This window comes from Mus musculus, chromosome X, assembly GCF_000001635.26.
Source record: "Mus musculus strain C57BL/6J chromosome X, GRCm38.p6 C57BL/6J".
Lineage (NCBI taxonomy): Eukaryota > Metazoa > Chordata > Mammalia > Rodentia > Muridae > Mus > Mus musculus.
Genome location: NC_000086.7, coordinates 11,475,805 through 11,547,450, shown reverse-complemented (window position 1 = coordinate 11,547,450; position 71,646 = coordinate 11,475,805). Strand labels below are relative to the sequence as shown.

General features: G+C 46.1%; 2 long non-coding RNA genes across 4 annotated transcripts; both read left to right on the top strand.

Annotated features, from left to right (window-relative positions):
* Positions 1–14,009: 14,009 nt before the first annotated feature.
* Positions 14,010–19,058, top strand: Gm34187. The gene is made up of 3 exons (XR_386895.2): positions 14,010–14,326; positions 15,932–15,991; positions 18,125–19,058. It is a non-coding gene; the product is annotated as a predicted gene, 34187 (long non-coding RNA).
* A 2,659-nt stretch (positions 19,059–21,717) lies between these two features.
* Positions 21,718–59,578, top strand: Gm39496. Of its 3 annotated transcripts, XR_878060.1 has the most exons (7): positions 21,718–22,304; positions 24,139–24,717; positions 43,405–43,455; positions 47,269–47,404; positions 48,977–49,080; positions 58,872–58,939; positions 59,263–59,578. It is a non-coding gene; the product is annotated as a predicted gene, 39496 (long non-coding RNA). The 3 variants fall into 3 exon arrangements; XR_878059.1 differs by lacking the exons at positions 43,405–43,455; positions 47,269–47,404; positions 48,977–49,080; positions 58,872–58,939; positions 59,263–59,578 and adding exons at positions 32,514–32,572; positions 33,720–33,838; positions 34,238–34,457 and having other exon boundaries at positions 24,139–24,265; positions 24,601–24,717; XR_878057.1 differs by lacking the exons at positions 43,405–43,455; positions 47,269–47,404; positions 48,977–49,080; positions 58,872–58,939; positions 59,263–59,578 and adding exons at positions 32,514–32,572; positions 33,720–33,838; positions 34,238–34,457.
* The last annotated feature ends 12,068 nt before the right edge of the window (positions 59,579–71,646 follow it).

Here is a 71,646-nt window from a genome sequence, read left to right as displayed (position 1 = left end):
GGACAAGCAGTATTCCAAGGAAAAGTTCTAATGTCTGCAGGGCTTCTGTGGGAGCTTCAGACTGGTAATTGTCCAATCTAATGCCAACATGTCAGTCTCAGACTATCCCTCTCTGCCCCATCCCTTCTGAGATTCTTCTAACTGGACCCTGACGTATTCTCCACCCCAGTGCCTATGAAAATGCAGCTTCTTGATGCAAACCTTCCTTTGCCAGTTAGCATAAGGCACCTACACAGTTTTGAAGATAAATAACTCTCTGAAGATGGGGGCAGTCTGCACTGAAGGAACTCTGAAGCATGGTCCATCCAGATGTGACACATCAATTTGAGGTCAGTTTCTTTGCCAGGTTCCATCCTGCTACTCTTCCAACCAATTCTAAAGAGTTTATCCTGAGTCTTCCAGAGTCCAATTGATGAACTCTAGAGATGCAAGTGAGGAGGACTCCTAGGTGTGGGAAGAAGTGATGTGTTCAAGACTGGCTGCTCTTGAAGAGGGTATGTGATAGAATTGGTGGGTAAGTTTGCTATTAGAGAGGAGACTCCTGCAGCATAGTGGCAAATTAGAGAATGGAGAGAGGGGCGAGGAAGGAGTCAGTACAAGGACTTCTAGGGAGCAGCTGGGGGTTAGGTGAGGCCAGCTGGGGAATGCTGAGAAACACCCTCAGAGTTTGCACACTCCAGAGAGAGAGAGCCAGCGTGTTCATCCACTGCCTCCATACACCCAGGTGAAGAGTGGCTGCTGGGAATGCTAGTTCCCCCGCCTTCTCTACCCATTCTACATGAGAGCAGAGCTGACAAGAGGTGTGAGTATTGCAGAAACAAGGAGAACAAGGGCTGGGGAGGGGGGTGTTGTGAGTAGAGTGCTTGTAGCACAAGCATGTGGACTGAGTTCAGATTCCCGGCACCAATGGGACAAGCCAGGCGTGGCAGCCCATGCAATAACCTTAGTGGTGCACACCTTTTACCCTAGCACTGAGGTTGGGGAACACAGGAGGATCTCTGGGGCTGTATGGCCAGCCAGTCTAGCCAATTGGTGGGCTCCAGGTTCAATGTGAGAGACAGAGCCTGTGTCAATAAATAAGATGGAGAGCAGTAGAGTAGGATACATACTGTTGAACAACACACACACACACACACACACACACACACACACACACACACACGCAGAGGGGGTAGGGGTAAAGAATCAGGAACAGAAGAACTGTTTCTTAGCTTTGTGCTATATGGAACATGCCAGATGTCTACCAAGTAAGCAGAATAGCATAACGAGTCCCCACAGGTCCATCCTTGTGATCCACATCAAACATCAGGCAGCAATGATCCACACTCTTCCCTTTGGTTCCATTCATACCTCTAAAGAGATTATATGCTACAGGAAGCAAGGCAAAGAAGAGGAGGGTGGGGCTATAGGTCAAAGAGACACTAAAGCCACATTTACGGGAAGCCAGGAAGAATGTCAGCAGAGCTCCTCAACTTCTGTCACATGTGTCATGTAGAAATGGCAGTGTGGGATGGACGCAGCTTGGAGAGCCTTGGCTCTTAGGCTGAGTGTGTGGGGAGGCATTCTCTGACCAATTGCTGTGGAGATGAGTAACCAGTAGCCTGAGGTCTCCCGAAGCAAACCCAAGAGATGACGTCAGGCGTCAGAGTTTTCTTGGACAATTGCAATGGGACCTGGCAGGGGGAATGGGAAGCAAGACAGAGAAGAGAAGGCAAATGGAAAGGGCATTACAAAACCAGCTGCTACAGTGGGTCACAGGAACTCAATCCTATGGAAAGTTCTGGGAGATGATGTCCAGTGTGTAGTTCAGTCGTCATAAGTAAGCAACAAGGAGCTGAGGGGCATTGCTACTCTCATTATTGTTGGGGACTGTTTTCTGAGGGCATCATTTCCTTGACACTTCCAAATTCAGGTTCAAAAAAAAAAAAAAAAAGCAGCACTTCAGGAGTAGAGATGTGAATACTGGCAGTTGGAACTCTGCCAGTATTTCAGTTGCCAGGATTGAAACTGGAAAGGTGCGGAGGAATATGGATGGGGATCTAAACAACCTATCCCATCCTGCTCTCAGCTGGAGTTCATTAGGAAGCAGGATGCCCGATGCATGGATCGACTCTCAGGACATAGAGGCACCACAAACTGGGAGTTCTAAGAGTTAGGAGAAAAGGGAAAAGAGGCGACAGATGGGGGAGTGAGAGATTGGGGAGGAATGATCAACAGGATTTGGCAACAGATCTCCCATGTACACACGTAGGAGGCAAATTACCAGAGATAGATGATAAACAATGCTCAGCCATAGTAGCTACATTTTGAAACTTCTGGGAAAGCAATCGAATTCATCAACAGTCCTGCTGGGCCCTTCTCCCGTTCCAGCAGCTCAGCCAGGCACTCCAAGGCGCAGACGTAGACGATTATATGACCGAGAGACTGGCATCTTCTCAGGTGTGGCCACAGGCCTGGCTCATTCCAGACTGTTCCAAGCTGTGCCGTAGCTGGGGGTGGTGGTGGTGGTGGTGGAGGGTAGGGTGGGGGATGGCAGGCCTGGGGAACGCATCAGTGAGGAGATTCAAGAGCTAGTCTTCACTCCTCCACTGTGTGGCCCAGGACAGCTTGCTACCCTCATTTTTCTCGGCTATACTGTGAAAAGAACTGTACCCCCATCATGCACTAGTATCCCCTCAAGAATGCAGCCTGCTCAGGAGCTGATTGTTCTAACAAATGGGTTCCTCTTCCACACTCTTACTCTGAGAGTTCTGAGGCCTCTGTGGCCCATATGCTCGCTCTCTGCCAGGTCACATGTCCTGCGTGCTTTCACTTTTCTGTCCTGTCACCAATGGCTCTGATTCTTAGCCTCAGTCTCCTGCTCAGACCCTGCCACTTTTCCTGTGGATTGGAGTCCAGATCTGAGTGTTTTTCCCAGCCTGGAAGGCATGCTTCTTTTGTGAAACAGGCCTGAAAGATCTGGTGTGGTAAACCAAATAGTTCCCAAGAACTTGAGACCTGTAGTTTTGGTGCTTGATAGCAGAAAGGACTTGCAGATGTGACCAAATAAGGCTCTCGAGATGAGGGGCTCATGTCAGACTATCGAGGTGGGGCTTTATTTAAAAGACACTTTCAAGACAGGATCTTATGTAGCTCAGGCTGGTCTTGAACTCACTAGTAACCAAGGATGCCTTTGAATTTCTGATCCCTACCTGCTCCTTCTGGATGCTCTGATTACAAGTACATACCAGCACGTCTGATTTTGTGAAGTGCTGGGGATCAAACCCAGGGCTTCATGCATGCCACACAGGCACTCTACTCACAGCTACTTCCTCAGCCAAGGGTGGGCCTTTATAAAAGAGGGAGGCAGGAGGGCCAGAATGAAGCATGACAATGGGAGCAGAAAAGAACCTGTGACAATACTACCATAGATCAGAGTACTCCATGAGCACCATTGTGGGTTGGATGTGTCATCTGCCCAAAGGCCCCCTTGGTAAAAGTTTGGTCCCCAGTTCGTCACTATTGGAATGCAAAGCAAAAGTTTTAAGAAGTGAGAACAAGTAGGAAATCCTTAGGGATTACACATCTCTGTTTTGCCTCCCCGCCCCTTTCCTCCTCCTTTCCTCCTCTGCTTCCTGGTCACGAGGTAGACAATTTATTCTGCTACATAGTCCTCACCATTACCACCTGGGACACCCACTGGAGGCTCAAAGCAATTGGTCATCTGATCTTGGATAGGAGCATCCTCAATTGCAAGCCAAGATAAATCTCTTCTCTTTATAACTGAATCATCTTGGATATTTTGTCATAGTGATCGAAAACTGACTAACACATGGGCCAAAAGCCAATGTATATGCCTGACCTCTGGAAGCTGCAAACGGCAAAGAAACAGATTCTCTTTTGGAGTCTCCAGAAGGAACACAGCCCTGGTGATCCATTTTGCTCCGTTGACATCTAGGAGCTAATGTGTTTGTATCACTTTAAGGCTCAAAGTCCAGGAGAACATATTATAGCAGCAAGAAGGATTCAACACTGCTTCAAGAGCAGCTTTCTACTGATGCCTGCTGGGTACTGGTGGAGTAATTATCCCAGCTTCTGCAGCCCACAGGCAGGGTACCTCAGGTGCGAGTCGGTACCCTTTCTCAGCTTCTTTATAGGATTGCATTCTTGTCATTGTTGCTATAAGGGGCTTAATAATGGACCCCTTTAGCCCTTTCTTCCCTTGTGCCACTTTTATTTTTATTTATTTGTGGTATATGTGTGCATGCATGGATGCTTGCACACGCATGTGTACACGTGATGTGTATGTAGACGCACATGTATGAGTATGAATGACACAGGTTGATGTCAGGTGTCTTTCTTTTTTTAGAAGTCAAAATATCTTTATTTGTAGGTAACACCATAGTATATATAAGTGACCTTAAATCACCAAGAAACTCCTATAGATGATAAACACTTTTAAAAAATAGCTGGGTACAAAATTAACTCTCTCTGCCTCTCTCTGTCTCTTTCTCTCTTTTTTTTCTCTTATTTTTTTTATTACGTATTTTCCTCAATTGCATTTCCAATGCTATCCCAAAAGCCTCCCACACCCTCCCCCCCACTCCCCTACCCACCCACTCCCACTTTTTGGCCCTGGCGTTCCCCTGTACTGGGGCATATAAAGTTTGCAAGTCCAATGGGCCTCTCTTTGCAGTGATGGCCGACTAGGCCATCTTCTGATACATATGCAGCTAGGGTCAAGAGCTCCGGGGTACTTACTTTCTTTCTTTCTTTCTTTTTCTTTCTTTCTTTCTTTCTTTCTTTCTTTCTTTCTTTCTTTCTTTCTTTCTTTCTTTCTTTCTTCCTTCCTTCCTTCCTTCCTTTCTTTCTTTCTTTCTTTCTTTCTTTCTTTGTTTTTTGTTTTGAGAAGTGGCCTCTCACTAAATCTGGAGATAATTGATTTCTCTCGACTGGCTGATGAGCTCTGACAGTCCTACTGTTTCTGCTTCCCCAGCACTGGGGTTAGTAAGTCTTCATGTGGGTGCTGAAGGTATGAACTCAGGTCTTCATGCTCTCATGCCAAGCGCTTTACTGACGGAGCCATCCCCATCGCTTGAGTCACTTAAATACTGTTGACCACTCAAGAGTCCTTTGCCAAGGAAATCACCTCCACTCTGATCTTTATTCGGGATCTGATTCTGAGGGAATCCATCCCAAAGTAGTCCACAGAGGGCATCTGCTGTGGCCTAGGCCTGGGTCAGCTGATTTTTATCTTGTCAAGTTTGGGAAGCGTGTTGTATTTCTGTGTTTTTCATGGGAGGAAGCTAAGAATCTGGGCTGAATTCTACAGCTGCCTAGTTGAACAGCCCAGATGTGAAACCAGGTATGCCAGAATCTCAAGCTGTTCCCTGTCTGCCGAGGGAATTTGCAGAACACCTGATGCTCAGGAGAGCTCATTTCAGGGACCCCTGGTTTCTGTCTCAATTTCTTTGCTTTTCGATGATTACCAAGGACCGGAGGCCCACTTCGTCTCGTTTTCACAACCAACAATCACAGTGTATTTGTCTGCTAGAGCTGCTGTAACAAAAAGTACCACAGCTTGAGTGTAAACATATTTTACAGTTCTGGAGGTCAGAAGTACAAAATCAGGAGTTTGGTAGGGTTGGTTTCTTTTTGACTATGAGAATCTGTTCTGGGATTTTGTCATTGGCTTGTAGATGGAGATCATTGTATTTTCTTATTATCTCCCCTCTGGGTATGCATATGAGTACCAATTTTCCCATTTCATTTTTTTAAGATTTATTTATTTATTATATGTAAGTACACTGTAGCTGTCTTCAGACACTTCAGAAGAAGGCACCAGATCTCATTACAGATGGTTGTGAGCCACCATGTGGTTGCTGGGATTTGAACTCAGGACCTTCAGAAGAGCAGTCAGTGCTCTTAACCTCTGAGCCATCTCTCCAGCCCCAATTTTCCCATTTTAAAAGAGCAATAGTTACACCAGATAAGGATCTACTTTTTCTTCACTTGGTCATTGTCCTAGTGTTCTTTTGCTATGCTGAAGTGCTATGACCAAAAACAACTTGGGGAGGGGAGGGTTTATTTCCCTCACAGTTCTATATAACAGTCCATCATAAAAATCAGTGATGGCAGGAACTCACACAGAGCAGGATCCTGGAGACAAGAGATGATGCAGAGGCCATGGAGGGTTGATGCTTTGTGGCTTTCTCCCCGTGGCTTGCTCAGTCTGCTTTCTTATCAACTACAAGATCACCAGATCAGGGACGGCTCCACCTACAGTGAGTCATGTCCTTCCCCATGGCTCAGTTAATTAATAAAATCCCTATAGCTCAATCTTGTGGAGGCATTCTTCTCAGTTGAGACTCCATGCTTTCAGATGATTCTAGCATTTGTCAAGTTGATATAAAACTAGCCAGCAGACTCATCAACAATACTGTTTCCACAGGTTGTCACATCCTGAGGTTCTGGAAGTCAGTACTAATGGAGGATTGGAGAAGGGCACAATGAACCCAAACAGCCTTTTAGAATATCCTTTTGGAATCCCATGCACTTTATAGACCCCTGGTTTTATTTTCGTAGGGGTCTAGAATTCTTCATTATTTAAAAAAATGTTTCTTTAGTTTATGTGTATGAGTGTCTTCTCTACATGCACTACACATGTGCCAGCTGTCCCCAGAGACCAGAAAAGTGTGCTAGATCCCCTACTACTGGAGTTCCAGACCATTGTGAGCTGCCATGTGGATGCTGGGAACTGAATCTGGATCCTCTGAAAGAGCAGTAAGTGCTTTCAACCACTGATCTAGCTCCAACTATACTTTTTTTTTTAAAAAACAAAGGAAAGAGTCAGATTGTATAGCCTAGGTTGGCCTTTAACTCCCTATATAGCTCAGAACAGCCCCAAATTTCTACCAACCCCATCTCTACCCCTGCATGCTATGATTAAAGGCATGAGTGGCCAACTACACCCAGGTTCACATTTAGTTTTTGTGGCATTAAAATGCTAAGTCTTTTCTCCCGATGGCTGATATGGAAGATGGTATTTTCACGAACTGATGGCTTCCTGTGCAGGAGGAAAGAGGTCAAATTGTCAGCCTCAGGCTGTGTCCCTCCTAGGGCCTGAAGTAAAAGACCAGTTCATTGAGATCTGCCTAAGGGCAGACAACTGTCTTTCTTGTTTATCATTAATGTCCCAAAGCAGGTATGGTGCCTAGCACCTAACAGGGCTCCAATGAGCTGGTTGCTTTAAAGGACACTAGACCTCTGGCCACTTGGTAGAGTCGCATGAACCCTGGGGATGTGAGCTTGAGATGAGGTTGGAGTCAGGGGAGACCACACATGAGAAGAAAACTTGGATTGGGAGTGGGGCGGGCCTGGGGAAGCGGAGGAGAAGAATTCATGTGTAATCATAGTCACGGAACACACGTGTCAAAGGCTGGAACATAGCCATGAAGTTGGTAGGGCAGCTAAGGTTTAGGTCTTCCTGGCAATGTGAAAAACAGAGGCAACAACACAGAAAGGAACACTCTCTCACAGGAGGGAGAGGGGAAAGCCCGGCCAAAGGGGGAACTCCAGTGGCCGGCTCTCTTTGATTAGTTTCCTGGGCTGCTATATCAAATTACCACCAACTGAGTGGCTGAAAACAACGGAAATTGATCATCTCCCAGGTCTGGAGGCCAGAAATCTGAGACCAAGATGAAGGTAGGGTTGCTCCCTCCTGGAGGCCTTGAGAGAGATTCTTTTCTAAGCGTCTTTCCAGGCTTCTGGGGGCTGTTGGCAAACTGTCACCTTCTTTTTGGGCTTGTTGCAGTCTTTTCTTTTTCTAAGGACAAATGCTTGGACTTGGAATTTGCCTTAATCCTGGATGTTCTCACCTTGAGATCCTTGCATTTATAAAGAACCCCTTTCCAAGTAAGTCCACATTCATAGCCTCTGGGTGGACATATCTTTTGAGTCCGGGGGGGTGTTTATTATTCCACCCTGTGTAGTTTTTAGGCTGTCCCCAGGCCAAGATTCTTTCGACTTGGACTGAGTTCTCTGGAAAGATCCAGAGAGAGAGTTCATTGTACCACAGAGAGCTCCAGTGGATGTCTCTGGTGCCCTGTCAAAAATGGGTCTTAGGAGAAGACATGTTGCAGAGTCCAAGTGGGGCAGAAGTAGGAGACCAGTGGTGCCCCTAGAACTGAGCCTCCAAGCTTAGGCCCAAAACTGTGTGCTTTACTTGGGGATACCAAAGACAATAGCTAATAAAGTCCAACAGATGTGCAAACTACAGGGTTTTCTTTTTCCCCCAAAGCTAATATCAAAAAGTAATCAAAGGGGGCTGAATCCAGAGAAGCATGTGAAGGATTGAGGAGAGGAGACACTGGAGGTTTCTGTACGCAGGATTCTTTGGTGAGAACCAATTTTTTGCTGATGTCTGAGGGCCCACCTAGAAAAGTGCGTTAAAGTGGATGTGTGGTAGGGGACATGATGTCTCCTGGGGGCCTATGACATATAATGTCAGCACTCTGGAAGGCTTAGTGGTATTTGGTCCAGGAAGATATCTGGGCATTATGGCCTCAGTGTCCACACAGAGAGACAGGCAGACATATGGACACACACACGCACAAATACACACAGATAGAAAGAAAGAGAGAGACAGAGAGAGAGAAGAAGAGAGATATCTATGAAGTAAATGTCTGCCCTTCTATATATTAACAGGACAATGGTGGATATTTGGATCTACTCCCAGACAGGTGACTCACACTGAATCCTTGTCCCAGGGCCTGTAGGACCAGTAAAGGCACTTCATTGATATGCCCCTGCAAGCTGCTTTGGCTTTGTAGCATGATGGAAGTGTGTCTGATTCCAAATGTCTATGCAAGTGGGACACACTAAAAGCAGTGGGGGTGCTCACTCTAAGAAGGGACAGGCTGGACTGTCATGGGAAGATAAGGATGGAGATCCTGAAGAGCCCACCAAAGCTCCTCTGAAAGAGCCAAGGTCCTCAAGTCCTGGGAAGGCCCAAGATGCCATCTAATAGGAGACTGGCTATGTCCACTTGCTGTAACCTTCTCCCTCTTCTTTATCCCACCTGTGGACACCAGGAAAGTAGAAGCTGCCATCAGACAGAAAGAAAAAAGTGACAGATCCTACCCTGATCCCGACCTTCTCAAAGCTGATATTCAACCACAGCCATGCTGATGGTGCCAGTGGATTACAGATGTAATTCCAAATATTGTGGTTATTTGCCTGAATTGGGTAAACTAGTTACAAATGCTCTCTCTCTCTCTCTCTCTCTCTCTCTCTCTCCCTCTCTCTCTCTCTCTCTCTCTCTCTCTGTGTGTGTGTGTGTGTGTGTGTGTGTGTGTGTGTGTGTGTGTGTGTGAGTGAGTGTGTGTAGCAGTGTCCTTGTAGAATTACAGTCAGAGAAGTTATGGGGCCTAGGAACAAAGGAGCTCTTCCTGTTCTGAAATCATTGACAGGCATACAGAGTGTATGAGTCTCCTAGAACTACTGTAACAAATGATACCAAACTGGTTTCTCTTCCAGTTCTGGAAAGCAGAAGTTGGGAATGAAGATATTGGGGATATGGTGTTTCCTTCTGTAGATGCTACAGAAAACCTGTTCTGGGCCTTTGTTCTAGGTTCTCATTGTCAGCAGTCTTGGTGCCTGGTGTCCACCTGTGTTCATACAACCTTCCTCTGGATGACTCTCTGTCTACATTTCTGTCTTCACCTAAAGACTCTAGTCACAAACTGGATTTGAGCTCACTCTTAAGTCCTGCTGAACTCATCTTACTTTGATTACATCTACAAAGAGCCAATCAATGTAACTTTTGATGAGGTCATACTTCACCTCAGAGAGTCAAGTTAAAGTTTCTTTTGATGTTAGCTCATAAGAACTTTTGTAGACTGTGTGATAAGCCAGATCCCCATGACCTTCCACACCACAGAAAGCACAAAGATGACCATTTCAGGTTCTTCCTCCTGATGATGCTCAGTAGTTGCAGTGGTTGTCTACTATCACCATCTGCCCTGTACCAGTGTTACATCTGCAGAACTCTCCTGCACCAGCCTCTGCAGTTTGTCATGTGATCAGGGCCTAGACAATTCTGGGATACTTTTCTGTAGTTACTAGACTCCAACAAGATTGATTTAAGGGAACCATGTGATTCACCAGACTCTTAGGATCCACTAAGACTTTAGGAAAAGTGGAAGACCCAGAGGGAAATTCCAAGTGGATCCAGTGATGTCTTCCTCCACGGTCCACCTGACACTGTGCTATATGAGGATTGTGTCCAGCAAAGGTTATATAAAAGTCTTAGTAGGAAAATTTGGGGGCAGTTTTAGTTTGCTGGAGGATTTTCCTCCTGTTTCAAGTGGACTTAGCTCAGGAGCTAGGGTCCCATAAAACTTGGTGGCTAATGAAGACACTCTAAAACACTGGTTTTGGGGATCTTGTTTCAAGAATTTAAAGAATAAAGTTCACAGAGCACAAAGGATAACTTTTAGAGAGAAATTTAATGAGAGAAAGAGAGAGAGACAGAAAGAGAGAGAGACAGAAAAAGAGAGAGAGAAAGAGAGAGAGAGAAAGAGAGAGACAGAGAGAGAGAGAGAGAGAGAGAGAGAGAGAGAGAGAGAGAGAGAGAGAGAGAGAGAGAGATGTTCCTGTATAGTAGGTCCTTGGGAATGAGACACCATCAAGATGCTAACTGTTCTGGAGGCTATATAAAGGACTTAAAGCAGAAACTGGGCTGAAGCATTAGGGGTGGCGAGGTGGTCAGTCTAGTTGGCATAATCACAAGGGATGGTGGTGCCTTATTTTACATCCTGTCAAGCCTTCACATGTAGCTCCCAGAGGTAACAAGGTAAGAACAACAAGGAAGCAGGAAGCACACTTTGTTCTGGCATTCCTCACTTCCCTAAGGACATTCTTAGAGCTGCTGCTTTGGGGTCCTGCCCAACCTCACTACTTCCATGCTTTGCTCCCATCATTGCTCTGGCACATGGGGCTGTAGTCTTCTCATTTATAAATAGGTATCTGCAGATTATATTATGATTTGGCTGGCCTGCCATCCTGTGATCATGTCCTCATGAGGAGAGAAACTTGGAAACTTACAGAGGGAAGAAAGTCATGTGAAGATGGCAGTAGAGACCAGAATGTTGTGTCTAAAAGTCAAAGACTGGAGGGATTGCTGGACGAGGTGAGCTAGGTGTCTTTTCCAGAGCCTTCTAAGGAAGCATGGGCATACTCACAGACACTTACCTTATACTTCTAGCCTCTTGCATTGGAGAGAATCAATTCACATTGCTGGAAGCCACTCAGGCTGTGCTCGCTGGTTATGGTGACCACAGGAAGGCAATGGAATGTTGTACCCGGCTTATGTCCGTGTCTAAGACTTTACCACATTCCACTTATTTGACCTTTTAACTTTCCCTTCAGTGGAGAAGTTCCCCACACTGACCAGACCCCTTGGAAGAGGCCCCTTCATCATCTATTCAAGATCTATTTAAAGAGCGCGTGCCTACACACTCACTTCCATTCTTCTCTTATGCTGGGGTGGGGGTGGGGAGGGAAAGAAGTCTTGGACTTCTTTCTTTCCAGAGGCTCAAAACTAACCTCAGAAATTCAAAGGGAGTGAGCTTTAGGCACCTGGGTTCTACATAATTTAGCCCTGCTTCTCTTCCTTAGCCCTGCCATAACATAGAACCTTCTTTTACCAGGTCTAGGTGCACCACCCACTTTTAAGGGCTGGAATGTGTGCCCAATCCCACCCATAGGTCTTTGTATACCTGCAAGCTTTGCCCATATGCCTTGGGAAAAACTTATTATGGAAGTTTCAAACATGTATTATTGCATTCTCTGCTACTATGAAAATACCAAAAGTTGTATAATAAATATATGATTTATTTGTTTGTTTTAGCAGAGGCTGTGGCAAGTGCTCATTATGGTGGGTGCTCATGTGGGAGACAGAAGACAACCCATGAGAGTCTGTTTTCTCTTTCTACCATGTGGGTCTGGGGATAAACTCAGAACATTATATTTGGCAATAGTCACTTTTGTCTGCTGAACCATCTCGCTGTCTGAAAGAGAAGATTTTTTAATTTCCTTTTTTCTTTTTTTCTGAAGGTTCGAGGGTGATGTGATAACTTTGGCTTGTCTTGGACTTTGGTCTGGTGGTAGAGCATCACCAGGTAGGCAGTGGGTACAAGAGGGGAAAGAGTCATAAGGAAAGATAGGAAGCCTGAGTGTGAGCCCAACTTGTCCTTGCATGACAACTCAGTGTTGAGGAACCTTCCTGGGTTAGCAGGATAACTTTATTAACCCCTTCGCAAGTATTTCCCCAGGAGGTTCCTCCTGTCAAAGGCTCTACCACCATTCCCAGAACCACAATGGAGACTAAACTTCCAACACATAAACCCTTGAGGGGTATATTCAAACTTTCCCTAAACCACAGCAAAGCTGTGTTTTTTATCCAACATTGAGCTATAACAATGACCATCTCATGGGCAGTTGGTTTCCTCTATATCCTTATCAGCTCTTCTTCACATAGGAAGCAGAGCAAATTGCAGCATTACATCATCAGCCCTACCAAATATTGTTGAATTTATCTCTAAAAGAAGAGTGACTTTCAAAAAGATGACAAATGTCATTATTATGTCAACAAGTAATTAACAGTCCCTAAGTAGTGACAAATATCCAGTGGATGCTTCATTGATTGTTTCATTGATAAGATCATTATTTTAATAGTTTTTTTAAAAAGATTTATTATTTATTTGATACTTAATATTTAAGTATATTTAAGTGATATTTTATTAAATATATATTATAGTTGATACAGTGTTTCCTTGTTTTAAAAGTATGTGCATACATGTGTATTTGTATGTGCGTGTGAGTGCAGGTGCTCTTAGGGGTGGGAATAGGGGCCCAGATCTCCTGGAGCCAGAACTACAGGAGATCATGAACCACTTGATGTGGGTGCTGGGAACTGAACTCAGGTCCTCTGCCAGAGCAGAACATGCTCTTAAGCACTGAGCCAGCTCTCCAGACCCCAGTGTGATTATTTTTAAATGGATAGTCTGTGCTGGCATCCAAAGAAGGCTGCCCATATGAAACTGTTTTTCCTACACTGTTCCTCTTTCCTCACCACTAGTCTGAGGGAGGAAACTAGGCTGTTTGTCCTGTGGAGTTTTCCAGTGGGGCTTACCCCCCCCCACCCGATTGCATCTTGTAAAGTCCTAACATGCATGGGGGATGAGGGTGGAGGTGGTACCTCATTGATGTCAATCACTGTGAACTTGGTCTGCAGGGATAGGCTCTGCTGGCGGTTCTCCTTTTCCATTGAGGATCACTGTCTACATCCATCAAGCTCCCTTCACTCCGAGGACTAGCTCACACCCCATGGCTGAAACGCACCCAGCATCTTCCTTCAGAATAGACCGCCGCTTTATTTAGGATTCTTTGCTCCACACACTGCACACATTCTGGCAGGGGCGGGCTGCATCTGTGCTCTGCCTCATTGTGTTTCCACCGCCTGGTGCAGAATAGTGCTTCACTGAATATTTGCTGAATGAATGAATTCTTTTGCTTTAGGAATCTTGCCTGGAAAAGCCTGGAGAGGGGCCTGGAGAGAAGTGAGCCTCAGAAAGAGGGCTGGGGTCTTTCAGGACCTTGTTTTCCTATGGAATGCTTTTGTGTGCCTCGAACATGCTCACTTCATGGTGTCGACCTCTGAGGCTGCTGAATTGCAAAATACAACTTGCCCCCTTTAGCACTGGGTGGCACTGAGGGGCAAAAAGCCTCCCCAAACCCGAACTCTTCTTTCACCCTAGACCTCAGAGACTTAGAATATCTCATCTTTAATCACTGTCTAAAATGCAGGATTTTTACTTCCTGGATTAGAAAATGTTTCATTCCCAGAGAGGCCTGATGTGCCTTCAGGGGAGCCCTTTCCCTCTCTCTTTGATCTTAGTACACCATTCCACCAGCCCCGGGCTCCCAGTGAATTAAACAAAAATGGAGAAAGTCAGCTCCGGAAGAAAGTTCAGCCTCCCAATTGTGCTGGAAGGGCACCTGGCTGGCTGCTAAGCATAGGCCAGGAGGAGATTTGCGACCTCTTCCTGAGGATCAACACAGGCTACTGGTCATGTGAAGGTCACGTTATCCTATAGTCTCTGGAGACTCTTTGGACGATGCAGCTGCAAAACAAGAACTCCTTTCCTTCTCTAGGGGGAGGAGAAACGGACAACACGGCCTTCCCAGGTGGTCTCTGCATGTATCATGGGGTAGAATAGATGGAAAAGCCTGAAGCAGCAGCAACGGACTCTCCCTGGCACCAATCTCCAAGCTGGCACTAAAGGTACTTTGGCAAAACCTGGAGGGGTCCGAGAGTTTCCCACTTCCAGTGCCTGCAATTCCAGGGCTCAGGGTTGCTAGGCAGAGGAGGTCTGCAGAGGCCACAGACTGAGCCAAGAATGCTAAGAAGGGCTGGACTCCCTCCGACTGATGGACCAGTCACTGGCTTTGGCCACATGGCATTGGTTTTTCTGAGCAGTTCTCTTGAGGGCAGTACAATGCCAGTCGGCTGAGTAGAAGGAGTCTATCATAGTTTGCTTTGGGACCATGTTGGGGGATGTAGTGACTTCTCTATCTTTTATCTGTCTGTTTGGGTTAACATTAGTAACTTAAGAAAGAAAGAAAGAAAGAAAGAAAGAAAGAAAGAAAGAAAGAAAGGAAGGAAGGAAGGAAGGAAGGAAGGAAGAAAGAAAGAAAGAAAGAAAGAAAGAAAGAAAGAAAGAAAGAAAGAAAGAAAGGTATGATTTTAAGATAATGAAACCTTGAATTAAAAACCGTTACTCCACAGCTGCTTCTGGTTCCTGAGTGTGGTCCTCTGAGTGAGACACCTCAGGGAGGTATTTACCGGTGGACTGGTAGCTTCTATCACTCAAAAATACTTTGGGGGAGTGGGAAGGCTGGAGAGATGGCTCAGTAGTCAAGAGCACCCTCTGACCTTACAGAGGACGAGAGATGGGTTCCCAGCATTTTCATCAAGTGGCTCACAACAGTCTGTAACTCCAGCTCCATGGGATAGGACACCTTCTACGAACACTCCTACAAACACTGCAATCACAGGCAAAAACACACGTACACACAATTTACAAAGCCTTTAAAAAACCTTTAAAAATGATTTGGGGACACACTTCATGAGTGTACCCTTTGGATCCTGTGTCTTTTAGGTGGCTTCAGAGACAACAGATTTGAGCCACATTTTGGTAATCAGGTCAGAGGCTCCATGTGAAATCCTGGTTTGTGTGACTAGCGCTATTGTACCTCACACCCTGATGAGCAGTTAGAGATTCAAGGGATTAAAAGAAATGACTGAACCTCTTTTAGACTCAGAATGATTTCTGTAGAATAACTGTGCTGAGCAATAGGAACTTGACTTCCTTGCTTGGTGTGTCAGACCTGGAAGGTGTTTTCAGAATTGAAGTAGTGGTACGCCATCCTCCTGGCACATCCCTGGTGTGCACACATCAGCACTGCAAGAGGGAACAGCATTATAGAGGAAGCTGCCTTTCCCGATCCTTCTGTGGTTGGGACTTTGGGATCCTCAGCACAGTTTGCTTGGCTGTGAGTCTCCAACTGCTAGCTCAGTACTCATGGCCAATGCCCTAGTTTGTCTTCATTCAAAGATTTCGTGTGCAAGGTGTTTATTTGCAAAGAGGTCCCAGCAGCCCAGTAAGTGGGTGCAGAAGTGAGTCAGGAAAGGAAGGGACGCCTATAACCACTGTGAGCAATGGGTAAGTGAGGTGCAGACCTGCTGGGAACCTTCTGGAAAGCAGTGAGGAATGTAAGCCTGAGTTGCCCTTAGCTAGTAGTATTGCGAAGCCAGAGTAAGTATGTAGTGATTCCTGCCCTCTTGCCCTTTGGCTGAAAGCTGTTCCTGTTGTGTCATTGCTTCCAGGTTGCCTGCAGTGTGGGATAAATATACTTCTGTACCCAGAAGAATGCTATTTTTTAAGAGGTAAGATGTTGTGAGTGAGCCCAGAACTTTCCCCCAAGGGGCAGGTTCTCCTCCTGCCACCAATAGGCCAGACAATAAGAAAAGAGCAGTAGGCCCTACAAGCGATCAAATAAATGCTTATTGACTATATTTGTGGGTGGCTGTGTCTACAGTACTGGAAATAGTGACTTAGGGACATATCAGTTAACAGGGAAATGCGTTCTTACTTAAAAAAAAAGATTTGTTTTATTAATATGAGTGTTTCCCCTGCTTGTATGTAAGTGTGTCTGATGAAGATGTAGGTCAGATGAAGCCATTATAGCTTCTGGAACTGGACTATCAGTCATGAGTGACCATTATGAGTGCTGGGAGTTGGACCAGGTCTTCTAGAAGAGCATCCAGTGCTCTTAACTGCTGAGCCATCTCTCCAGTGCCTTCCTAATTATAATTCCACAAACATAGGGGGTAGACAGATACCAACCTTCGGATCTTGGGCACACAACCCATATTAGGTTGTTTGTAACTAGTTCTTCATGGCACCTGACACATGGCACATGGCACTGGCTCCCATGCCCTCACCAACCTCCAGATGACCCTTCCTCCTGTGGGTGTGTATTGGAGAAGAGGTGGAGCTTGCAGTCATGGTTCTGAGTTTGAATTTCATTTATACCTCTGTGTGATCTCAGATAAGCTATTTCCACTTTTTAGTGCTCCTCCCTCCCTGTCTTCTATGAGAAATTAACCAATAATGTCATCTCCCTGGGCTATTCCAGGGACCAAAAGAAGTATAGTTGGTGTATGCAGGCAGCCACGTCTGTACCCAGGACTGTAGAATGTAGTCTGTGTTCAGACCATCATCCACTGATCATCTGAGCAGGTAGCCTACCATGAGTTGGCCTCCATTCTGTGTGTTGAGAAATAATGATGTACAAAATAGTGAATAAAATATCATTGGAGCTTATTTTCATGGAGCTTAATTTTCAGTAGAGACTATAAACAACTGAGCACAAGAATAGGGTGGGGGTATGGGGTGGGGGAAGTCAGTTGGCAAAGTGCTGGCCTCAAAACAGGAGGACTTAATTTTGATCTTCAGACTCAAAAAAAAAAAAAAAAGCACCATTGTGTGGAATTAAAATTAAGATGGTACTGGAAAGATGGCTCAGAAGTTAAGAATACTGGATGCTTTTCCAAAATGTTGCTACTGTGCATTTTAAACCCCAAGGCTGGAGAGGAGGTAGGTAGATTCCCTGGGCTCACATGCCATCTACCCTCCACTACTTGGTGAATTCTAGGCCAATGAGAGACCCTATCTTAGAACAGGAAGGTGAGGAATTCCACTTGAGGTTGTCCTCTAGTCTATACATACACACAAGCACATATGTGTATCTACACACACCTCTGCACCTGTATACACACAAACATGCATGTATGCACACATGCAGACACATGTACAGGCACAAACTTCAGCCCATTTTATAAGCATGTTAGAAGGTGACCAATACCTTGGGAAAACCAAGTCTGGGGAGGGAAAGGTGACATTAAACTGACATGATGGGGAAGAGGGAGAGAGGGAGAGAGAGGGAGAGAGGGAGAGAGAGGGAGAGAGGGAGAGAGAAGGAGAGAGAGAGAGACCACATGGCATCGGATTTACTTGAACAATGCAGAATGGCCTTGTCTGTCTGGAGATCTGTAACTCAAGCATACCTGTAAAAACCTTTCATTCATATATATACACATATACATATATATATGTATATATATGTTTGTATATATATACACACACATATACATATATATATGTATGTGTGTACGTGTATATAAATGCACATATGTATGTATATAATCTCTCTCTCTTTCTCTCTCTCTCTCTCTCTCTCTCTCTCTCTGTGTGTGTGTGTGTGTGTGTGTGTGTGTGTGTGTGTGTGTGTTACCATTTAGCCCATGGCCCCAGGGCAACTGGAGAGGAGTGAGCCAGGCAGAGTCCAGCTCTGCAAGCAGCTTGGTTGGAGTCTCTTGCAAAAGCTGGCCTCAGCCTCTGACCTGAGGGCAGAAAGACTTGTGGCAGCAGCTCACCCTGCATTTACCACTCTGGCTGCCTGCCTCTATGTCCATGGTAGCTTTCTGGCACTCTGCTCTTCCCTTCTGTCTCCATAGATGGATCAGAATTGACTGACAGAAGGCAAGGGCTTCCTGACTGTAGTCAGAACCCTTGTCTCTGAAGGCACAGCAACGGACAGAACCTTTGGAGCATTCACGTCGAGAGTCTAAAGTGCTTGTGCACTTCTGTGGGACCTGTTCCTGAGTTGTGAGATGGGAATTGCTGCCATGTGCAGAATGGATGTGTTAAACTCTGCCTCACACCCAGTTCAGCACTGGGTAAAGTTCTCTGCTCACAATTGTCCTGGTTTTATTCAGGAGGTTAACTGTCCGGCATTTTCCGTTTGCAAAGCTAAGGAAGAAAAGAGAAGAAAAGTCATCTTCTTGGCCACAAGGTTCTTAGACAGTCCGCTGTGATGATTAATCTTGCTTGTCAGTTTGGTTTGATTGAAAGATACCTAGGAGATTAGTCGAGCACACCTCTGGGTGTGTCTATGAGAGCCTTTCCTGAGACAGTTAAATCACAGGGCTCTGACTAATCCACTATTGAATTCCAAACCTAAATGGAGAATGGGGAGGCTATGGAGAAGGGGGAGGTGGGGCTGAGCTGGAGAAAGTGGCAGGCAGGGCAAACCTTCAAAGGCTGCGTCTTGGCTCTGGGCCCTTCCTGTTATTCATCTTTGCTTGCTGGCTCCCATGAGGTGATTCACCATGCCCTTCTTCCAATGAGGTATTGCTTCACTGAGGCCAGCCAGCATGGGCCAAACCCTCTGAAACCATGCGGCGAAGGAAAGCCTTCATCTAGCTCCTTCTTCTTGGCCTTTGTCCCAATGATGGAAATCTAACACAACGAAGAAGTAAAGCCTGCATCTAAGTCATGACAGTTATCTCTTCCTCCATGGGAAATACTTTGCAAGACTCCTGGCGGACGCTTGAAGTGACACCTAACTGCAGCTTCTGTAGAAACTATGATCAAATTTAACACATAACTTGGGCACATTGAAGTTACTAGCTATGACACTAAAATTGGAATTCTAGCAATACAATAAAATAATAGTCATGAGTGCAGTGTCTCTCACTCACACACAATTATCTTCTTCACCCTTCTCTCAGGTTAATGTGAGGTGATACAGTGGCTCTGGGATGAGACAAGTGAGGCAAACAACATAGCAACATTGGCTCAGCACGAGGCCGCTGTTGAGCATCTTCAATGAACTCCTGGGAGCATTTGTGGCCAGTCTGATGAGTCTCATGCCATCCTGCTCCATTCAGCCGAAGACAGAAACTGTCCCTCTTCATCTGCTGGATCCATACTGTATGCACTACCTACTCATCACTCACTTAGTTGGCTCTCCATATAGGTGCTTGTATTCCAGGAAGCCAAGGAATGACACCTGATCCCAAACTTAGGAATTGCTTATTTCTGAAATTTCCCCTTTCAGATTTCGTATTTTCAGGCATAGTTGACCCTGACAAATGGCAAATGGCAAAAAAAATTGTGGGCAAGTTGGGGGACCTCTGGGTATCACAAATGCACACAGCAGGTGCGACTTCTTTTCTGTTGGCTTCTTGGCCTAGGGAGCTGTGGTAGGTGATTCCAGCACTCTATCAGCCTACCATTTCAAGCTCTGTGGCTCTCAGCCTCACTGGCTGAAGGCTTTGTAGACATCAGGGGAGATCATCTGGACCAATACTGGAACAAGTAGAAATTATAGGCAGCCAGAGCTCCAGGATTGTGGTCCAGGAACGGTAGGTGATCCAGCTGCTTTGCCCCGAGCCAACCCGGAGCTTAGGGCCACAGCTCTCAAGGATTCTCCCAAAAGCTGAGCTCTAGCACACCCCCACACCCCTGTGTGTGTGTGTGTGTGTGTGTGTGTGTGAGCGCGCTCTTATCTGCTTTCCTTCCAGTTAAGTCTCACTCTCCCCAATTCCTCACTGGGATTCCTGAATTCACCTTACAGGTAAGCAAACAGTTCTCAGACCCTTGTCTTATACCATTCTTTGGGAAGGAGTAGCCTATGACGCCAGGAAAACGGTAACAGACCTTCCAACCCCTTAATAAGACATGGTGAGAGAGGAGGCAGGAAGTCTGTGGGAGGATCTTGGGAAAAGATGGAAGTGGATTTGCTACCGGTGTAGAAAGAAGTGTAGGAGTTGAAGTGGGGAGGATAATCCCAGAGACTCTGGTATCATGAGCCAAGAGAATGGATCACCTTTGGGGCTGGCATGGAGTTCAGCAGAGCAGGAATGAAGCACAAGGATAGTGCCCAGCAAGGGTAGCTGCAAGCAAGTTGGAATGGGCTTCCCAAGTCTAGGGAGAAGCTCAAGCATTGCTCTGTAAACCTCCTAGTTTTGTTCTAGAGCATCCAGAACACTGTGTGGAGGCCAGGATGGAGGGTAGGATGAGTGCGCTGTCCCGAGCCTGGCTGCTGCTTCCTGAGGGAAAGGGTAGACGATTTCTCCATCAGTCGTGCCGCCCCACAGCAGCCTGGGTCCTGGCAGCAGAGTGAGACCAAACAAGGCTGTTTGTTTTTGGACAACTTTCCCTCTCTAAAGTCCTTTCGTGAAGCAGTCAAGAAAGGACTTAAACCATTTCGCCCTTCCGAAGCCAAGTCAGTCTTCGCCCTGTACTGTGTAGTTTTAAATGCATTTATTTTTACTAAAGAGCAATCAATAGCTCGAAACAACGTGTAAATGTACGTCAAGAAAGGCATCCTTGAGGTTGCAGAGATGGCTCAGCAGTTAGAAACACAGACAGGGGGCCTGGATTTGGTTCCCAGTAGCCACAGGATGGTTCACGACTGTTTATAATTTCAGTTCCAGGGATCCAACGTCCTCTTCTGATCTCTGTGTGCAAAACACGCGCACGCGCGCGCACACACACACACAAACACACACACGCAGACAAAGCATTCATGAACATAAAATTAAAGATCCAAACAAAATTAGGTTTCTTTTTCAAAGAAAGACATTGAAGTTTGTGATTCATTTAAGCTGTAAGACAATGTACTTACGTGTTTATTCATTCACTCATTCATTTCATAGGAGACAGAGTCTTTCTATGTAGCCCAAGCTGGCTGCCCTGGCAAGTCCTGGGATCGAAGGTACACTCCACCTCCTGGATAAGGGTCCGATTTAAATGTGACATAAACTAGGAAGGCTTTCTTACTCCCTGGAAGCTACACGTAGGTTTTTCCCCTTCCTACCTTCTGTCTGGAGGTGTGGGATGAGTATCTGTGCCAGGCTGATAGGGTTTTAATGGCAGCTCTGGGTCCTGGCAGAAAACCGGAGATGTTTCTTCACTACTGCCTGCTTGAATTCTCCCTGGAAAGGGAAAAGTAGTCTCCCATCCTGATGTCCATTTATCCAGCTCCTTCCCCAGCTCTATGCCTGCTTCCCTCATTCTTTCTATGAGCTGGGGACTAGAATTCCCTCTTCTTGTGCCTGAGGCCAAGCCTGGATGTTTCAAGGCAGATGGAGCCCTAAAGATGCCCTTCAGGCTTTCCAGGGACCCAATACAGCTGCTCCTTGCCTGGGACTGATAGACCGTAGTGGCTGCCTTGTGCTGTTGCTGGGACTCCTCCTCTTTCTCTCCTCCTCCTCCTCCTCCTCTTCCTCTTCCTCTTCCTCTTCTTCCTCTTCCTTCTACTTCTGCTCCTCTTCCTTTTTGCTTCTCTTATGAAAAATGGGAAAAGTTTAAAAGAAGAGGGAGGGGGTTGGTGGCCACTGTGCCTTGCTTCTGAATTTCCCAGCAAAGTCACCTTTCCAGCACTCACAGGCTCTCTGCCTCCGCTCTCAGCAAACCATATGCTGTTGCTGCTGCTGGCCGCGTCCTGGGGATGGCTTTTTTCCCCTTCAGCAAGCCTCCAGAAATGTCACCGAAATTTATATGCTTATTCACAGAGCCGCTAAAGCAGAAAACCGGCTTTTCAGCTATTTTTGTTTTGCTTTGCAGATGGGGAGTAAGAAGCATAAATCTCTCCCTCGTTGGACTCGGGAGGCCCCCCCACTCTGTGTTTGGTATCAGATGCTGTTCAGCCCATGGTGATGATCTCCAGCCCCCATGTTGTCATCTGCACAGAGAGCAGGAGAGCGACCCCAACTCAGCTGCAGCCGCTGCTACTCATAGCCCAGGACATCAAGGGCCCCAACTTCAGGTGGTTCATGGAGGTGTTCTGGAGGAGACAAGATCTTAAGGATGGCCCCAGTCTCTTCTGTGACAGTTGCCTCTCTCTGTGTAAGTTGGGGTCAGGGGACCACCAGTCTAGTCTACCAATGGATCTTCTGCAACAATCAGTACTGTTTCTCCTCTCTCCCCTCCCATCCCTTCCCCTATTCTCCCTTCCTCTCCCCTCCCTTCTTCTCCTCTCCCTTTCTCTCTTCTCTCCCTCCTTACTATCGTCCCCTCTTCTCTCTTTCCTCTTCCTCATCTCCCTTCCTTACTCCCTTCCACCTCACCCTCACCTTCCCTATGGCCTCTCCCCTCCTTTACCCTCTTCCCTCTACCATCTCCCCTACCTTCCCCTCTACTCATCTCTTCCTTCCTTCCTTCCTTCCTTCCTTCCTTCCTTCCTTCCTTCCTCCCTCCCTCCCTCCCTCCCTCCCTCCCTCCCTCCCTCTTTCTTTCTTTCTTTCTTTCTTTCTTTCTTTCTTTCTTTCTTTCTTTCTTTCTTTCTTTCTTTCTTCCTTCCTTCCTTCCTTCCTTCCTTCCTTCCTTCCTTCCTCCCTTCCTTTCTTTCTGAAACTGAGTTTTGCTGGTGTTAGACGCTCTTTGTACCCTAGACTGTCTTTGAACTCTAAATCCTCTTGCTTCCGATTCCCGAGTACTGAGAATACAGGCACCTATAAGCATTTCCCACTGTTCACTGCCTTTTCATTATTATTGCTGGCTGCATAACCACCAGTGGTTAAACTTCAAGGCTTTATTTCGCTCATGGTCTCATGGGCCAGGAACTGGAGAAGGGCTCCAGAAGCAGGTCTTAGTGGGCCTCAGGTCAGATCCTGCATGGGGCTGGAGTCATCTGAAGGAGCTAATGGTGGAGGCATCCTCACGCTGCTGTTGTGGCATAGTGTTCTCAGAGCGTAGGCTGCCTGTAAGGTCGATACTAGAGTCTTTCATGACAATGTTCTGATAGTTAAATGAAAGCTATCTGATCTACCCTTAGATGCCCCACAGTTTCACTTTTACTAAATTCCATGGGTTCCCCAATCCCTCAGGTCAGCCCAGGCACAACACAAGTAGCTCTAGATGCTCTCTAATTCAAGGCATCTGGGAGGGCTCTAGGCAGAGGAAGGACCCGGGTGGTTTGGGTTTAAGGAGCATTCTGTCTGCTTATTTGCCTTCAAAGGGACTCTGGACCACCCTGGAGCTTTGGTCAGAGTGCATTCTAGGGTGACTGTTGCCTTGGTGTCCAGCTGCTGACCCCATTCCAGGGAGAAGATCTTTTCCTCCTCACTGCTGCTCACACCAATCATTTCTGACAGTAACAGCTCCCGGTAAATCCCTTCTATTCCGGGCATCCAGAAGGCAAGGTTAGGACAAGCTACTCCGATTGGGGAAGGGCAGGGGTGGGGCCAGACAGACTCACTTCTACTCTACTCCCTGTTTCTAAAGCAAGCACCTGGCTGTCCGCTCTGACTTGGGGAATAACATCCACTATTCAACTGCTCCCAGCTCCTCCACTTCCCTGCTCTGAGCAACCCTCACCCTTCATCTGGCTCCCTGCTGCCTGCCCAACCTCCACAGTCTTTTTCCTCCTGAAGCCTAAGCAGACACTGAATACTGAATGTTTTTTCCTCTGCACACAGCTCTCCTGTGATAATGAAGTGCTCTTGGAGTCAAGGCCAGAATCCTTTAAAAATATTTATTTTTAATTTTCGTTGGTATATATTCATCACACACAGTACCGGGTTACATAAAGCCATTTTCATACATGTATATACTGTATATTGCACGTATTCTCCAATGCCCCTGATTTTCTCTGCTTCCATTAATCCTCATTGTACCCCCAAGTTTCATTTTTATTTTCATATCATACATATATTTATGATTTTATCTATATAAATTCTAGGACCTACAAAAAAGAGAAAAGTGTAACACCCAGGTTGCTTCTATAACATACCTATTGTGAATAATTATACTGCATTTGACACTGACGTGGAACGGTCTCTGTGATGCATTGACTTGGAGTCCTTCAGGTAAGTACCCAGGGGTGGGGCATAGCTGGATCCCATGGTGGGTATATTTCCAGGCTTTTTCTTTCCCCTATTGGTCAAGGCTAGGATCTTTATAGTGCCCTGAGCTCTAGCCCCTGTGACTATGCTGGCTTCACCTTCTACCTCCACATTCCATTGTAGGCATGCTGGCTTTCTTAAGTGCTGGCAACAGAGCTGCTTTCTTCCTTCATCAGCATCTTTGCTTTTGCTCTCCCTCTGCCTCTAGTGTCTTTCCTTCAGACCCCCTTGAATTAAAATCTCAGCTGCACTTCACCTCCCTCTCTTTGTCTCACAGTCCACTTGAATTTTCTCTGCAGCATTAACCTCCCCATAGGTATTTATGAATTTCCCCCGTCTTCTTCATCGTGGAAAGAGGCTGAGTCTGTGTGGTTTACTCCAGAGACTCCACCTTGTCTGAGGAACCTTTGCATCTAGTAAGTATTAGTAAATGGTGAATGAATGAACAGACTCTGGTGCTAAGCTTTGTGTTTGCTTCCCATTTAGTTTCTATTTATTATTGTTGTTCACGGTGGATGCACTCAAGAGTAGGCACAAAGAAGTCAGTTTGTTCTCTCCTCCCATCATGGGACCTGAGCATGGAACTCAACATCCTCGGGATTTTAAAACAAGTGCCTTTATCCATTGAGCCACGTTGCTGACCCAACCATTGGTTACTAGGCCAGTAGTAAGTTGTCCCTCTGTACCTGTAAGAGGTGGTGTGTGTGTGTGTGTACATGTCACTACCCAGGCCCATGTAGAGGTCAGAAGACAGCTTTTGGGAGCCAGTTGTTCTCTTCAACTGAGGGTCTCATGGACTAAATTCAGGTTTTCAGGCTTGTAGAGTGGATGTTTTTATTTGCGGAGACATCTGGATGCACCTTCCCCCCACCGAGCCAGAGCTGGCCTTGAACTTGCTATGTAGCTCAGGCTGGCCTTGTGCTTACTATATAGCCCACTCTGTATAGAAACATGAGATTCTCCTGCCTCAGCCTGTTGGAGGTTGGGATTCTAAGCATGTGCCATCAAACCAGGTATGGTCCTATGTTTTTTACAAAAAAAGTTATCATAGTCCCTTGGCTTGTTTGATCAAGGCTCAGCCAACTTTTTCTGCAGAAGGCCCGAGAGCAAATAGGGTAGGCTTCATAGGCCATCAGTCTCCAGCACAGCTCCTTGACATAATAGCCTGGCAGCAGCGAGAATCAAACCCACATGTGTTGCTCCACTCCTGAAAATCTCGTTGGTAAAAATGGACAATGAGCTATGCTTAACCCATGAATCCATTACCAAGCCCCGCTTTAGCTGTAAACAGGACCTCGGAACCAGAGAGTGAGTTCTGCTTTCTCCTTTGAAGCACAGAGAAGTTGAATAGTTAGTTAGTTAGTTAGTTGACTTGAGGCTGTACACCAGGCACAGACAAATGTGGTCAAGGAACCCAGGTTTCCTGGTTTCCCACTCCGGGCTCAGTTTATCTGAGTTCCTTCCCATGGGCCATTCAGAAGTTCCACCCCCACTCCACCCCTGGGCGTCACTAAGAGGACTCCATTAACATCGCAGAAAGCTCGCATTAAGTGCTAATTGCGTCAGGTGCCAATTGCACACAGTGGTAGTGTGAAACGATGGAAAGGAAAGGGAGAGGGTGAACAACTGGGACAGAGGCCAGGAGAGAAGCAGGCTTATGGCAGACTAGGCCTGCTCTGTATGACAGGCTGATTCTGAGAGAGCCCAGGGACTGAGCAAGGCCCGAGAGAAGGAAGCTGGCACAGGCAGAAGTTGAAGTGGATAGCAGTGGCCTAATAAAGGGAGCCCTGACCCAGGGGTGAGTCCCTCAATGGCAACCAGGTCCTGCAGAGAGGTGTGGAAGGTCACCTTCATCATCCCCCTCCCTCAGTTCAGCACTTGTGTTGGCTATCTATGCTGTACACTGGGAGGAAACATGAGCCTGCCATGCTGAAATGGTCGTGAACCCCAAAAGACCACCAAGGAGCCAAATCGGATGCAATCGTATTAGGGTCTCTCTAGTCAAGCTTGACCTTGGGCTTATCTCACTGCTGACCCACAGGACAGTTTTGGTGGAGTAAAAGCTCCGAACAGTCATCAGGACAAGGCTTTTTATAGAAAATGGCAAGTGAGGGGTGAGTGTTTCTAGACTGGCAAGCATCTAATTGGGACGCTACTGTGGCCTTTAGCATAATTGGCTGATGCTGGGAGACAAACTGTAAACTCTTGCTTTCCTCCTGATTGGTGGTTGTTAGGCAGGGTCCAGCTTGTAACCTGGGGGTCCAGATTTGCTGGGAGAATACCCTAGAGACTGTTGCTAGGTGCTGGATTTGTTGGGGAGGGTAACCTGGAGACTCAGGTCTTGTTGGGGGGTAGCCTGGAAATTGGAACTAGGTATCAATTTCTTAGTTTACTTGAGTTCAAACTTCTGAGATTGAGTCTGGACCCAAGAATTTGGTCTCTCAAGCTTAAGGATAAGATCCTCAAGAAGGTGAAAGCCAAGATGGCTGTTTATGGTACTAGTCACAGCTGGGACAGCCAGTCTTCTATTCTTTAGGGCTCTATACTCTAGAACACAAAAGAGCTGGTTAGAAATTGGAGACCCACAAATTCAAAATGGAATTGCTCCACAGTCTTTTTGCCTGTGAGGTTAGGTTTGGCTATGACTGGTGGAAAATCCAAACGAATAGTGGTTTCCATTGGACTGCGTATCTCACTAAGGAGTCCCTGTGTTGTGAAAAGAAAAATGACAGTTGATTGGTGGTTAATGGACAGGCTAATGGACAGTGTTTGCTCATTTTTATCAAGGTTCTGTTGAATGTGGAATGTGGCTGGAGCATATAAATATGAGTTACTGTGCCACATGTTGTTGATGACTGATAGAACTCTGAATGTAACCCTGAGCCTTTCTCTTGCTTGTATCAAAGAGGCACCAGCAAAGCCTTGATCTAATGCCATTAACATTTACAGGGCTGAAGGAATTAATCTGTTCATCCATCCCATCCCCATCCCATCTCTTGGCCCCATGGCTGGCGCATCCTGTGGGTTTCCCCTCTGAACTTGCAGCCTGAAGACTCCTCTTGCTTGCCCAGTGGCATAATACCAGCCCTTACTCCCTAAAAGGCACAGGTTTGCCTGGAGATGTCTGCTGGGGGCTGTTTGCAACCGTGCTAGCTGATTATCTGCTACCCCTCAGGTACTGGTAGCTTTTAATGGTCTAAGCAGTACCTTGTTCAGAGCCCCTTGATCTAGCTGGTACATCCATCTGTCTGGTGTGGGCATAGGGGTTTGTGTGTACCAATTCACGGTTGCCTTTGCCCCAGGGGATTGCCTTTATTGGATGGTTTCCATGTTACAGACAGAGAGCTGAGAGATTACACCTGGGGGTGGGGGTGGGCCTGGGCTGGAGGCATGACCAACGACCCCTGCCTGGACTACTGAAAGCTGGGCCCTTCGCTTCTAAGGGAAGACACCTCAGCAGTGACTTTGGTGCATCAGAGATAAGCTGTGGTGTTGGGTTAAGGCGTGGTAAGCAACTTTTCCAGAACTGTCCATTTTAGGGAATCCCTTTAGAACATCTAGCTACTTCATGTCCGTCAGCTTTAGCAGAGTCTGTTGTCTCCATTTAGGTGTTTGCTTAGTTTTCTCCAGATGCCACCACACCTCCCCAGGTCCTCCCTGAGATTCCTCCCTCCGTAAACCCTTTGCAAGTGTGTCAGCTTTCTGTCACCCAGACACACTCTTTCAAAGATGTCAGCCAAAAGGAAGAGGCGCTGGTTCCAACTGAGGGCCTCATGGCTCCTGGCTTTGGAGATCTGTATGAAGCTGAGCTTGTGATGGGGAAATCTGCCTACTTCATGACTGTTAGGAAACAAGGAGAGATGGAGCTGATTTGGGATCCCCAAGTCTATTCAAGAGCATATTCCCTAGTGAACCCAGTTCCTCCCACTAGGCTCCACCTCTCAAGGCTTCCATCGTCTCCCAGGATGCCACAGGCTGGAGACCAAGCCTTTAATACATGGGACAGCTATTCACTTCATGATGACCAAGAAGCACACTCGGAGGGAAAAAAAAAAAGCATCATAACTCCCTTGTGGCGCATGAAACCAGTGACCCCTGGAGACCTTTCACTACGATCCACCCCTTAAAGGTTCCACTCCCTTCTAAGCCTCAACACAGGACTATTGTGACACAAGTACTTGTGCCAGCCCTGCTTCAGGGAAACCCAAGTGAGGCATCCACTGAGACCTCCTCCCTTGCCTCTGGGGTGTAGTTCACAGTAGGGGGCTTAATCATGGGCAAAGGGTCTTAGCTTTTAAACTCAGTTAAAGCCAGCTTTTTATTGTTTGAGTGCTATGCCATGTGGTTGTGCTTTGTAAGGACTCTCAGCAGTTGCCCTCACTCCCTAATGAACAGGCCCAGTGTAAGATCTCTACCCTTAACTGCTGTAGGGTAGGAGTTGGAAGAGGGTAACCTCTTCCATTTGTGCCCTCTGGTCTGGAGCCAAGCCATGTCTCAGGTGGCTGTTGCCAGTTTCTTGAAGACTTTTTTTTTCCTCTCTGGAGAGACGACATAAGGAGAGAAGAGCCCTGATGGAATCTTGGGGTGAGCTTCAGGCCTTGAACTTGTGTAGACTAAGTTTCAGCAGGGAAATAGCTCACTGGGTTGTTTGGAAGACCAATGGTGGGGTTGGGGATTTGTCCAGACCTGGCAACCAGGAAAGTAACTTCTTTATCCATGGTTTCAGGTTTTTTCCCTACAAGAAGAGGTGTCTGGGCCAACATCCCCAAAGGCTCTGTCCTTTTCCACTTTGTGTGGGTTTCACAAGGACATGGTTTCCTAAGCTTTGTTAACTGTTCAACCTCATTCCTCGCTTCTTAGAAAATTCTGGATGTTTTCTGTGCTTCTGGTTTTCCTCTCTTTCTGTCCTTAACATGGTAGAGCCCCTAACCGAGCCAGTGACAGCAGTTTTTCTCTGGTGTGCCCTCCCCCAAATGCTCTGTTTGTCTTCTCTCCCTTCAAGAGCTTTTGCTGGCTCCCAATTAGGTTCAAAAGCAAGGCTAAAATGATGTGCCCTCCATTTTGGAGCCAGCTCCATCTCTGGCCCTTTTGTACAGATCATGGTGTGGTGGAACTTAGAACCTTGTATGATTTAGGGCCTTTGAAAGTCAGGTTCAAATGCACCATGAAGGAGGAGTTTTGATTCTGAGAAGTACAACCTTGCCCCAAGGCAGAAAATGCCTAGTTATCAGCTGTTAGGGAGCAAGGTCCTTATGTCTATTTTCACTTTAGTCATATATGCTCACTTTGGGAACACTCAGGAGATATATAGAGTCATACAGACAGACAGGGAAGGGGAGGAGGACAAGGAGGAGAGAAGAGATGAGCAGAGTAGAGGAGAAGAGATGAGAAGGGAGCAGAGGGGAAAGGAATGGGAGGAAAGAGGGGAGAGTAGCAGAGGGGAGGGGAGGGGGAAGGGAGGGGAAGAGAGGAGAGTTAGTTACCAGCTTGAAATTCATATAACCTCAGTCCAAATGCCTGAAGGAGTTAGGTCAGAAATTGCAGAATGAAATAGAATGAAAACTTGTGAAGTTCTTAGAGGCTTTTGTCAAGTCCTGTTCTGAGCAGTGACAGGGCGGGGTGAGGGAAGGAAGGATTTCCCGGAGGATCCCGGAGAGGAGTGGAGGTGGGTGAGCTAGCCTATACAGCAGTCATCTCAGGTATCCTTAGATGGAGAGAGGTTCTACACATCAGGAATGCAGTTGGTGGGGTTAAATGTGGGTTAGCAGCAATGTAGTAACCATTGTTGCATCCTCTCTGAAAAGAGTACTCTATATGCTGCCTCAGCTGTCGGGGTGAGGGGTGGCATTTGGATACTTGGATCTGAGCCATTGGGTGTACAGTGTGAGTCCTCCCTGGGCAGAGATGTTTTCAGTGTTGCCTGACTGCAGGCTCCTCAGTCCCCTCCTTGATTTGCCCTCAGGTAGCTTCAGAAATCCCTGGAATTGGATGAGGGATTGGGAATGTGCATAGGCTAGGCAGGGGGCAAGACTTCTTGAAGCGACACATGATGTCTTTCTGCCCAGGCAACACTCTCAAAGGGCACAGCTTCCCAATGGACATGGTCATCATGTTACTTACGGGAAGTTTCCCCCATTACACAACTGGTGCTTAGCTTTCTCTGCAGTGTGTGATATGGCAGCCTTGTCTACACATGAACATGGATGTGGCTGCTTGAAACTCACTCCTGAGAAGAAGTAGGTCTGTTTGGTCTTTGCATATCAGTTCAGAAAGCATACACTTGCTGAGCTGCAGATCCCTTGCATCTAGGGTTCTTGAGTGGCCAGAGAAGAAGTTTTTGGTGGGTCATCTTCTAAGCTTCCCAGAGAGGTATAAAGGACCACGAGGCTCCCTTAGGTCCTCTGGGTCTGAAGGGCCTTGATAGACTAGGTCCTTTGTGTCTGTCAGGGAAATGGTAGGAAGATGGAAGCTCTGAGCTGTGGGGGTGCCCACTGGGGGCTGAACTGTCTTGTTTTATGTACTTGAGTAGGACTCTACTCAAAGGCTCTGCTAGACCAGGCTCCCATGGGATGTATAGAAGGAAGTCTGTCCCTTTGAAGACTCACTCTTGTTTCCTGAGTGTGGTAGGTCCAACTGCTCAGGAACAGGCAGGGGGAGTGTAATTTTCTTAGGAGTGAGATAAATCCTTTCCCCATGGGGTTTGGACATTGTATTGGAGGGAGGAAGAGATGCAAGGCAACTTTGTATGAAATACCATTATCAGAGCCCCACAGGCCACCCTGACTGTGGCCACTTAGAGGCTATTCCAGCCCATCAGCTCATGTTCTCTATAGAGCATGTTACAACACAAGGGATCAATAGATGGATTCAAGCTGAGAAATTAAAGGCTGAAAATGGCTTCCATGTAACAGCCTAGGCAGAGAGAATTCTGACTAATGTGCCTTCACATTTACTTTTGGGGGGGAAACACACTGGTATGAGACAGATCTTCCGCAGATATAACAACCCAATGAACAGTGCACATGTCCCAAGTGCTCACTTGGTGACTTGCCAGAAACTGAATACACCCTTGGACCCACAACTGGAGCAAGAAAACTCCCATGGGCCAGTGAAATGGCTCAGCAGGTTAAGGGACTTGCTTACAAGCCTGAGGACTTGAAATCAATCCCTGTGACCCACATGGTAGAAGGAGTGAATTGTCTGCCTAGAGCTTTCCTCTGACCATCACATTCATGCTGTGGGGTCCCATGACACATCTCAGCATCAGGACCCCAGAGGCCCCTGGTATCTTCTTCTACTCTCTACTACCTCAGAGATAAGCACCTTCCCTGACTTTGAATACCAAGACATTCTAAGTTACTTTGTTCTGGAATTTTCTATCAAAATAGCCTTGGAGTTGGAGTAGGTATGTCTCTCTCCCTCCACATAGAGTGTGTGTGTGTATGAGAGAGAGAGAGAGAGAGAGAGAGAGAGAGAGAGAGAGAGAGAGAGAGAGAGAGAGAGAGAGAGAACTGTATCCAGTCTAGTTCTTGGCTTCAGCACGATGTGTGTGAGCTCTATCCTGTTGATGGATGCCTCACTGAGAAGTGGGGTTCCTTTACCCCCACACACACCTCCGTTCATTCATTCTCCCTGCTCACTGGCGTGGGGCTCAATTATTAGTCATAACTGGTTGAACATTCTTGGTGTAGCTTTTGGGCTACGCACCCTCAAATAGTCCATGGAGTACATCCTTCAGAAGAGAGTGGCTGGATCCCAGAGTCTGCTGACATGCAGCATCAGCTCAACCTTTTGGAATAAGAAAACATCATTAAGATGTGATTTAGGACCAAGAAACATTCCCAACACAGAACATTACAGGAAGTCAGATGAGATACCCACGAACTCGCCACAGAGGTTAGACAAACAACATTTTGTCATATTTTCTTCATTTCTTCCATATAGTTAAAGAGTCCAGATTTCTAAATAAAACTAAGCTCCTCCAAACCCCTAGGGTCAGCATTGGCTCAGGACTTGTATATCATTGGATTCTACTTGCTAGGTGTGTGTTTGTAGACACTCATATGGCCCCATCTTGAATGCTTTTAGTTTTTAAAAGGCTGGAGCATCCTGGCAGTATGGTTGCAGTTGGCTTCTTTCTCTTCAACACGGTATGTTTTCAGCAGCACAGCATGGTAATCCTGCCATAAAAGGTCTATTTCTTTAACTGCAGTGATGGACATCTATTGGTACAAATGGAGAAGACAGAGCATACTGGGATACCTTTGACAGGTAGGCGAGAAAGGGGTGTACATGTATGTGCATGTCAGGCTGCTCTGATAAACCTGAAATGCCATGGATTTCTTCGAGATTGCTAGACAGCCCAGACACATGTGGACTCAGTGAAGTTCACAGTAAAAGGAAGGTTTGTCCAAAGGCTTCAGGATGCACTCACATCAGATGCTGGGTCCCAGGAAGGGGCCTGAGGCCCAGCAACAAAGGTTTGTGGGATCAATTCTAGTCTAATCCTGGCACTGCCTCCACTGTCCTGTGTCAGTAATACCCCACATCTATGCCTTTTTCTTGGACATACAGGCACCTGTGAGCCAGGCTCTTGGCTGTGTGCAGTAGTTGAGGTCCTGGGGAGAACACGGTCAAAGCAGGCTCAGGCTTGTTGTCTTCCACAATTTCACTAGCACAGCGACCAAACATGGTATGTCCTCTGGGGACAGAGGCAAAATGAGAATGTATACACCACCACACCCCCCCCCCATTGGTTTCTCTTTACTTCCTGGCCTCTGGTCATGCCAACTCACACACAGTCTTTTGCTAAGCAGTATGCAGGATCCTAGAGAATCTGGAAGGACCTATGCTTCTGTTGTGCAGTCTTTGCTGAGAGTGCTTCCATAGCTGATCTCCTCTGTATGAGTGGGTCGATTTGGCCAGACTTTCAGGCCCCATCACTTCTGCCGTGGCTAACTTGTCTGGCGGAGGGAAGCAGGCTGTTACCAATTTTGAACGAGCATAGCTGCACAGTCCTAGGGAATTTCAGCCAGCCATAGCTATGGGGCAAGAATAAGGTGCCAGTTTCAGGGGATTTGTAACCCCCAAAGTGCTTCCCCAGACATTGACACATCCCTAACAGGATAGTGAAGTGGAAGTGTTTACGAGCTTTTTGTTGCCCTTCCCACCATTGCCTCCAACCCTGGGCACCCGAGCGTGTGCCAAGTATACAGTAAACAAAGCAAACATAAAGGCCCCAGCTTAGGGCTGGGGAGATTGCCTAGATAAATTGGTGGGCTCCAAGGTTAGTGAGAGAGCCAGACTCAAAAATGAGCTTGAGAGTGAATGATGAAGACACCCGCCATTTGTCTTCCACAGACACACACACACACACACACACCAAATAAAAATGTTGAAAAAAATCCTACATCTACAGGTGAGAAGCAGGACAAACTCTGGGGTGTGCTTTACTTTCTCAAATCATTCCTGTGGCATGAGACTATGGTGTGACTTTGAATTTGTACCCCACCCTGGCTTTCTCCACTTTTCACTTTGGTGAGTGCAACCCTTATTGGCTTCCCCCAGGAACACTTCCTTAATTCCTGAACTCTTGCCTCAGCACTTTTTAGGGGAATGGGGTCCCAGCCTTTATCATTTGCTTATATCCCTCCTTTCCCTTCCTTCATTGGGGTAAGGGGGGCATGCTGGTGGCCAGGAGTCAACTAAGAGACCTGTGAGATCCCTGCCCCTGCCACCCTGTTGGCCCATCTCTTGAGCTCTCTAAGCTCTATAGTCCTCATGTGCCTAAAATTGCTCACTGATGTGGATTTGGAGACAAGGAGACAAGGTCATGAGGGGCTGTGTAGAAAATGTCCCTAGAAGGGCAGCTGGGGGTGTGAGAAAAATGGCCCTCAGGAGCAGCTCATACATTTCTGACCTGTCTCTACCTTCCAGGGAGAGCAATTCCAGAAGTCATGGGCAGTTTTAACGTGATGATCAGCCAGCATAGCAAGATTGCTCATGCTGTAACCATCTAAATGACAAAACAGAGTGGGACAAATGCCAAGAAAACGAAATCTAGTGACCCTTGCCATAACTTACTTCTGGGAATGATTTTTTTATTTGTATTTTTCCTCAATAAAAGTTTTAATTAAAAACTATCTGAACCCCAGGGACTTACGATAAATTTGAATGCAAAGCTCCTTGGAGAACATGTCTTGGCAAAATACGTGAAACAGATTATTATTATTTATTATTATTTCCATTCCAAGAAATGGCGAACATTCTTCTGCACTTTTCCTAGTGATTTGTGGCTTCTGCAACTCTGGTCTCTGCTATAGGGAGTAGGGAGCGATGCCTTTTAGCTTTTAGAGATGCTCTGGGTTTGTGCTAATGCAGGGGAAGCAGGCATGCTCTGTGCAGCTGTCTCAGTTCCTCATTTATTACTGTGGTTCTCTGCCTTGCTGGGGCCTCTTCTGTTTGCAACCCAGATCATTCAGACTCCATTGTTTACCTCTGTAGAGGGATTGAGGTTACACCCACAGTAACGCAGAGAAAGGCGACACTGGAGCTTGGCCTGGAGTCCAGCTCTGACTTTGGGGCTGCCTGCCAAATTATTCTCAGCCCTGGGAATTACCTTCCAGCCCTGGGAACATGGGGCCTCTGTGCTGCCTGCAGAATGATTAATGTGCCTGAGACATCCCGTGTCTTCCCGGGCTCTGAGTTCAGAGTCCTGATCTACATGGTCAGACTGAGTCTCTGAGCTCTGGGGACACTGAGGCAAAGCACGGGGTGATGAAGAAAGATCAGAGGGGGGCAAGGAGGGAAGAGAGGATGGAAATATATCAAAGAAAGAGGAAGAAGAAGGGAAAGAGGAGGATGAGGAAGAGGAAGACAATAAAAATAGAAGAGGGGGGGCACACACCTTTAATTCCAGCGCTGGGGAGGCAGGCTCTGTGAGTCGCAGGCCATCCTGGTTCCAGGACAGTCAGGGACACTGAAGAGTTCTCAAAGACCAGACTCTCTGCTTTTCCTGCTGCATGTGTGCCTCCTCCTCCTCTTCATTCAAGCCTGCCACGTCAGAAGAACTTCCAGACCATATGAATGTTTTCGGTCTCTTGGGAAATTGGAAGATGGATAGGGTTTGGGACGCACTGTATTTGCTGAGAGACTGTGGACAGACTCCTGTAGGTGTGATGGCTGCTGAAGACCACCCAGCTCACTGTGTTCTTGCTTCCATACTCAGAATTGAACTCAGTTTAGCTTTATTTACTTCTTTCCATGTTCTAAAGTTATATATGTGTGTGCTGTGCTGTATGTATGCCTGTCTTCATGTAGGCATCCATATGTGTGCATGTGTGGAGGCCAGATGGAGATGCTACAACATCTTCTTCAACAGTTTTCTACATTATGTATAGAGGCAGAGCTTCACTTGACCCCAGAGTGGTAGCTTTGGGTAGGTAGGGATGGGATGGGATAACTTATATCTCCATCTCCCATTAGCTGGGATTGCAGGTGAGTATCTATTACCCATCCAGCATTTTGTGGGTGTTGGGACCTGAACCCCAGTCTTCATGCTTGCAAGTGCTTTACTAACTGAACAATTTCCCAGCCTTCCTTCCTTTCTTTCTTTTTCTCTTTCTTTCTTTCTTTCTTTCTCTCTTTCGCTCTCTCTCTCTCTCTCACTTTCTCTCTTTCTCTCTTTCTCTTTCTCTCTCTCTTTCTTTCTTTCTTTCTTTCTTTCTTTCTTTCTTTCTTTCTTTCTTTCTTTCTCTCTCTCCCCTTCCTTCCTTTCTTCCTTCTTTCATTATCTTTTCCTTCCTTTCTTTTTATTCATTTGTTCATTCATTCATTCATCCATTCATTCAATAATTCATTCATTTTTAGTGCTGCTTTCCCTGAAATGTTCTCTAAGGAATGCCTGTGTTAGGAAATGTTCCTTGGGCAGGACTGAGTCTCTTGATTAAGAGACCCTGGGAATGTCTAGTGCTCTCTCAACTTTTGCATATGCATGGCATGGTACATGCCATCTTCTTTAAGGCTTCTTGATGTCTGTCAGTGATCCAAACTTTGACTTTTGCCTTCCTGAACTTTCTCAAATGCAGTGACCATCACATCCTCCCATGGAGCCCACATAAGGTCTTATCTGAGGAGCTGCTGGTGGAACACAAACGTCTTACTCAAGGAATAGGAGGCTCACAGAAGATGGACAGCTGCATAGAAATGTTCCAAGAATACAGATATCACAGAAAGCCGAGTTTTAGTGCCAAGTAACATAGAAATAATTGTCTCACAGAAAGAACTAAGAAAGAACGACTCACCTACATGGTTAGACAGGCTCTGAACCACTGTCATTAGGCTGGGCATGTCTCAGCTCAGGCTGGTTCTATATAATAGGGCAGGCCAACTTCTTTTCCTGGGCAAAAGTTGGCCCTGGAGCTTCCAGACCTATACTGTCTCTAATTGATCGTGCTAGTCCTAAAGACATTGAGCCTCAGGTAGACTGAGAGGTGCTTGAGACATGGGTTATAATCTACATTTCCTGATAGTTCTGCTCTATCAGAACTGCTGCTAGGCACTAGGCAGGTCACTAACAAAAATTATTAGATGACTGTTTGCATGGATGCATGAATACAGTGCCTTATGGGGCTTGCCGACAATGCTGTACCTTGGCAGGGCTGAGGTGGAAGGCTTCCTGTGCTTGTATAGTTAAACATTGGGCCTGAGCATCGCATGCTCAAGATAGCCACAGGACTGAGTTCCCATCGTCTGAGGACTGCGTGCCATTAGGACCATTTTCTTCAAGAGAAGATCAAAGCCTTGAGATCTCTAGGCTTGTCAGTGATGAGGCTGGGGGTGGGTTCAGGAAAGCCTGTTTGCAAAGGGATCCAGATTATTTGGCCAGAAACACTCCATTCCATGTATCCTTTGGGCCTGCCTATAACTCCCTTCGGGGGATGGTCTAAGGAGAGAGAAGAAAGAGGAAAATATCTTTGTCTATGTAGATGGGAGGCAGTGAAAAGAAGGACAACACATCTTGAGGGTACAAGAGATCCTAGCCCCTGATTTCATTTTACACACCTGCATAGATAAAACTGGGTCCCTGCTAGCTGCAGAGGGGAAAGGGGCAAAGAGGAACCAAAGAAGCTTCCTGTCTCTTTGTCTCTCTCTCTCTCTGTCTGTCTCTGTCTTTATTTCTGTCTGTGTCTGTCTGCCCCCACCCTCTCTCTCTCTGTGTGTGTGTATGTATGTATGTGTGCACGCCTGCACATGCACGTTCCTGTGCTTGTGCCTGTATATTTGTGTATACTATTAAAGTGGCATGGCCATCTGGCCTTCCTACATGAAGGCATCTGGACTGTCTCTAAATGCCCTCTATTTTCTGTGGATGCCCCTGCCACCATGAACTGGTTTGGGCCATTGCTCTCTCAGGCTGCAAGCTGTATATGTCTCAGATTTCATGGCCGTGATGGCAGTTTACAGAAGACTGCTCACTTCCGTGCCTCCTGGATAGCCTAGAAGTTTTCCTGCATTCCTCAGTCATCCCTGAGAATTGCGAGCCTACCTTCAAAACAATGATCTGGAAAATCCTGTGGATTTGAAATAAAGAAAGTACCACTTCTCCTCCTCCCAAATAATGGGTTGGTCCTAGCTCACTAATTGGTTTTATTTTTGTTTTCATCAGTGTTTCATACATTCCAGGCTAGCCTTGAACTCTGCAAATGAGAGTGACCCGGAGCTTTTGATCCTTCTGTCTCTACCTCATCAGCTCTGAGGTTACAGGTCTGCACTACTGCACTTGGTTTGTGAATGGCTGGTGATTAACTCCCAGATTTGCTATGTGTTAGGCAAGTGCTCTACCAACTGACCTCCAACTCCAGCTCCTCTTGTTATGTTTTGAATAATCCCTGTGGCAGGTTGTACAACTGTTTCCGGTTAGTCTCCCCTTCCCTCTATCTATAGCCATTTCCAATTCTCTACTGAGATGGGTCTATTTCCCGTATCACCACTGCAGGGTTTGACTGTGCAACTTGATGTGGCCTGGAAAGTAGACAGACATGACAACCTACCAATTAGTTCTCAGCCTACACTGCAAACATTTCCATTGGTAGCCTATCCTAGAGTGCCAGTTGGTGTTGGAAAAGTTAGATGTGTGAGAAGGTCTGGGTCCAGTTCATATTAGACCAGCTGAGTTCCAGAAATGCAGCTGACTCTCAGACCTGGAGCATGGGGACAACACTAATGGCCATATACTGCTGAATAGTGAGATGGATTTCGTTACTGGGAAGTAGCTGACTTAGACAATTAGTATTTACTATAATCAACTTCTCTGACATTTTGTCTATAGCACATGCATTTTGTCTGCAGAGCAATAGTCACTGGAAAGGAGAACAGGGAAAAGAAAAGGAAATAGCACATGGAAATGCTAAGCCTACACTTTTCCTTATGAACTTGTTTCTACTAAATGTTCCAGTCAGCCCAGCAATGTTGACTTCATTTCAGAGGCCATGTGAATAACTGGCTCAGGAGCAGGGCACGTATGCCTGTTATACTTATAGCTAAGATCCTATCCCCCTAGGTTCAGCATCTCATCTTACCACTGAACTGTCTAGATATGCTTGGGAAATTTACTTTTCTTGGTTAAGCTTTTCAGTTTTCTTACCTGAAAAATGGGTTGTTCCCCCCCCCCCCCCATGGCATCATCGGAGGGTTTAAGTGAAAAAAGTATGTCAAGTGTTTGATGCAGTGCCCAGCCATTGGCAAGGATTCCTGGAACCAGTTAGCTGCTGTTATTTTTCCATATTTGTAAGAGCAGAAGCCCTGAGTGATGCTTTACAGAGATGATTCATCCTCTCGCAAATTTCCATCCATTTTTCACTATTATACCTTTGCTAAAGAAGTCTCTCCAAATCATACTTTTGTGCAGAAAAAAAATAATCTAGTGAGTCATGACCCTCGGATTGCGGTTCTGGTTCTTCCATTAGCTTGCCGAGTGACCTTGAGCAAGTCTTCCTCCATTGTCTGGGTCTCAGGTCCCCTCCACAGTGAGAGATCAGGACTGAATTCATTTCCAAGGACCCTTGACGTTCATCATTTTCTGAAGTTCCTTTGGAAAAGAGCTGGGAGAGTTGAAAGAGCTTTCACAAAGAAACCGATTATGGTTCTGGTATAATAAGGGAAGAAGCTTTTTTTTTTTTTTAAACATGGAATTGAATCACAGAACGTTTGACCTGGAAGAACCTTAGAAAACTTCCGGTCCAATGATCTCACCTTACAGAAGAGAAAGTAATATTCTAGCACCACTAAATGGCTCAGCCCAAGGGCATTAGTATATTAAAAAAAAAAAAACTTGTTGAATACCTTGGACTTGGGGTTCTGATTAGGTAGAGTCTTTCTACAGCCACCAGCCCTGGTTGTGTGTGGGGAAATGGTGAATATATATACTTTAGCCATACCTGTGCATACAGATGGCTGTGTTCGATGCTAAGGAAGAGCTGAGAGAGCTGCCTCACATAATCTTATGTATGGGAAGAATATAACAACAAGAGTTAAGTCATCTTCCTTGTATGCCAGACAACTCTTAGAACTCACCCAGTCCTCAAAATGACTATAAGTTAGGTGCTCTTAACACCATCCCAGTTAACTGGGAAAGAAGCTGGGGCACAGAAATGTTACCTAACTTTTTTCAGCTTGTACAAGTGGCAAACGGAAAAGCTGAACTGTGAACTCAAATCTTATATGCCCAGAATCTGTGTTCCTTACCACATTGTCCTGACCCTCTGAGGACATCAACAGAGCTGTCACCCAGGTGATAATAATCCAGGAGAGAACACTGGGGTGGAGAGAATGCCATTGAAAGTGGAAATGGCCTGGAGGGGGGCATGAGTGACATGTGCCCATGTGGCTGTCCAAAAGGAAGTGCATATGTCAGATAGATAGATGGATAGATAGATAGATAGATAGATAGATAGATAGGCAGATAGATAGGCGGATGGATAGATGGATGGATGGATAGATGGATGGATGGATAGATAGATAGATAGATAGATAGATAGATAGATAGATAGATAGGGATAGGTAGAGGGGAGGGAAGGATGGAGGGAGGGACGGAGAGAGAGAGAGAGAGAGAGAGAGAGAGAGAGAGAGAGAGAGAGAGAACACGTGCATGTACATGTACCTATTCTGGTAGGCCTGGGCACGTGTCAACCAATATGCTAATGTGTATACCTGTACTTGTAGTGATATCTATGTATAGGTATGTGTCTCTGTCTTCATGCCTGCTTTAGTATGTTCTGTAAGTGTGTCTATTCATCTGTGTGCTTGTGTATTCTATCTGTGTTTGTGTATATTTGCATGCGTTAGTATATGAGTGTGAGTGTGCGTGTGTCAGTCTGTATGTGTGTGGTTGTGGAATATAAATGGGATAGATAAGTGATCTAAGTTCAGATCATGAAGGAGCTCTGGGATACATACTCACAGAACTAAAATGAGTTGTTCAATGAATTGATCCCATTTGCTCATGGGTAATACTCACTGTGCACCTCTATGTGTCAGGTACTACTCCAGATGTCAAGGTAAAAGTGTGAACACTCAGAAGGAAAATAACCCATTAACTGGAAAGGTGATAGGGGAGGCCATTTGGGCAGAGGTTAGAAGAAGTGAAATCCGAAGTCTGCGGGGTTAGATGGGGAAGCGTTCCAGGCCAATGAAGCAGCAGTGCAAAGACCCCGAGGCAAATTTAAGGCCTTCAAATTGGTCATGAGGCCTGCAGTGAGATGAAGAAGGGCAGAGAGAAGGGTGTGGACATTGTATTCATAGCTGGAGCTACTTCCTGCAAGGCTCTTCAGCCTTGGTGAAGACTTTAGATTATGTCTCTTGGGCAACAGGGAGATACTGAAAAACCACACACTCCCATGACAAAAAGTGCAGTCTGGGGAGCTCTCAAGTTAATGCTCCTAGCCGGGCGTGGTGGCGCATGCCTTTAATCCCAGCACTTGGGAGGCAGAGGCAGGCGGATTTCTGAGTTCGAGGTCAGCCTGGTCTACAGCGTGAGTTCCAGGACAGCCAGGGCTACACAGAGAAACCCTGTCTCGAAAAAAAGGTTAATGCTCCTTCCATACTGCCATCTTGAAAATGAAAATGAAGGTTGATTTGTCTTTCCAATGTCACCTGCAATTCCTCTTTTAACTTCTTTTAAAAATTTATTTTATTTATGAGTACACTGTAGCTGTCTTCAGACACACCAGAAAAGGACATCAGATCTCATTACAGATGGTTGTGAACCACCATGTGTTTGCTGGGATTTGAACTCAGGACCTCTGGAAGATCAGTCACTGCTCTTAACTGCTGAACCATATCTCTAGCCCACCACATGCAATTCCTATTCTAACAAAACAAAATATCAAACCAAACAAGCAACAACAACAAAGAACAAAACAAAGCAATCTGTTTTAAGCCATTTTTATATCCCAATCAATGATTCCTTTGTTTGAAGTCCTTCCAATACAGTTAGGACTGATCCCAACCGAGCAGTCCATTTCTTAGAGCCCACTTAGGTTCTCAGTGAGAGGCGGATCACACAGGTTTCCAGACTGAAGGAGCAAATCCTAAATGAACAGGGCATGGTGCCATGTCACTCATCAAGCATGCCTTATCATCTCATTTAATCCATTCCGTGAACCCTTAGAAACATGTGCCAGACATATTTTATTCTGAGGGAGCATGAGGCTTTGAAAGTTCACACAATTAGCCCAAAGTCACACAGCTACTTAGTGGCATCTCAGCTCCAAAGCCAAAAGCATTTTCTAAAAGGAGTTCATGATTTCGCTCACAAGTGCACAATTGTGAGTGGTGCTTCTGGCATCAGTTGCTGGAGCAAGTCCATGGGCAGGTGGACTTTAGCAGCACAGAAGCTGTATATGTGGCGGTGGTGGGGAAATGTCAAGATTCTAAACAGCAGTGTCATAGTCTATGCCACCATTAATGTGCCATCTGTCTACAAGGCTGGGCTGGACTGACCTCTAAGCTAGCCATTGTTAAGAGGGTTGTTGTTGTTGGTTTTTTTTTCCCAATGTCAGTGGCTATGAAGTTGGAAACAGCCACAGGATACTCAAAACATCTACATGAGCTCTATAGAGGCCCAACTTACACATGTGAGTATCAGAATGGATAACTGCAGATACTTGATTCCTGGCCATACCACTCTTTTGTGTGTGTGTGTGCGCGCGCGCCAGCCAACTAAATCTAACTTCACCTAATGCTATGTAAGACAACACAACTATACCCAACTCAATTGAACCCAACACAACCCAACACTATTTGAGAATTTGAGAAATTACTATGATTATATAGCAATTGGCTGTGTGGTACTGGAAGCTCCTTTAGGGACCTATAAGTCAGGTGACAGTGTTAGGGAGGATGAGTGGGGAGTCACAACTCTGATACAGAGTTGTTAATCTTGTTGGATTGTCCTTTTTGGGACAGATCAGTCTCAAACTAACCTAATTCTATTCAACCCTGCCATCCTCACCCATGCTTAGTGGATTAAAAAATTCTTACACTGCAGTTTGTATAGATCAAACACTGCATATGGCATGTCAGGATGGCTTGCTTCTGCCCCCAATATCTGGGTCTTGGGCTGAAGGTTTGAAGTTTGGTATATGGGGATACCTGAGAGTAGATACACTCAGGTCTCAGGCAGCCGACCCTGGCTGGTGACTGGAGGCCTTGGCTCTCCCTTTTCTGTTGGACTCTGCATGGGCCATTTAGGTTTACTCACAGTATGGGACTTGGGTTCTCAGAATGAGCTTCTGAGAAAGAGAGAAGCCAAGTGGAAACTGGATCCTTTTTTATGACCTGGCCTTTGAAAGCCCATCTCAGCACCTGCTCTATAATGAACCAGTCATAATAATTATCATCCCTCTGTAGACTCTAGAGGAGGCTGCGTCTTTGAAAGGAGCATCTGTCACAGTGCCAGATGAGGATAGGGGATGAGATGCATACGTTTGTGTGGTTACTACTGAAAAGTACTATCTGCCACATGATCATGATCTGTTTGGACTGCTATAACAAAGTACCAGAAACTGGAACGATTACTAATAATACAAATTTCTTTCTTATAGTTTTGGAGGCTAGAAAGTCCAAGGTCAAGGTGGTAGAAGATTCAGTGTCTGGTAAGAGTCCTTGAATTTGGATCACCTATCCACTGGAAGTATAAGAAACAAATTTGTATTATATGTAATCTTTGCACTGCTTTCTAGTCTTGCCGTGACTGCACCTGCTAGATGGGGGTGATGTAACTCTATAGGGTCTTTCCTTATAAGGGCACTATGATGACTGATCTTGACCTACTGAGCACTGACTCTATTATCCCTGTCCTTTTTCCAGGAAGGACTGTGGCTCTAAGGTGATATTCCCTGTCTGAGAACTCTGGGTGGAAATAATCTAGCCTGTCAAAAGTGAGGTGATGCCCTCCTTTTCCTTTTAAGTAGCCATTATATAGCCTTTAGAGGCCTTGCTGTCTTGTGCCAAAGAATAGCATGCAGCTTCCATTGGAAGGCCATGTAAGCCTGAGCTCACATTCACACTGATCTCACTGGGTTCTTGGTCACCGTCTTGCTGGTCACTGCTAACTACAGAATTTCATTTCCGTTTTGGAACAGGAAAATTTCCAAACCTCAATGGCCCAAAACTTTTTGTCTAACCATTTTAAGTCAAGCTATCATGAGGAAGCAAGCTACCTCTTCCACATTTTGTGTAGCAACCACTTAGGGAAGTAGCAAAGTCCACCGCTGTCCAGTTCTACTTCACACAACACAAGAACATGAGCTGCATTCATCCAATGACCAACCCCCAACCTTTTGGCTGCTTTGTAACAAGGGCTGCCTTTGCTCTATCATCCAATAACATGGCCCCCGTTTTCTCCCTGCCCTCAGGAGAATGGCATTTACCACCCATATTTCTAACACACTGCTTATAATTGCTTGGGCACTCTCCATGGATCGTGTCCTCTTTTCTTCCTGTGCCTTCACCAGAGTGACCTCAAAACCTTAGGTCCCCATTTCATTTTTTCAGGAATGTAGGCTTTTTCTAGTATGAACCTCAAATATCCTTCCAGTTCCGAAGATACTGCTGCCACCCAGTTCCCCATCATTAGAGTACCCATTCTTAACAGCAACACTCTCAATGCTCGGTACCCTTCTTCTTTGTTAGTTCACAGCTACCCCATGTTGGGAAATAGATAAGCAACAGAAGCTTCCTCTCAGCTCCGGAGCCTGGGGAGTTCAAATGAAGGTGCAGAGAGGTGTGCTGTCTGGACAGTTAGGCCTCAATCCCTGGTTTGCAGATGGTGGATTCTTATTGTATCCTCTGTCCTTCTGTAGTGGAAGGGATGGGAGTTCTCTAGTCTTCTACATTTCTAAAATAATTTGATTGATGTGTATTAATTGCACATAATAATGAGATTCAGTGTGATATTTCAGTACATGCTTACACTATGTTCTGATTAAATCTAGCCTCTTTTTATCCATTTCCCCTTTCCCAACCTCTAGTAATCACTATCCTACATTCAGATTTATTTTTAGCTTTCACATGAGAGAGCACATGTAATATTTATCTTGCTGTGTCTAGGGTTTTTTCACTTAATAGAATGTCTCCCACTTCAAATGACAGAGTTTTATTCTTCATGGATGAATAATATTTCTCTCTCTTTCTCTCTGTGTGTGTGTGTGTACACATGCATATGTGTGTGGAATTTTCCTTATTAGTTCATCCATGGATGTACATACTTGGGTTGATTCCATATCTTACCTATTGTGACTAGTGCCTCACTAACAATAACCATGGGCATGTTGGTGTGTCTTTGGTGTCATCACCTTTGGATATTTACAAACTGTGAGGCACAGCTACAACGAAGTAGCTACTGTAAATTTTGTGAGGAGTCTCTGCATTCTTTATAATGGTTGTACTGATTTACATTCCTGCCAATGCTATGGGAGATTGAGTGCTCTTTTTCTTCTACTTTACTTTCTTTCTTTCTATTTATTTTATGTATATGAGCACACTGTAGCTGTCTTCAGACACACAAGAAGAGGGCATTGGATTCTATTACAGATGGTTGTGAGCCACCACATGGTTGCTGGGACTTGAACTCAGGACCGCTGGAAGAGCTATCAGTGCTCTTAACCACTCCCCAGCTCTGAGTGGTCTTTTTCATAAGGACACGTAGTTCATTCATGAGGGCAGAGCTTTTATGGCTTGATCACCTCCCAAAGGTCCCACCCACCAATACTGTTATACCATGTATCTTCTTGCCATGTCTAGCTTGCTACACGGCCACATAAGCCCTGAGGAATAGAGCTACAGGTACTGTAATCTTTAAATTTAGATCCTGTGCTCTGGCAAGGAGAACACGGGGAAAGAGAGGCGGCATGTATGTAGTCTTGTTCCAAAATCCTTTAGTGCATTTCTAGTCTTGCCTATTTCTATTTACTCAATGACACTTTCCATAAGCTTCTCTCCATGACATTCAAGTCTTTGTTGCAGGGTAGTAAAGCATGGGGGGGGGGGTGTTGACATGCTAAACCCAATATAGACTCTGTTGGAAACTTTGATCACTACTGGCCTATATGGGGTGGGGTGTCTTTTATTTAATTGTTCCATGCCTCAGTTAGCACATCTGAAACAGGCACACTACTATTTAGCTCAAAACTGCCAAGCACTCAGCACTGGTTAAAATTTTTTCATCAATTTTCTTGCATCCATTACAATACTTTGCGTTTCCACTCCACTTTGGTCTTAGATCCAAAGAGCTAAGATCTACCTGGGGCCTGATTTTCTAATATCAACCTGTAAGACAATGACAAGCATCACAAAGCATGTATAGCTTTCTAATATAACCCTGGTCTAATTAAAGACTGAAGACTGAAAAGTATTAGGGCAACAACTCTGGGGCTGAAGAGACAGGTCAGTAGTTAACAGGAACACTTACTGCACCACCATGAGTTCTGATCCCAGGACCCATGTAATAAGCCCAATGTGGTCTCATGCACCCCTGGAAACTCAGCAAGATGGGAAACAGGCTAGTGGACATGCCATAGGCTCTATGGAAGGCTTCATCCATTTTCCAGGCAAGTATTTCTTCATCCACACCCCAAGCGCTCCCTCATCACCTCCCCTGCTGCAGCCTCTAGGCAATTCTGTGGTCAGTTAGATAACTAGACATCTACTTTCCTTTTTTTTTTTTTTTAAATGTAAGCTGGGGACGGAGTTTGTTTAACCATTTGTGAACAATACAGAAAACTGTCTTAGGCAACATGTGGACTGAGTTGGTGACTCCAGTGGTCCTCAGGGGCTAAATCACATGGTTGTTGACTGGAATCACTCCACTGTGTGGAGTAATTAAGTGTTTTGTTGGGTGGACTTAACAGAGACAGTGTGGCTAATGGTCAAGGATAGTGGCTGCTTGACCATAGGGGAGTCTTTAAGCAGTGCAGAGCCTCCATTAGCAGCCCAATCCCACTGCAGTGTGAGGAATCAGCTGTACAGTACTACTGAAGATTCTGTAATTAATACCTTTGGCTCTGATAGCTTGAGTGGATTCTGTTCTCTGCAGCTAGCTGGCCACTGACTCTTACCCTGCCCCTGCCTCTCTCAGAAAAAAAGATGGCGCTTAGTACATGATTGGTACTCAATATGAATGAGTAAATGATCTAAAGGATTCAAGTGGCCTATAACATAAAGAGTGTCCTCTAGATACTTTTCAGAAAGTTTCAGTATGAGTCCTTGGGGCCTATAGTCCTCCTCTGGTCTAACCATGACTGATCTTTTGACAGGTGTTGGTATTTACCTGAATGATACCTTGCTTTATTTCTTCCAATTAAGATGGTAGGGTCCCTTGGCCTTTTCAGACCAAGATTAGCTCAGGAATGCCTTCGTCACTTTGAGAGATGTAAAGAAGTAAACACCGTTCTGTCTTTACCATCCAGATGTGACTGATGCCCAGGATAGCCAGCGATTGCCAACAAAGCTCCTCGCCTCTTCCTTCTCACTGCCAAAGTAGCTTCACAAGCATGATGGTTCATTTATGCATCAACTTGATCAGACTATGGTCGGCTCAGAGAGGTGAGACTTGTGATTTCTGGGCATGTTTATAAGGATGTTGATGGGAGAGAAGAGACCAGCATTTGAATTGATAGACTGGGTACAGCAGTGGATCCTCCCTAAACTGGGGGGGCACCATCTCATTCACTGAGGGGTTGAAGAATCCAAAAGACAGATTACAGGTGGATTTAAATGCCCTCTGCCTAACCGTTGAGCTGGTTCAGGAAGATTCTCCTGACCGCAGTGTTTCTGGTTCTTGGGGGATCCTTCACATTCTTTGAAGTCTAGACCAGCCACCTCCTTTCCAATTATTAGGTCTTTGACTATACCACTGATTTTCATGGATCTCTAGATTTCACATGGTAGGATAGGTCAACTTTATAATCCCATACATTATCAGAAAGATTTTTATAATCTAGCAGAAATCTATATGCTTATTTATTATCCCTTATTATTGCCTTCCTGCCTATGTATGTATGTATGTATGCATGCATGTATGTATCATCTATTTTCTGTTATTTACCTTCCTATTTCTCTATCATATCTCCTATTGGCTTCCTTTCTAAGGAAAGTGCCTACTAATACAATCAGGAAAAAATATCTAGCCTCCATCTGGACCTTTTAGTGGCCAAATATCTTGCCCATCTCTGCCATAAGTCTGGCCTGGCTAGGAATATCCATGAAGCTGCCTATGGATATCAGCTTTCAGCGCTGTACACAGCCATCATGTTCTAACAATGCCAGCACCAGCATGCTCCACCCAAGGCCTGCTTGTGTGGGAAGCCAGTACTGGGATGCTGATCCACTCAAGAAGATGCAGATGCTGTCCTGGCCTTCAATTGTGCTCCCCTTCCCTGGGCACATTCACGTCATTGTCTACTGTGTGTCACTTGGCAAGGACCATCAAATAAATGCCTTTGGGGAAATACCTTGATTGACATGAGCTAAAGGATCCTCCCCCATCTACAAAATAGAACAGATTGTTCTGTCATACCCCAGGGAGGTACACAGCATACCGCGCTGTGTCAGGAGATGACAGGTGTACTGGTTGGCATTGCTCAGCTTCAGCAAGGCACCCTGATGCACATAGAAGAATGAAACAGACTGGTTTTTTTCTCCCTCCCTCCCTCTGTCCCTCCCTCTGTCCCTCCCTCCTTTTCTTTTTTCCTTTGTTTGTGTGAATGTAGTATATTTATGTACATATGTGTATATGTACATGTATATTATAAGTGTACAAGCATTAAGGTCAGAGAAGGGCATCAACATCTTCCTCTCTGTCACTATTCCTTTGAGGCAGGATCTCTCTGAAGCTCCTGTTTTTCAGTTGGGCTCACAGCCAGTATGCTCAATGATCCACTAGCCTGTTTCCCATCTTGCTGAGTTTCCAGGGGTGCATGAGACCACATTGGGCTTATTACATGGGTCCTGGGATCAGAACTCATGGTGGTGCAGTAAGTGTTCCTGTTAACTACTGACCTGTCTCTTCAGCCCCAGAGTTGTTGCCCTAATACTTTTCAGTCTTCAGTCTTTAATTAGACCAGGGTTATATTAGAAAGCTATACATGCTTTGTGATGCTTGTCATTGTCTTACAGGAATGACAAGGATGATATTAGAAAATCAGGCCCCAGGTAGATCTTAGCTCTTTGGATCTAAGACCAAAGTGGAGTGGAAACGCTGGCCACCATGGGTTGAGGTGGTAAGTTGGGTTCTGTCCTGTTTTTTGTTGTTGTTGTTGTTGTTGTGTATTTGTTTGCTGTTTGTTTTAAACTTGACACAAGCTACAGTTACCTGGGAAGAGAAATCTCAATTGAAAAAAAAAATTCCTCCATCAGATTGTTGGCAAATCTATAGGGCATTTTCTTGGTTAATGATTGAGGTAGGAAGGGTCGGTGGTTCTGAGATGTATAAGAAAGCAGACTGAACAATCCAGCAAGGAGCAAACCAGTAAGCAACACTCCTCTATGGCCTCTGCTTTGGTTTCTGCCTTCAGGTCCCTGTCTCAATTTCCCTCAGTGATGGAGTGTGAAAGTTGTTTTGGTCATGGTGTTTATCACAGCAATAGACGTTCTAAGGTGGGTTCTATTAGAGAATCTCATTTGGGGATCATAATGGTGGATAGGGAAGGGCTTACCCCCTGGAAATGCCAAGGGAATGAATTAAAGGGCATGGTACTCAATTTTTGACAAAGGCTTGCAGAAACCTGAGTTTGTAATCAGGAAGAATAGATCAACCCTGGCCTCCGATGGATGGTGAGCTCTACTTCCACGGCCCAGTCCTGACTCATTCTGCAGACAGCAGAGTAACCAGCTCAGTAAAATAGACACAGCCCTTTTGCACCAGCCAAAAGGTTTGCCAGGACAAAGTCCTCTCAAGCTTGCATCTGGGATTCAGAGCGCCTGGTGAGGATGCCCTGCTGCCCCATTCTGGCCTCTAGATGCCACTGGCCCTTTCTGTTCAGGTTTCAGATGGCATCTACCATAAAGTCTTGCTGGAGCATAAACTGGGGCTGGTCCCCTCCCCAGGTTTCATTTATCTTCCCAAAGTCAAAGTAATCTGGCTTCTGTCCTCACTACAGGCTGTGTGTCCTGCTCCAGCTTAGTGAGTTTGAATCCTGATGCCTATTTAGACTTAGCCTGCCATTTTGCTGTCACCTCAACTCTGTGGCCCATCAGAGCTTCTCATAGGGGTGGGACTTGCTGCTCCAGGTACAAGACTTAATTAGCCTGGTCTCACTTTCCCAGGGGCCCTTGGGCTGCAGAGCCATCTGTGGCCTGTCCAACAGATGAAGCATTTGGACTGCAGCAATGGAGAATTCTGATGGCCTGGTTTACAGGTGGTTCCAGCAGCTGGCCCCACTGATCCGCATGACTGCAGTGGTCCCTTCTTGTGAAGAGAGTACTTTGGGAGAGTCCTCCTCCTCCCCCTCCCCCTCCTCCTCCTCCTCCCCCTCCCCCTCCTCCTCCTCCTCCTTCTCCTCTTCCTCCTCCTCCTCCTCCTCCTCCTCTTCTTCTTCTTCTTCTTCTTCTTCTTCTTCTTCTTCTTCTTCTTCTTCTTCTTCTTCTTCTTCTTCTTCTCTCTCTCTCTCTCTCTCTCTCTCTCTCTCTCTCTCTCTCTTTCTCTCTCTCTGACAGGGCCTCATTATGTAGCCTGGATAGCATGAAACACACAGAGCTATGGCTGCCTCTGGCTCTCAAGTGTTATGATTACAGATGTGCAACACTAGGACTTTCCTGAGCTTTTAAAACTGTGCTTTGGCCAGCAAGGTTGGGTTAATAGGTTTTGAATTCTCAACAAACAGTAAGTGCTCTGAGCTTTGAGCACAACCTACAGTGGCTTTTCCCTGGTCCTGTGATACCTGCTTTTCTTCCCTATGGCACTGTCTCTGAAGTTAGAGTGTCACTGCTTATATTTGATGAATTCTCTTAATATGGTACTCCACCTGTCTCCTCTTCCTTCCTCCTTCTTCTTTGCTCCTCACTCCTCTTCCCTGCCTGCCTTTCCTTCCTTTCTCCTTTTCTTCTTTACCCGTTTCTTCCTTACCCTTTTCTCTTTTCTTCCTCATCTTCCTCTCCCCTTCTCTCTCCTCTTCCTTATTAACTTGGTGAACGACACCTTATGACTGAGGAAATCAGGGTTTAACTACCAAGGGAACAAGTGAATATTTAGACAGCTTTCTTTTCCAATCCTTCTCCAGCTCCCTGATATAGCAGTATGGAAGTCCTCTTTTTAAAGGAAGACATCTCCTCTCTGGATCCCTACATCCCTTAACAGAGGGTAGCATTGTTTTTGCCTGGAGCTCCACATTTCTTTTGGGTTAAGGTTCCTTTATACATCAGATGCTCAGTAAATCTGTAGTCAATGAATTCATAATGAAGTATGAATGCCCTTGGCCTAAATAGGGAAATAGGGGCATGGCTGTGGTCTATCAGACATTTTTAGGGTTGCTGCCCCACCACCCAGACTATTGAATATAGGCAACCAGCCACGAGAGAAGGGGGTATCATTACCCTAAAAGAATTTTATGGTTTGGCTTTGCTCTGTATATGTCTATTTGGTGCTCAGAGGAACCTTCTGCCAGGAGATGACAGAAACCCAAGAGGATGAGTGTAAGTAACCATGTCTCCTGGGGACTAAGATTGGGATCAGCTCTTGTCCTACCTCCCTCACTTCATGGGCCAAAGGAGGTCAAGTATTTAAATCCAAACTAAAGGCTAGGAAAATGAACTGTGCCCCTTAAGGAGAAGGGCTACGAAGTCCCATTGCAAAAAGTATGACTACAGGAAGGAGTGAAGCATGCGGGCTGGTAAGGAAATCTATCTGTAGTCACCTGTGTTCTGTTGCTATAATGAAATACCTCAGGCAGGCCAACTTTACAAACAGAGGAGGTCTACTCTGTTCAAAGTTTTGGGAATGGAAGGGCACAGTACTAACATCAGATTGGCTATGGTGAAGATCTCATGGTATCCTGGTGGGAATAGGTAAGGGAGGAAAAGACCACATTGTTTTTTATTTTCTTTTGGAGACAGAGTCTCTCTACATAGACCCCCAGGTGTCCTGAAACTTACTGGTTTGAAACTCAAAAGATCTACCTGCTTCTGCCCCCCCCCCCAAAGTGATAAGATTAAAGGCATGCACCACCATGCCCAGAAAAAATGGGTCCCCATTCAGGGGTTGTTAGACTTACATCACTCATCCTTGAGAGAGCGCTAGGATCCCATGCACAGCACCTTAACCTCTTTGGAAAGCAGTGCTGCCCATGACTTTAGCACGTTTTACTTGGTTCCACCTCTTAAAGGTTCCATCACCCCCACATTGCTACAGTGGAGACAAAGATTCTAACACTCGAAACCTCGTAGACATACTAAAAAGGTGCACAAAACATGGAACTGGTCCATGGCACAATGTTTTCCTGTTTGATTGCCTAGCTTACAGTCCCAGGAATGAGCTTGAGGAGGGCACCAGCACCAAGGAAAGGGGAACACTGACACATACCTGGCACACTGTTATTGGGGCAGCCTTAGAATTCGAACTCAGGCTCCCGGACCCAGGACAATTCTGATGCATCTGGTTTGCCTTGCCTCTACAAGTTCATCACACGCTAAGGCAGCTTGTCAAACGCAGACAAGTCCTGTGGCTATTTTTTTCCTGCTGACTTTTCACCAGGGGTATGGCAGCCAAACAGAGCTGGTGTCACAGGCTTGACGGGTGTCAAACCTTGTGTGTGAAGAACGTCCCCGTTATCCTGTCTCCCGCATCCCCCAAACACTTATCTCATTATTGAAGCAGGGGGGGCAGGAGAACCAGGAGGGGAGGCAGGCATCTCAGGAGTGTTTATTCTCTTCAGGAGCGAGGCTTTCTCCTAATTAGTAGGTGATTCTGTGAGATGGAGCCCAGGTGGGGAATGAACGTGGGGTCTGGAGTGGTGCTCCAGCCGTCCCTGATTACCCAAATCCCCAGCTGGGGTGAGGACCCCTCATGTGGGGTGGGAAAGCGGGGGAATATTAGTTTCCGATACAACGAGAGACAAGAGAATAATTCTACGAGGCCGTGTAGAACAAGCAGAGAGAGAAAAGCTCTTTGAGTGCAACAAGGAGCGGGGTTTTAAAATTTCATTTGCACAGCGGCAGGTCTTGCCAATTGGATCCTTTCCAGAAAGCAATCTGCTAAGTCTGACAGTCGGAAGAAATGCCGGGCTGCTGAGCGAGGAGAGGCTGTTTTTTTTTTTTTTTTAAGGGTTTATTTTTCATCCAGGTCCTTTGTGAGCAATGGCTTTTTTTTTTTTTATTCCATTTTAAAAGAAAAAGACACGCAGCGATCCTCTTTGTGAGGCGGGAAAGGGCTTCCCTGACCATCTGGGCCTCAGAGGGACTCGGGGAGAGGCGGCCTTTTGTGTTGGGGCATTCAATGCCCGTGCGACCGCCGTTTATCTTTGCTGCCACTCACACCAGGCTGGCCTCGCTGCCGGCTGGCCGGGGGCACACGAAGCAGCTTGGAGCAGTCCTCTAGGTCCTTATCTGTGTCACGGGCAGGAGGTCGGGGGCTAGGGAGGGGGGCTCTCTGAGCCCACCCAGAGGTCCATTGTGTTGGCCGCTCAAAGCTACAGATCAGCTCCGCAGACATCTCTGCCCAGCCCTATTCTTCAGAGCATAGTGCTCTCTCTCTCTCTCTCTCTCTCTCTCTCTCTCTCTTTCTCTCTCTCTCTAACTTGAATCCATTCCTCATTCCTTTTCTGCCAGCAGAACCGGAGACTTTAGGGTAAATATGGATTCTAAGCTGAGGTCAGCTATTAGGAGAGCATTTCTGCACATGTGCATGTACACACACACACGCACACACATACACACACACACACACACACACACACACTCCCAGCCTTGTCTGTCAGCCAGGCTCTAAAGCCTGAGCAATCTTTTTATAGAAATGCTGAGGTGACGAGGTTGTCTTGCAGTGGTGGGTCCTTGCCCAAACAAGTACTAGGGATAATGGTTTGGGCTTCAGAACGTTGCACTCTGGCAATGCTGGGCAAGGGTATGCCTCCCTCTGTGCCCCCCCCGCCCCCGCCCCCGCCCCTGCCTCGAGAGCACAGAAGGCTGTTTTGGAGGCAGACTAGACAGTGAGGGTATTTTAACCATGAAAGGGGATGGGGCTACTTATAGGCTCATTTGGAGTGTTGCTTTTACAGACTAGGGAGGACACTATCATCTATGGCCTTTGGTCTTCCCCCCAAACCCTGAGATATAGGCAGGTTGCACATCCATCCCATGTCCTTGATGAGTAAACTGAGGCAGAGAGGAGTCTTGCCAGTCTGATTATTCAGTAGGAAAATATGACACAAGTGTGAAGTCCACTGTATTTCTATTTCAGTCCACACAATTCCAGGTAATGTGATTTATGTCTTTGCGCATAGCAATTTACAATCTCCAAATGTGATGGTTTAAAACAAAAGTGACCAATGCGTGGTCACCAAACCTTGTTGAGATGGGTTAAGTAGCTTTGTACCAAAAGAGCAAGGCCTTGAGATCTCATGTCTCCTGGTGGTGATGGCTCCTTATGACTTCATGAGGCTAAGCTAGATGGAAGACAGGACTGTTAGCATGAGGCTGGAATGGTGGGGGGTGAAGTAGCCTTTTCTTTTTTGCTGCCATGATGCTATAGCAATAAAGGTAAAGATGGGTGGACAGCGCGAGAGTGGAGGGGCACTCAACACCAGGAGTCTCAGTTTTGTGAGCCATGGGTCTTAGAAGACCGGGCCATCTAAGCCAGTCTCCGCCAAGACATGGGCCTCTGTCAGAAGCTTTTGGATTGGGACAGATAGCCAACTTGTGGCTGTCCTATACACCAAAGAGTGAGGTATTGTGAGCCAGCAGGGGTATGGAGTCTAGCTCAGGAAGGGCTTTGGGACTGGGATTTGGATCACTAATCCTACCAGTATCTGCAATGTTGAAATGCTCCTCCATCTTTGCCCCCAGGTACCTATGTCCTCCAACTGGTCTGCCTGACACAACTGGAAAATCCCAAGTCTCGGCTCCTATTGAATGGCCGCAGTCCAGGCTGTCCCAGTTGTTAAATATTTTGAATGTTACTGCTGTGGAGTCCTGTGGCTCTCTCCCTCAACCAGTGTGGGCTTTTGTTCCCACCCATCCAAGGCCTCTGAGCTCAGAAATGCCAACCTCTCAGCGAATTCGGGTTAAGCCGGCCTCGCTGCGTTCTGTGAGCTGCGCTGCCGGGAGGATAATAGCATCTCCCAGGATGTTAGGAAAGCAGCCCCTGTTGATTTTCCAGCCCTTGAATAGCGGCTTCGTGGCAAACGTTTCTGATTTGTGCCGCAGCTCTCCCCTAGCCCCGGCCCCCGAGAGGCCGGTGTAATGCTTCTTTTCATGTGGCAGGATCGGATATGACCAGCGTGGGTTCTGTCAGATATTACGAGTGGTTATTACCGAGGCAGCCCAGCTGCCGTGCGGGGCTCGGCCCTCGCTTGGGGTCTGGCGAGGCGCGGCTGTCGTATCTGAATTTCTTCATCTACAAGATCTGAATCCAATCTAGTCGCTGGGAGTCTGTTTGTGTAGCAGTGGGGAGGGGGGAGGTGAGAGAGCTGGGGTGGGGTGTCCCACGTGAGGTCGCTCATCCGGGAGGCTTTGCTCATTAATGAAATCTCCAATGTGTTGGCTGGGAGAGTCCCCCCCCCCCCCCCCGGCTGACCCTGAACAGCTGATGGGGACATCGGAGAGTGTTGGGATGCCAAATGGTGACAGTTTGGATCTGCACCAACAGGAACAGGGTCTTTTCCACTCTGATTGCCTCCAGTTCAAATGAGATTGGGCTTATTTGATTCAGGTGGATCTGTGGAACAAAGAGAGAGAGAGAGAGAGAGAGAGAGAGAGAGAGAGAGAGAGAGAGAGAGAGAGAGAGAGAGAGAGAGAACCTTCTTCAGAGCTACACAGTGTGTGTGTGTGTGTGTGTGTGTGTGTGTGTGTGTGTGTGTGTTGGACCATCATCTGTGAATCCACAGTTATAGAATGTGCAGGGCTGCGTGGGTTTTTAAAGCTTTATTTGAATCCTGATGCTCTATAGACAGGCCAATTATTTCTCCCCTGGGGAATGCAGGCCCAGAGCCCGGTGCCCCACCCCTCCTGAGGGTGTGTGTGGAGCAGAGCTTTGTATGGTAAAGAGGGGTAGGGAGGAATGTAGCTTGCTGCACGTCGTGCTAAGGGGTGGGGGTGTCCCTTTCACAGTGGCTCGCTGAAGTTTAGAATAGGAATGTGTGGTTCTCCCATTTTCTGGGTGAGGGAGAACTAGGGAGGGCATTTCAAAAAAATAAGGTTTCCAAACACTGTTTCGCTGTCTCAAAGCCCCTTCGAGGTCAGGAGGCATACATACTTTGAAGGAAGAATTTGGAACAATCTGGCCCTCCCTTGCTCCCCCTGACTTTGTGTCATCTTTTGAGACCCTCACAAGAATGTGAGGAGGCTGCAAGTGGACTACAGTCGGAAGGGGGAAGCACTCTCCGTAAGGTGCACCTTAGGCTTGGATCTATTTCAAGTGAAAATTGGTGGCTTTCTCTATGTCACCAGCCCCAGAGACATATCAGTGTGTCCTAACCTGATCATTTCCAATAACACGTCAATCTAAGGTGGCCACATCCCAAACACACTGTCACTGGCCTTGAGGCAACCAGACTAGGAAGAGTGAGGGGGCAGGGTTGAAGGTTTGGAGGTGCTCCTTCTTCATGGTGGGGTGTGGTGGGGGTGGTTGTTCTCCAGTGCTTTCTGGAGTCCTAGTAAAGCCAGATAGCCTGTACCACTAGCAGTGCAGAGCCTTCATGTGGGAATGATGGGAAGGGAGGTGAGGGGGGCATTTGTTTCCTTTCTGCATGCTGTGAGTCTTAGGGCTTCAGGAAAATTCAGGCAAGCAAGTCCCCTACCCCATGCTGTTAGGATGCCTTTGCTGGCTCCAATTCACTGCTTTTCTTCCAGCCTCATTTTTCATTCATTCATCTGGGATTAATCACACCCTGTGACCAATACAGAAGGGGAAGAACAGGGCACTGTCCTTGCCTCCAAGGACATAGAGGAAATGGGGGGCAGATGCTAAGGGTAGTGAGTACCATTCACAAAGCTGCCTCTAAGTGGCCTGGTCAGCTGAGGGAAAGGCAGCTAGCTTCTCTGATGGGGAATGGGGATGCAAGTGAGTGGGGGAAGTGCATCAGAAGCCGACTTTGGCACTAGGCCTTGAAGAATAAGGATTTCACAGTGGAAAATGACATTCCAGGCGTTAAGCATGAAGGAACCGTTCTGCAATGAAGAAGGGAGAGCTGCTCTAATTATAACTGACACACTGATTTAAACATTTATTCACTCCAGCCACACAAATACACACGTGCACATGCACTCGCAGCACAAACAGCAGGGTGGGGGCATTCTGGGGACCCCACCTTGAGTTGCAGCTGCAGTCAGTGTAACAGAGAAGACCTTTTCTTGACTGAATATAACATCGAATGTGACACAGTTGTCTACTACACATGCCAATGACCTGTGGTCTGTGGCTGAGGACTGGTGGCAATGCCTCTTGCTTTGTCCAAAGCTGGGGCGGGGGTGGCCAGAATCCCAGGAACACTGGTTGGAAATTAACCAGAGGGGGAGCATAGGATTCACTACTGTGAGGTGAGCGCATGAGACTGGATGGACAGATTGCTCCAGACAGGGCCTTGGACTCCAGCAGGGCTCTGCATTAGAAGTTTGCTGCCAGTGGGTGTGGATGTCACCGGGTGAAAGCAACTCTTCTTTGCAATGCCAAGAAGGAGCTCAGCTGGGCATCTTTAGCAACTGCCACCAGCAGCTAGGAGATGGCAAGGGGACTTCAGAGGTGATGCAGATACTATGGTTGTTAAGAATCTGCTGCTTGGAGTCAAAGAGGTGGCTCAGTGATACAGAGTGCCTATTGCTTTTCAGGAGGGCCCAATTTTAATTCCAAGCATTGGATGGCTTACAACTGCCCGTAACACTAGCTCCAGGGGGTTCAATGTATGGAAACCAGCACACATCAACACACACACACACACACACACACACACACACACACACACACACACACACACAGAGAGAGAGAGAGAGAGAGAGAGAGAGAGAGAGAGAGAGAGAGAGTTTAAAAATAAATCTTTTTAAAAATGAATTATCCGTTTCAGGTCATGGTCTCTGGATGGAAAAGAGAGGACCCATAATGGGTTTCTAGGTTTCCCCAGATGGGACATGATGGCTCATGGCACTGCCTTGGGTCTGTGAAGCATCTCTGCTTCCCTTCAGTAATTTCCAATGACACACAGAAAAGTACCCACAGTATTAATTGTAACTCTGCGCTCGCTCTCTCTTTCTCTCTCCAAACCTAGAGACTTGTATGTATTAGCCAAGCCGAGCAACTCTACCAATGAGCTCTATCCTCAGACCTTGGGCTTTTGTTTTATTTTATATTTTGAAACAGAGTCTCTTTACAAAGCCCAGACCGGCCTTGAACTCATGATCCTACTTGCCTCTACCTCTTGAGTACTAAGATTACAGATGTGTACAATTATACCCAGCTGTCCTTGGACTTCATTCAACTTTGTTATATTCTGCAATGATTGTTCTGACTGAGTCTAGGCAGAAGGCACCATGCATACCACACATGCAGTTCTACTCCCCAGTTCATTAAGATAGGCTGGTGAGGAATTACCACCCCCATTTAATACTTAGGATAACTAGACATGAAAGCCATTAATGCCTGTGTAGGGAACCTGAACCCCATAAATGACACCACCCTTTATTAACATCATTCGAAAGAATAATCAACCCTTAGGCTACAAGATAACAGTTCTCAACTTTGATAGATCAGATTATTGTTTCTGGCTTCCTATCTGAGAGAATGATAGAAACACCCATAGCTTTCTGCCATGGGTGCTGGTAAGGTTTTAATGTTTGTTCTTTTGTTTGTTTGTTTGTTTTTCAACTTGCATAGGCTAGGGTCAACTGGGAAGAAAGAACATCAATTGGGAAAATGCCTACCTCCATCAGATTGGCCTATAGGTATGTCTGGGTGTAGATTTTCTTAATTGATGTGGGAGGGCCCAGTTCACTGTGGGTGGTACCATCCCTAGGCAGGTGGTCCTGGATTCTATAAGAAAGCAGCCTCAGAAGGTCATAGGGAGCAAGCCAGTGAGTAGTTTTCCTCTGCTTCAGTTCCTACCTCCAAGTTCCTATTTCTGCTCCTGCCCTGACTTCCCTCAGTGATGGACAGTGCTAAGCCAAATAAATTCTTTCATGCCCCAACTTGGTTTTGGTCAGTGTGTTGTCACAGCAACAGAAAAAGAACGAGGACACCATGTTACTGGGTTTTTTTTTCTCCACAGTGACAGATATATTTATTACCCTGTCCATGCTGACTTGACTGCAAGACTCTCTGAAGGCAATGGAATGTATATGTGGTGTGAGTGGAGTGTTTCTATGTGCTTTGCATGATCTGACTGGACCTCCTATGCTCCACCTATCACCCCTTGCAGCACTTGCCTTGTACAGTTGTCTGGATAAGATGTGTTTCGCGGATCTGAAGCACATTTACAGTCTAGAGCTGAGTCCAACTGAGCTTGGCTGAAATCAGCTAAATTGCAGCCGACCTGCCGATCTGTGTGTGAGAAAGCCAAATGTTTCCTGTTGGAGGCTACTGAGAGTTGAAGGTTTGTTTATTACTCAGGAGTATCGCAGTGAGAACTGACTAATACATTAACCCGGTTTGTCCTCTAGAATAGAATTTAAAACTCTACCAGTTCTCATGTATAAAGTCCCAGAGCCCCTGACTGAACCTGTCTTGGCTACGGCCCAGGACCCACTATTATTTTACACTCTCCAGAGAACTGTAGGGTTTAGCAAACGTTGAGAACCATGAGTTAAAGCATGCCTATAAGTATTAATCAGGGCCAAGCCTTCACAAAATTATAAACTCTTTAATACATACCAGTGCCCATTCCTTTTTTCTTTAGACTATTCTTTTTTTTTTTTTCATTGTCCTTTATACCTCAGTGTGAATTCAGATAAAGGAGTTGCCTCCCCTGGGGTTATTTGCAATTCAAACATCATCTCTATACTGTGAAATAAAAAGCCTTATCCCATTAAAAGATTGTCGGGGGAAACTGCCAAGAGAACTTTTTGTTGGAGTGGGGGTGGACAAGCCCACCAAATCCAGGAAGCCAGATTTGCTGGAAGCAGGGTAAGGCAAGGGAAGGAGTGGGACTTCTGGCCCTGGGGTGGGAGAGGAGCCAGTCTAGGGCTTCCAGGGACACTAGAAAGTTCAGCTCCTTGTGATCCATATAGTGCACAGAACTGGGTGGGATCCTGCTGTGGTGGTGTGAGGGTACTGTGTGTAGATCCTCAGAATAGTCCATAGGAATGCAGCTGCTGCTCCAGGGAATTGCACAGTGCCTGCTATCCACATCCACAGACCATTTACTGGCTCACAAAACCACTTCTACAGCAAACTAAGGAAACCCCTCCACCACTCTGTGGCCTGGAGTTCTCTCCTAGCTGTTCCTCCTGCCCCCTGTGGCTCCTAGGGATCCAGCCACCCATCCTTTGTGCCCATAACCCCAAAGGACTGCCATTACCCTGTCAGGCAACAGACTTTGATTATCTGCAACTGGGCCCAGACCTTTAACTCACAAACCCCCCTTTTATGCTGGCTTTAAGGAGGCCCACGTGGGTCTGGCAGCTCTCCATTTTCATCCTTACACACAGAAGGCTTATTTCATATTGCTTGGTGGGATGGCATGCCTCAGTGGTGACTCATACTTCCAAAGGGAGCCTGAGTGAGTCCCTTGCCCTTCTCTAAATGAAGAAGGGTGAAAGCCCACGGCATAGCACTAGTTTGTTTCTCCAAAGTTCAAACATGGCAGGAGATGGCACAGCATTCATGGCATTTAGGAATGCAGTCTCCAGTGCTGGTCCTGCTATGTATCTTGTTTCCTTTCTTTCAGGATAGGTGCCTGTGGTGGCACTTGAAATGGGGCTAGTATGTGCCCCTGCCCAGGTCCATTATGGTGAAGGACAGGCTGATACAGGCTATGGACGTGGTGCTAGGTCTTCAGTGTTTTCAGGGGAGTCTGAGATAGAGACTCTAAAATCTTTCTGGAAAGGCTAATGTCTAATGACTCTTATTTCATGGCCATTTCAGCCCAATGAACATCCACTCAGAAGGACCACTCTATTTCTAGATTTTTCTTGGTGGACTCTTTGGTTGGAATGTCTCTGCTAGCAGCATCCACATTCTTTTGTGACTTTGTAATAAACTCACACCTTCTTTGCTTTTTCTTTATTTTTCATCCTGTTCCAAGGGATCAGGATGTTGTTGATCACCAGTTAAAAGAGGTCACGGTGTCCTTGACACTCAGGGACTGGTCACTGAGGTCCAATACACTCCAATTCTGCTTGATTTGAGACAACAGTTCTTGGAACTATGGCCACAAAGTCCATGGAAGCCATCAGGAAATGCCCCTAATTTTTAGCAATCATCCTTTCATGTAGTTAAATTCTGTTCTCTGTCATTAGAAGGATATGCTGAGGAGAATTAATTCTCTGTGGGTGGGTGTGCAAATGCACATACAGATGTGTGCTGGGTGTGTACACACATGAATGGAGGAAAGGTCTCTGATGATCTTGGGTCTCATTTCTCAGAAAATGTGACCCTTGTTTTTTTGTTATTGGCTTGGAGCTCCCTGATATGGGTAAGCTGCCCGGTCAGCAAAGCCCAGGGCTCCACCAGTCTCCTCCCCAGCTCTAACATTACAACAGTGTGACACCACACTTAAATTTTCTTTTAAAACGTGGCTTTGGGAAATTGAATGGGGGCATTCGTGCTCGCAAGGCAAGCATCTTACAGACTGACCCATCTCTCCAACCCTGAGGAGAATTAATTCTTGTTAATGGGAGATCTGAAAAATGACTGGATAACACATTTGAAATCACCCAACAATAAAGGTAATTATGACTACAGCAAAACAATTGGGCACTATTTATTCTAAATGCTTGTTTACCTTCTTTGCCATTGAACTTAGAGTATGGGTTATTGGCAAATGGAAAATTTCCTAATTTGAGCTTTGCTTCTTAAATGATCCTCTGTAAGAAGAACACAGAGAAGGTCAGACGCATGCTGCAGGTGGGAGCACAAACAAGGAGCAGAGAGACCAGGAAGAGGAGCCTTGTCACACTGCTATTCATTTTAAGACCCTAGTAGAAGCTTATGTTTTGTTCTTCTCTTTATCTAGTAATAACATCTCAATTATCACGGAGAAATGCGTTCCCATCCATTTCAGGCCACGAGATGCTTTGGATGGATGTCCATATACTCAGTGCTGGGGAAATCACAGGGTTTGAAGCATCAGTAGAGCCCAAACCCTGTGACTTGTTCACAGGACTGGCACTTGACAGAAGCCTGCCAGTGGGCACTAATTCTAGGATGGTGATTGGAGGAGCTTCTTGAACAAGGATGCATTTTTAAATTTTATTTATTTATTTACTTACTTACGTACTTACTGACTTTTTTTCAAGACAGAGTTTCTCTGTGTGGGCCAAACTGTCCTGGAACTTGCTTTGTAGATTAGGCTGGCCCGGACCACACAGAGCACTGCCTGCCTCTGCCTCCCATGCTGAAGCTCTATTTTTGTCTCAGGGATGGAGTGTAGAGCTTTCACTGGGATTATCTTCAGAGAAGCCTTCCCGACAATGGCACCAACATGGGAAAGGAGAGCCAGCAAGTGAAAGAGAGACGAGAGAAAGGATGGACCTTAACAAGGTCACATCTGTCCCCTCCCCTCTGAGTAAACTACTTCTGAAATCAACTATCCCTAAGCTTGTAAGTGGTATGAACCAATCACCTCACCCTCTTGAGGTCTTTAGAGTTGATGTTTGGTCACTTCGAAGCTTCATCTGGTGTGTGATGCTGGATGGTCAGCCTCCCTAGGAAAGGATATGTGGGGAGATGGTGATGGAATGGCCTTAGTTTCTTGAATTACATTTCCCAGGAGGTTGATGTTGTGTGACTGACTGACTGAGGAGGCCTAGGGAAGCTGAGCCTCTGAGCTAGCCTGTTACCTTGGTGCCTTCAGTGAATTACAACTCTCAGAAACTCCTTATGCAATCTCTTAGGATGCTGATTCTGCAGGTTGGTGCATGTTGCCTGTCATGGGAAACAGTAGGTGGTGGAAAAATGGAGCACACTGGAGTTTTTCCTCTAGTGGTGCTCCATTTGCTATGTAGCTGCCCTGCTGTCCCACGAGCCCAGGCTAACCACGTAGAGGACTCACATGAAAGAGAACCACAACCCCTGTGTTCAGAGTCAGCAACACTGACACCTAGTGTGACTCTGAGCGAAGCCACCATGGCTATTCTAGCCATAATTAGACCTCTACTGATTTCCTCTCTGGGTGTGACCCCAGCTGTCAAGTCAGCCCATAGGACCCTGAGAGAAACAATTTCTCAATGTTGGGTGGTTTGTTGGATGACAAGAGAGGGTGAATGAGAATGAGGGACCTCCTAGTTCCACCAGGCTTGATGGCCTGCCTCACCCACAAAGGCTAAGGGTTAGGAGAAGGGGCTCTGAGTGAAGGACGGGAATTCATTGTACACGCAGTAAAGCTTGCTTGGGCTGTGTCATTTGCTAAGTTTGCAGGGAAAGTTCGAGAAGGCCAATGAGACTCCATATAGGTTAGCACTGCCCTTGAGGATTTTGTTTCTATGTGTTTCCAGTGTGTGGTTGCCCGGGGAGGAAGGGGGATGTGATGGTCCCTGCTCATTGACACGAGATGGGGGTGGTACGCCTGTGTCGATGAGCGGGGACCATCACATTCCCCTTCAGAGGAAAAGCATGGCGTCTAGACGTGCTCTTCCCCAAAGGCCAAGCCACTAGGAGAGATTGGACTTAGAAGATTTTTGAAGTCACCTAAAACCTTTTTCCCATTTTATGAGTGAATTTTAAACAAGTGAATAGCGAAGAAGAGCCATGAAGCATATTGGAAGGACTCTACCAGGAGGATTTTAAAAATAGAACAATGTCTTCTACATTAAATTTTTTCCTGATAATTCTTTAATTCTTTTTTATTTTTATGTGCATTGATGTTTTTCTTGCATGTCTGTCTGTCTGTCTGTCTGTCTGTCTGTGGGCATTGGATTCCATGGAATAGAAGTTACAGACAGGTGTGAGCTGCCATGTGGCGCTGGGACTTGAACCCGGGTCCTCTGGAAGAGCAACCAGTGAGTGTCCTCAACCACTGAGCCATCCTTCCAATCCATGTCTTCTATATTTTATGTGTACTAATGAGATGTTTACAAAGTTATCCACTAGTTAATTGGCTGGGGGAGGGGAGATGTGCATGTCAGCCGACAGCTGTCAAGGGTTGGCTTTCACCTTCCACTTTACAGAGGTAGAGTAGTTCTTGCTTCCTACTACAGGCTAGCTGGCCCTGAACTTGTAACAGACTCTGCAGCCTCCACCTCCTGCCTTGCTGTAGGACTTCTGGGATTACAGTTGTACACCTCCACATTTGGTTTAAAAAATGGGATCCAGGCATCAAACTCTGGATTTTCAGGCTTCTGGAGCAAGCACTTCTACTCATTGAGCCATCTCGGCAGCCCCAGAGCAGTGTGTATCGGGTGCCGAGCCACATGCTGGGGGCTCCCTCCCATTCAGCCCTCGTTTCGATTCCTATAGGCAAAGGACAAGATAGCTGCATGGGTAGTTACATCAATTGGAAAGAGACTTAGGTTGGGTTTCTGAAGAAGCCCATAGTCTGAGTCAGGACCTGAGTGCACATGGTAAAATGAAAAATGTTGGCCTCAGAAAATGCCAGCAGGAAGTGGGGGCAGGAAGGGATGGAGAAGGGAGAGGAAGCAGGGCATTCTTGCAGGCAACTGGAACTTAGTCTTACTGGGACATGATGGGAAAGAAGAGGGAATACACATCAGGCTTTCCTACCCTCATTTTAAAGGAGCCCCAATTGGCTTTCAGAATGCTCCTCAGACTGAACTCTGTCCCCCCTCCACCCCTTTTCTAATCAGTGTAAAGTAGAGGTTGCTCCCACGGCTTGAGAGAGCCCGAGGGTTTCCAGCAGGTTCTTCCAGTACGAACTTGGCAGCTTACAAAGGAATAGCCAACAAGTGCAAGTGCACGCAGCAGGCAGTGGCAGCCTTGGCTCCAGTAAGTACTTGGTGGGGGTGGCGTCATCTCAATGGAAAATGGTTAGAGCTGCAGTTTGAACCTGGTGGCTCGCCTCCAAGTGTGTGCCTTTGACCCTGGTGCTCCTCAGCATCAAGGCTGGTGGAAAAGAGCAGACAGAGACAGCTCCTTTTCTGATGACCCATTTAAAATGGTGTTAACATAATTATTCATTCAAACACGGACAAAGCCACAGCTTGCACACCTTGAAAGGACACAGGCCCAGAGTCTGTAAAATAAATACATCCTGACATGGCCTGGGCAGCTGCTTTAGAAGAATACTCCCTGCAGATGCTGCCTGCTGCTCTGAAGCTGCTACTGCTGCCCTGGCTCTGCCCCGGCTTGGTACTGCTGCCCTGGCTGTGCCCTGGCTCGGTTGGACAGCATCCCCCAGGACAGGTCCATCCGAGGGGAGTGAGACCAAAGGGCTATGGCAGTTTCTCTTCTTGCCAAGTGTGGTAAGTAGCACCATGATAGAAGCCTTTGGTGGGCTGCCATGGCCAATTGTTCTGCCAAGACTCACTGCTCCTATCCTGTCCCCAGCTTGAGAGATGAGCAGACACTATGGAAGGAAAACAAGGAACAGGGACTCTGGTTTGCTAGAAACCCCAGAGGGACTCGGGGAAGGTGAAACTGGATGGAGGCTGAGATGAATTTGGTTTCTCTTGAGAGAGGCTTTCCAAGATGGCCTCAGGCTATCATGAACCTAAAAAAAAAAAAACGGCCACTGAGTGGGTGGCCCCTCATGGGCTATGGTAGAGAACTTGAGTGAGGCACTAGAGGTCCTGAGCAGTTGCAGAACCTCAGGGCTGGCAAGGCTGCTGGAGAACTACAGCCTGACCTTTATTCCCTCAGAGAGAAACTGAGGCTCAGTTGCTTAGTGGCTCAATAGCAGGAATTCTAATTGATGGAAGGGACTTGAGATGTAGCTCAGATGGTAGAGTAACTGCCTAGCATGCATGAAGTCCTGGATTTGATTCCCTAGCACCACATAAATGAGGCATAGTTGTAGATGCCTGTAATCCCAGCACGCAGGAGGTAGAGGTAGGAGGATCAGAAGTTTAAGGTCACCCTTGGGTATATAAAGAGTTTGAGGCTAGCCTGGGCTGCTTCATAAGACCTCATCTCAATAACCCTTCTGGTTAATCTTATGACAACTTGACACAAACTAGAGTCATTTTGGAAGAGGGAACCTCAGTTGAGAGAATATCCCCTAATAGATTGGCCTGTGGGCAAGCCTGTAGGAGGTGCTGTGGCCCAATGGGTGATGTGAAAGACCCAGCTTACTCTGGCCAGGGCCACCCCGGGGCTTGGCTTCTATAAGAGAGCAGGCTGAGCAAGCCATGGGAGCAAGCCAGTAAGCAGCATCCCTCCATGGCCTCTGTACCAGTTCCTGACTCCAGGTTCCTGCCCTGATTTCCTTTGATGATGGATTATGGTGTAGAAATATAAGCTAAAATAAACCCGTTCCTTCTCAAGTTGCTTTTGGTCGGTGTTTTATCACAGCAATAGAAAACCTAACTGAGACAATTACATGAAAAAGTAGTGGCTGATGATGGAGCGACCAAGCAGAATCAAAGTGGCTTCCATCTCCCCTTCACTGCAATCAGCTTAGCTTGGCCCCTCCTCCCCTCCCTCTTTTCCCTTTTCTTTTTTGCCTCTCTTCTATCTTCCCTTCTTTTTTTGCCTATCCTTCCCCTCCCTCCTGAGTGGAAGACACTAGTTTCCTCAGCACTGAATTTCGAGTAGGGAGGAACAATGTCACCCAGGGCTCTGGCAACATGCGTTCTTTGAAGCAAGCTCATCAGTCTGACGAAGAAATAGAAACAGAGAGCGGATCTAATCTATTGGCCTGTTTTTCTAATTACCAGATTGATTTACAGAGGAATCTCCCCAGGAATTTGACTTCTCTGCAAGGTCTTTGCAAGCTCTAAATTTGTTCTCTGAAAAAAGCCCCCACGAAATCCATACAGATTTGGGGTAACTGGGGTCCTCTAATCAGGACCCAGAGCTTATTTGTTTTCTAATGGAATCTGAATAGAATTTAATGCACAGCCATTCTGCGTGGAGCGCATTCATAATTTTAATTAACAAATTAGGAGCTATTTTGCTCCCCTTTGAACGGCAGTCATGTGGGCCTGCTTCCTTTTCGGCCAATTTAGTCAACTCGGATGATTTTAATTACAACAGTCACGAGCACCAGAAATTCCTGCGTCTGACAGATTCGCGACCTGGTCCATTGACTCTCATTTAAAAGCAAGTTCTCCATGAACAGAGATCTCCGAGGGGGCTGGTGGGTGTCGGGAGGCGGGGTGGGGGGTGGGGGCTGGGCTCTATGCCCTGGGGCACAGGCAGAGAAGAGCCTCATTTTCCATTCTGAGACCCATTAGTCATGATTAGGAGGTGGGCAGTTGTGCCTGGCCCTGCCTTCGCAGCGTGAAGAAGCACAGAAGTGAGTTTTCCTTGCATGGACATGGAGCCAAGCAACCCCTTTACTCAGAAATTTGGCCTGGCTCCCACGCTTCTCAGACATTGACATGCCCGGAAATCCCCAGGGGTCTTGTTAACAGGCACATTCTGGTTTAGTATGCTTCTGTGTTGAGGGTGTGGCCTGAGGTTCCTGCTTGCAGCCAGCATGCCAGTGTTGTCTGTCCTCGGACCACATTTTGAGTAGCAATAGATTTATCTGGTGTATGTATTTCCAAAAGGTTTCAGAACCCAAAGGGGACCTAGTTCCTTGAAACACACTCCCATTGTCTGTGGCAACAAGGGATGGTGACTCTGCTCTATGATACTGCTTGTAACCCAAGGAGCCTGTGCCTTTGAGTCTATAGGGGCCTCCACTCAGGTGCAACCTGGTTCTTGATTTTGCTGTGGTAAAGAATTTCAGGGTGAGTCCGTATGAAGCTGAGTTGCAGTTTCTTTAGAGATTTAAATTTCTGTGTATGCCCCCAAGTCCTACGGCACACACGTGGCGGTCAGAGGACACCTTGCAAGAGTCAGGTCTCTCCTCCCACCACGTTGGTCCCGTGGGATGAACTTAGGCCATGAGGTTTGGCGACACACACTTTTACCTGTTGAGCCATCTTGCTGGCCCAACTAAGAGATTTTGTTTTTTAAATGCAGATTTGAAGCATCAGAGATAAAAGAATGAGAAGCGATAGGAAGAAATTTAGACATATCTGTGCAGGAATATGGCCATCTTAAAAAAAGAGCAGCTAATTGCTTCTAGTTACTTAGTAGTAACTAGAGAGAATGTGTTGATGGATTCAGAAACTTGGCACCTGGGGTGCTGAAGCATCGGAGACCCCCTAATTTCTTCCTGAGCACCTTTTCTATCTAAGGGATGTTTCTGAGCTTGGGAGGCCTCCGAAGTAGCTTTGGCTGACCAGTATACAAACCTAGGCACAAAGGGCCTTTGAGAGAGCCTGCTGACCTGGGGACTCTGGGCAAAGTCAGAGTCATGGGAAAGGGGAAGGTTGATTGCATCGGAAAAGTCAGTTGGAGGCAGAGAGTACATTCCAGAACCTTCTGTTCTTAGCTTTCTCTGTGGTAGCACAGTGCATGGTGAATTCACAAATCCGAGCGATCCCAAGCACACACTAGTCCCTATAGGTTGCTATAAAAAATAACTAGTCCTGAGTTGGGCAATGGTGGCACGTGCCTTTAATCCCAGCACCTGGGAGGCAGAAGCAGACAGATCTCTGTGAGTTCGAGGCCAGCCTGATCTACAGAGTGAGGTCCAGGACAGCCAGGACTAGAAAACCTGTCTTGGAAAAAAAAAAACAAAACCAAACCTAACCAAATCAAACCAAACTGGTCCCAGCCCACCCTCACCTGCTGTGGATATGTCTGAGACATTTATGATATGTTGACAGTTTGAACCCTAACACATAGCTGGCTGATGGGTTACAATTAAGACAGCTAAGCCCAGCCTCCTCCTTCTATCCCATTGTCATATTGTTTAAAGTGGTCTCAGCAAAGTGAACATGTACACATTTGGGGTAGGAATTTTAAACTAGGATGCCATCACCCCAAGAGAGATAGATGGCCAGAAAAATAAGAAAGAATAACAGCTGTCCATATGAAGAGACAATTCCAAGTTTACTTGGCTGTGGATCCAAATATGTCTGTGTCATAAGCATTTTTATGACAGTTTAATGGGGCTTGATTTTTGAACATGATATGTTTGTTGGTTGATGGTTAATATGGTGATGTGAAAACAGTATAGTGGCTATATTAAGTAGAGTATTCTTTCTAGAATTATAGTGAAGTCCTTATAGAGGAATTGAGTTGATGTCTGGGCTTTGCTTTAGAATTGTAAAGGAACAGAAGTCAGTGAGACTTCAAAACATTGATCATCATTGACAATTATTAAGAGTTGAAGAATGGGTCTAGGGAAGTTCGTATTTGGTTGGAGCACATGTCCCAAGTTATACATGCTGGAAACTTGATCCCCAGGGAAGCAATATGGGAGGTGATGGAGCTTTTAAGGAGTGGGACTTAGTGGAAAGTAAGTAAGGTTACAGGGGCCAAGTCATTGTTCTCAAAAGGAAAGAGTTTAGTTCTCAGGGGAACCTAGTCAGTCCTCTGGAGAAGGTTGCTATACAAAGCAAGACAAGTAACTGCTTTTTCCTGGATTCCTATCTCTTTATTAAAAATCTGCTTTCCATAACCCTCTTATGATGCAATCTGCCACTAGGTGATAGAGTTAAGGGGACCCCCTCCCCGAGTCCAGAAGGAACTGGTCTCATGCTTGTTGACCTTCATATTGTGAGTTTAATAAACCTCTCTTCATTATTGGTTACCCAGCATCCAGCATCTTGTTAAATCAGGAGAAGAGATGGATATACCATCTTATATCACTTACACATTAGAATGAGAAAGGAGAAAAATGATCAGAGTGAGATGAGCCCATCTGAGTATACTTTTGCAATACATTATGTGGGAAGTGAATACGGTTTCATTTTGTTTCTTTTTGTTGTCCTGTTTTTGAAAGAGATGGGTCTTGATTTTAAACTCAAAATAACCCTTCCTTGGCCTCCCAAGTTCTAAGATTTTAGGTATGTTTCATCACAACCAGCATTGTATAGCTATTTCTTCATGATCCCTGGAAGGAAGGTATGGTGAGCCCCCCTGCCCCCAACCTCACAAGAAAGTTACAAGAACCTTCAAGAGATGTATCTTTCCTTTGGTTAAATAAGCAATAAGAATTTACCTTGAGAAAGGAGACTCTTCAGTGGGAGCTGCCTTCTCAGTTTGGCAGACTGCTCTAAGGATGGAGTTTTCATGAGCCATTACCCATGCTGAGGTGGGCACTTTGGTGATTCAGTTGGCTGACTCATTGAAGCTCCTATAAATAACCCCTCACCCATGTTCCCATAAGTAACCTGAATAAACTCATTGGCTTACTAAGCTAAACTTGTGTGGAATTGTTTCTTTGGTCATCCTGGGATCATGTCTATCTAGGGTAAATAGACATTTGTTTCTATCTCTTCATGAAAAAAATCATTACAACATCCAGTAAGACTTCACTTTTGAAAAATGTGTGAGTTTTTGCTATCTTAGTCTTTGTAGAGAGAAAAACCCCAATCTATTTCTGATATCCTTATGACTTATGTATTGTGTCTGTCTGTAGATATTCTTCTGGTTGAGTAGGGTTTTGGGGACTACTGTATTGAATTGTTTGAACCCTATCCTAACCCATAGCATGTACACCAGCTACTGCAAGCAGACTGGGACCCTGATTTTGAAAGTGTTCCAGATGGGATTCTGAGTTGAGAAAGCAAGCTAGACCATGTTCATCAGAACCATAGATGACCAAGTATTTAGCTTCCAACTGAGTTGAACAAGGAATGGGAATGGTAGAGATGAAGATAATCATGTGTCTGTAATAGTTGCTCAGGATCACCAAGGTTCTTAACAATAGTGTTGGTGTCAAAAATAAACCAGCACCTGCATTAACAGTTAAATAGATCCCAGAGCTGGGCTATCACTTCATGGAACTGATATTTTGAAGTAGGTGTCACTATTATTCCTATTTCCCAGTTGAGAAAACTTTGCCTTGAAAAATGTAATCAAGGGAGAGGAAGATGTCTTAATAGGAAAAGGTACTTGGTGACCCCTGCCTGATCCCTGGAACCCATACAATGGAAGGAGAAAACAGATTTCTGAAAGTTATCCTCAAACCTACACATATATGCTATGGTATTCTCACCCACACATATACATACACTAAAACAAACAAACAAAAAAACCCAAATGGAATTAAAAGGAGTTTAATCAGTGTCTAATCAGTTTTGCTCCACTCCTGATAAGGAATGACACCCAGGCCCATCCAATGTTAGGTCTTTCTTGAATGAGCTGGGTCTTCTCTTCTTTAGTAGGAGACCATTTCTATAAGGTTCTGGTTGAATGTATCATAATTAAAAAATGAAATTGGGCAAATAAAAGGAGCAGAAAATAATGACTAATGTCATTGTGTGTCATTGTGTTTGGACTTGGTAGGACTGTAGACAACATTGTCCTTGTTTGG